This window comes from Papaver somniferum, chromosome 8, assembly GCF_003573695.1.
Source record: "Papaver somniferum cultivar HN1 chromosome 8, ASM357369v1, whole genome shotgun sequence".
NCBI lineage: Eukaryota > Viridiplantae > Streptophyta > Magnoliopsida > Ranunculales > Papaveraceae > Papaver > Papaver somniferum.
In genome coordinates this window covers 43,061,909-43,133,997 of record NC_039365.1, presented here as the reverse complement: position 1 = coordinate 43,133,997, position 72,089 = coordinate 43,061,909, and the positions used below count along the sequence as shown (strand labels likewise).

The 72,089-nt window shown below is 37.8% G+C and overlaps 1 protein-coding gene and 1 pseudogene across 4 annotated transcripts; one reads left to right on the top strand and one right to left on the bottom strand.

Moving 5' to 3' along the window:
* Positions 1-29,375: 29,375 nt before the first annotated feature.
* LOC113305495 lies at positions 29,376-39,724 on the top strand (annotated as a pseudogene).
* A 793-nt stretch (positions 39,725-40,517) lies between these two features.
* LOC113306801 (RRP15-like protein) lies at positions 40,518-45,981 on the bottom strand. Of its 4 annotated transcripts, none has more exons than XM_026555716.1 (10): positions 44,889-45,028; positions 43,484-43,639; positions 42,762-43,260; positions 42,584-42,685; positions 42,398-42,479; positions 42,268-42,287; positions 42,088-42,148; positions 41,668-41,747; positions 40,871-40,954; positions 40,518-40,777 (listed from the first exon to the last, which is right to left on the bottom strand). In XM_026555716.1, the coding sequence occupies exons 3-10, from the start codon at positions 43,221-43,223 to the stop codon at positions 40,715-40,717; spliced, it is 954 nt and encodes a 317-aa protein (XP_026411501.1). In that variant the 5' UTR covers positions 43,224-43,260; positions 43,484-43,639; positions 44,889-45,028; the 3' UTR covers positions 40,518-40,714. The 4 variants fall into 4 exon arrangements, with proteins under 4 accessions (XP_026411501.1, XP_026411502.1, XP_026411505.1 ...); XM_026555717.1 differs by having other exon boundaries at positions 43,484-43,546; XM_026555720.1 differs by lacking the exons at positions 43,484-43,639; positions 44,889-45,028 and adding an exon at positions 45,920-45,981.
* Positions 45,982-72,089: the final 26,108 nt, after the last annotated feature.

Sequence of the window (72,089 nt, the reverse complement as noted above, 5' to 3'; positions counted from 1 at the left end):
AGAATGTGGATATCCATAAGAAATATTTGGGGGTAAAGATTCTTAAAAATGCTAACAGTGTCAACACCTATGATTCCTAGTTGATAAATATGATGCAAAACTTTCAAGTTGGAAAAGGCAATTTTTGTCTCATGCGGTAAGAACAACATTAATTAAAGTTGTTTTGGCTCTCATACCTCTTTTTTATATGGCAAAAACTCTGGTTTCGAAGGGGGTACTTCGGAAACTCAATCAAGCAATGAGTATTTTTTTTGGTGAGCGCACTCAAGAGAAGAAAGAAAAACCCACTACATTAAATGAAATCGGTTAACAGTGAGCAAAAAGCAAGGCGGGTTAGGCCTTCGATCCAGGGAACAACTTAATATGGCACTTGTGGCCAAATTAGCATGGAGATTCATCTACTATGTGGGCTAAACTTCTCAATGTTAAATATCACAGGGGATCTTCCTTCTGGTCCGCATCTAAACTCCAGAAATGTTCATCCACATGGGACGCCATGCTTGAAAGCAGAAAATTCCTAAAGGAAGGTTGTTTGTGGATTGTTGGAAATGGTTCCAACACTAATGTGTGGTCTGACCCCTGGATACCAACCATTCTAGATTATGTTCCACCACTTCCAGATAATGGTGTATTAGATGTTAACAAAGTCGAGGATTTAATATTCCATGAAGATGGAAAATGGAACCATGAACTGATCTATCAAGTATTCAACAATTTCGTGGCTGATCAAATTGTTTCAATACCAATCTATGCTTATTCCTCCAACGACAAGCTTATTTGGAGCCTGGCAGAACACGGTATGTTTACTACCCCCTCTTTCCAGAAACTTATGACAGCTTGCAGTGGTGAAAAATCGTCTCTTAGCGACACCTCTTTCCCCTGGAGAAAATTTTGGTCTATAAAGATTTAGCCCCAAAAATAAAGACGTTCATTTGGAGATTACTCCATAACGGGATGGGCACTCCCATTTCGAATGTCGGTTCTGTGGGTTACTTCACTGTCATATAGCAAGAACAATTTCCGGTCTCCTCTCTCTTTTGGAGCAACAGGTGATAACTCTTTGATAGTCAAGCAATGTCTTAATCAGTGGTTATTATCAAAAGATAATGAGTACACTTTCTTCCAAGGTGCTGCTTGTTTATTCTAGGATATATGGAGAGCTAGAAATAGCCTCCACTTTGAGAAGATGACACCTATGATTTCGGCCATTCTCAGTGATGCTTCTCATTGGTTCACGCTGTATTACCAATTCGAATACGTTTCTTTTCCTCATAGCCCAAAAACTTCGAACAACAGTGATGTGGCGAACAGTTCGCATACCTGGAATCCACAAACTGAAGGATTTTTGAAGATTAATATCAACGCAGCTATTCTTCTTGGTTGTTCTTTAGTTGGCGATGTAGATATAGATCATTTTAGAGCATTTCCCGATCGAACTCACAAGCATGGCTACCTCAAGCTTGTATGTCAATGTAAGTGATTAAAACTATAAATCTTGATTTCTAGTATACTTATAGTGATGTCTCGGATTACGATAGATTGTGTAGTTTAGCATTAGACTTCACGGCGTTCATCAATTGAAGACGAAGAACTACTAAGGAGAGATTGTAGAACTTCATCAACAAAAGGTATGTGGAGACTAAAACTCACCTATCACTTGGAAAATCTATTTTTACTCTCTCCTATATTGACACAAAAATCGTATTACTATATTGTTGTCGATTATACACATTTGAGATTTGGAGCTGAGATTATCTCGCTTAGATATTTCTCGAAATATGTGTTGGTAAGCTTTCGCTTTAACCAAGTTCATCTTATATTCTTGACGAAAGTCAAAAGATGATCATGTGAAAATCACCGAGTAACATCTTACATGGTTTGTGTGATACAATCATTTGGCGTAGACTTGGAATGTTTCGTTATGATTATTTCAATAACTTGAAAATTGCTTTGATGCTAATACTGTGTGAAAACGGCTATTGTCATCCTCTAAGAAAGTTTCAATGATTGAAATAGAGTTTAGAATACTTAACCATCATTGGATTATGAACATAGTCTACATTCTTGCATGTATGTGATCCATGACCGAAACTGAAGTATGCATACCCGTATGCGTATTTGTAGTTGTGAAATTCTGCACACCAAGTACACATACCGGTATGCATACTTGCATGAGGTATAGGTCCGGGAATTTCTGCTGGGTTTTGGAAGTGTACTAAGGTATGTGTACCCGTTCGCATACTAGCTCAGACCGGCTACTCAGGTACGCGTACGGATACTTGAGTGGTTAAAGTTCTAAAATCAGTTGGCTCATGAACTAATATATTAATATATTAAGGAATACATTGTTTGCAAACCATGGCTATAACGTTCATGAATTTATTCGAGTGGATCAAACTGATTTTGCTTCAATTGTGTTCTTGTATACTTCTATGATAATATAGCAATTGAATAAATCTTTAACTAGTTTCATTTGAGTCATTTGAACTAGTTATGGTTAAGATGAATAAGGTTAATATAAGAGTGTTCATATAGATAACCTCGGTTAACTACTGTTGAGCCAACATGGTGTACACGTTTAGGTACGGTTACTTAAACTTAAATGAAGGTACATTTCATTTGTGTATAACAAGCTAAGTTCGATCTAATGGTTGAAATATATTAGCTTGAATCTAATCAGGTTTGCATCTAACACTGAATATCAAATGCTTTGTTACCAAGGTAATTAGATTGCAAACACTGATTTGAAAACTATATAAAGGAGAACCCTAGCAGCTGGGAAACCTAATCCCCACACCTCCTGTGTGATACTAGTTGTATAAGCTAGAGTCGGTTATCCTTTAACCTTAGGTTTTTCACGAAATCCTGTAGGTTAACGACTTAAAGACTTCATTGGGATTGTGAATCCAGAGCCAACTGTTTTATCTGTAGTTGCATGTTTTGATCTTTCCCTGTTCTAATGTATTGAGTATTATATTCTCTAAGATTTGCTCGAGATTTATTCTCCGATAGGCAAGATAAAAATTAGTCACAAACATCTTCGTCTCATCATTTGTGATTCCACAATATCTTGTTTCGCAACCATACGATTAAGATTATTATGAGGTGATTGATAATACTAGGATGTTCTTCGGGAATATAAGTCTGGTTTATCTATTCCATTATACTTTTCTGTGTGAGACAGATTTGTTTATCAAGTCTTCGACTTTGGGTCGTAACAACTCTTGGTTGTAGGTGAGATCAGCTAAGGGAATCAAGTGCGTAGTATCCTGCTGGGATCAGAGACGTCAGGAGCACGGATGTAACTTGAATTAGTGTGAGATTAATTAGGGTTCAACTACATTCCATTCCATAAGTTCATTGGTAGTAGGCTAGTGTCTGTAGCGGATTAATACATTGTGGTGTTTAAAGCTGGACTAAGTCCCGGGGTTTTTCTACATTTGGTGTCTGTGTTATTTCTTTTCCGCATTATATTTTTTTTATATAATTGAAATATCACGGGTTGTACGTTAAGATCAATCAATTAGATAATCCAACCTTTGGTTTTTGAATTAAATTGATTGAAAATTAAACATTGGTCTTTGGTACCGTTCAAGTTGTTTCACGTAGTAATCAGGCTCGCAGATTTCTATCTATTTTATTTAATGATTACCTTGTGAAACAAAGACAAAAATAAATCTTTGATATACTTTTCCCTAGATTGAGTCTAATTGTCTAGTTAATTCTCTGGAGTTTGTCTATTCAGATTGCCAAACTAAATATCAGGTGTGGTTATTAGACCCCCTCTTAGAGCATTGCTCGGTCGAACTCGCAGGCGTTTCTATCTCAAGCTTGTTTGTCAAATTTAGTTGTCAAAACTATATGTCTTAATTTCTAGTATACTTATAGCTTAGTCTCGGTGTAGGATAGTTAAGTGTAGTTGAGCTCCAGACTCCATGGCGATCATCTTACAAAGACGAAGAACTACTCAAGGAACCAGTGGAACTTCATCCGACTAAAAGGTATGTGGATACTTGAACTTATCTATCACTAAAAAGTCTATCTACTCTATCTCCTACTCGTGAGACAAAAGTCGTATAAGTATGATAGTTTTCATACATACACATTTTCTATTTCGAGCCGAGTTTACTCGCCTATCATTTTCTCGAAATATGTGTTGGTAAGCTTTCACTTTAACCATTTTTCATCTTTAACCATGATGAAACTCATGATGACGTTTCAATCTTGAAAATAGCTTTATTGACGATAGCTGTGAATAACGACTGTTATAACATTATAAAAGAATGTTTCAATGATTGAAATGTAGAGTTGAGATTACCATCTATGAATATAAGCATATATAGTGTGTTCACACATTAATGTAAAAATCCATGTGCCGGAAACCAAGTGTGTGCATATGTGTGCATGCAGTATTGGTGAAGGAGACAGGTTGCGTACGGGGACTGGCGGAACTTTCCTCCCGAAAAATTCTGCTGAGTTTGGAGTTTACAAACTCATAAACCATCCAGCTTGGTACGCGTACTGGCGGAATTTTTCTACCCGAAAAATTCTACTGAGTTTGGAAACCAAAACCAACTCAAAATCCGGAAGCTAAGGTACACATACCCGTAAGCGTGCCCAAGCTGGTTATTTCTCAAATCGGTAGTTCATGAACTTAAAACAATAAATTAAAAGGAATACAATCTTTGCAAACCTTATATTGTTCATGAATTGATTCAAATGAATCAAACCGATTTTGCTTCAATTGTGTCTATGCATAAAGACCTAAGAAATTGAACAACTCTTCAACTAGTTCTTTTGAAGTCATTTGAACTAGTTATGAGAAAGATGAATACGGTTAATATGAAAGTGCTCATATGGCTAGTCATTGGTTAACTATTTGTGAACCAACTAAGTGTACACGTTTAGGTACGGTTACTCAAACCTAAATGAAATACATTTCATTTGTGTGTGACAAGCAAAGTTTAGATCTAGCGGTTGAAAGATATTAACTTGGTTGAATCAGGTTTTTCATCCAAACGGTGAATATTGAATGCTTTGTTACTAAGATAACATTGATAGCAAACCTTGATTTGAAAACTATATAAAGGGAAACTCTAGCAACTGGAAAAACTAATCCCCACACCTCATGTGTGATACTAGCTGGTTTTTCTAGATCCTGTAGGTTAACGACTTAAAGACTTCATTGGGATTGTGAATCTATAAGAAATTACTTCTCTTGTAGTTGTGCGATCCGATCTTGCCACTTTCTATCGTACGAGTTCAATTGTAAGATTGGCTTGAGATTATATCTCCGATAGGACAAGATAAAAAGAAATCACAAACATCTTCGTCTCGTGGTTTGTGATTCTGCAATATCTTGTTTCACTATCATACGATTAAGATTATTGTGAGGTGATTGATAATTATAGGTTGTTCTTCGGGAATATAAGTCCGGGTTATCGATTGGTTCCTGTTCACCTTGATCTCTATCAAAAGAAGGAACAAAATCTTAGGTTTATCTGTGGGAGACAAATTTATCTATTATTGTAGAATTTTCTGTGTGATACAAATTTGTTTATTAAAGTCTTTGAATTTGGGTCGTAGCAACTCTTGGTTGTGGGTGAGATCATCTAAGGGAATCAAGTGCGTAGTATCCTGCTGGGATCAGAGACGTAAGGAGCGAAACTGTACCTTGAATCAGTGTGATATTGATTAGGGTTCAACTACAGTCCAGATCGAAGTTAGTTTGTAGTAGGCTAGTGTCTATAGATGCTTAATATACAGTGTGGTGTTCAATCTGGACTAGGTCCCGGGGTTTTTCTGCATTTACGGTTTCCTCGTTAACAAAACTTCTGGTGTCTGTGTTATTTCTATACTGCATTATATTTTGTTATATAATTGAAATATCACAGGTTGTGTGTTTTATTGATCAATTGTGAAATCCAACCTTTCGTTGTTGATTGTAAATTGATTAATCCTTGGATATTGGTCTTTAGTACCATCCAAGTTTATATCTCTTGTATTTGATAAAGACTCACAAATTTCTATTTGTTTGAGTATAGATCAAATCGAGAGATAGAGATATTAACTCCTTGATATACTTTTTATTAAGATTTAGTCTGACTGTCTAGTTGATTCTCTTAAAGGTATATTAGAGTTAGTCCATACAAATTTCTAATCGAAATATTGGGTGTGGTTTTTAGACCCCCGCGTTTTCAATTGGTATCAGAGCAGGCAAACACGTTTAAAGACCTTATCAGTATGTGTTTGTAGCGATCTGGCTCTATGGACAATAGTATTATCTATGATAAACATATCATCAGAAACAAAAGTTATGTCTCGACTAAGTCTATTAAAGAAAAAGATTCTTCAATCTCAAATATAGACGAGCCTTGTGGTTCGACGAGACAGACAGACACTGACATGTGTTCTTCCGATTATTCTTCAAAAGGGGAAACAACTAAAGAGAGTGAACTGATCCTAAATCTTGTTAGAATCCAAGATGATAAATTTAATCGGTTAAAAAACCATGTCAATGCTCTTCTTGGTATAGTAAGAGACGGTAATTCCAAAAACGCAGAAGCTCAGTCTTCACGAATCCTTCTTGAGACTCTCATTGAAAAGAATGTTTTGGAATTTGAACATTGATTGAATAAACTCTCGATTCAAGGATGCTTCAAAAAGTCCTCTATACCATCGACTTCTCTTGAAACCAAAAGTGTTCTTGGTTCAGAAGTAAAACCGAAATGTCTTCCAATTAAAATCGATGTGCCTGCAATCTTCATTAATCAAGGTTGTTGCGCATCACATGGGAGGAAGAAGTCTTTAGACAATAATGTCAGGACTACACATTCTAATCACTCGTTTGATCAGAAAGTATGTCTCTTTTGCAATTCAAAAGGGCCCGTTGTGCAAAAAAGAAACCCTATGTTGAATAACAAGTCCTTTGTTCGATTTCAAAACACCTTGGACTTAATCCTCAAAGGTGTAACTGACATTCGTGCTCATCCTGTGTATCCTACCAGGACAGTCAGTTCAATGGGTCTCTCAAAGATGCATAACAGCTGCTGATAGACGCATTTATGTGTCTAATTTTCCCTCAAAGTTTCGTATTGTCTGTACTCGTTTTCGTCCTTATTATTGTGTTTTTATGTATTTTTAGGTATTTTTGGAAATAAACATTTTTGGGAAATTCGGCTCGAAAAGTTGCTCGGGGCACCCCGGAGGACAACTGCTAAAAGGACTCTCGGTTTGGATAAGGGGCACCCAGTTACTAAGGGGCACCATCTTCACTATTTGCACCCCTTTTCTTCACGAGTTCAAAATAGAATTTTGACGGGAATTTTCCATGCACGTCTGCATGATTTTGATTTGATTTCTGGGCAGCTTTGAGCGAGATTCAATCGCTGGAAATTATTGGGCTAAGCCTGTTAAGGCTAAACAGGCCGAATGCAAGTGATTTTAGCGATCAAGTTGGGCTGGAATGACCGGGAGAGAAGATCAAAGTCCAAACAGGGGAGCTGTTTTCACGGGTCTGCTGTGGAGGAATTTATGGAGAATATTTGAGGATTAAGGGAAGATATCTTCTGTTATTTGATTCCAGTATATCTTTGGAACTTTTGGTAACAAAATTAGACGCGTATGAAGAGTTTGGGGTCAAGCCAGAGCCGAGAGGAGCGAGATATCGGGACTTGCAGGATTGTTCACCTGCTGCTGCTGAAGAAGAAGGAGGAGCTCAAGAACACGAAGAACGGACGTCCAAAGACCGTCGTTCTTCAACAGTTCCAGCAGCAGTGGAGAAGTGTCGCAGTTTAGCTGCCGTTTTCTGGTATCGTTTCTTTCTGAACGTGTTTTGTAAGTCTCAGAACCACTGTTTTATAACTTTTGACTCTTTTAATCATACTTTGAGCATCAAATATATATTTTGAGAACATGATTATTATGATTAGCTAAACCCCAACACTGGGATGATGGAGGAAGCCGTTCTTTACGCATATGATAATTATATTTTCTTTTTTTTTTGACTACTTGCACTTTTTATTAATCGATTTATGATTTTTTTTAATTGGTTGTGATATCGTATGATGATGTATGCTTGGTCGTAGTGCTTTTGATGCGTCATGCTAGTGATATACAATAAATATTCTTAAAATCTACCTTGGCAAGAATGAGAGTCCTTATGATTTGATCTATAATTGTTTCGAATAAATATATGAATTGTGTGAATGATTAATGGTGGAATCCTGTGTCCTAGTGTCTCTTGATCCTGTGACAAATATTGTGTATATATTTTTATTTTAAATCTTTACAAGTCCGAGCAACGAATCCTTATTTACCGCAATCGAAATACTACAATCAGCTGCCTGAAAATTCGTCTAACAAAAGATCAGAAATCCTTTTTCTGCGCAGGGGAGATAATAGTTTTGTTGATGTGAACAAATTATCAAGGGAAAAGAGCAAAGATGATAATATAAGAAATATCCTAAAGGAGATAATTAAAGGTTATAAAGAAATCGTCAACAGTGTTTCAACCTTCTCTAGATGAAAATCTTCTGGTAAGAATCGATACTATGAGTCATATTTTGATAACAGTAATTTTTATGACAACTGTTCACATCATAATGATTTTCCTCTAAAGTCTCTAAAAAATAAGGATAACCAAAGAAAATATTCATTTAATGAGCTAAAGGCTCATACTTGTGTAAATTAATCACAAGGTTGAAATCTCACTTACAAAAATCGTAGTTGAGTGGGAATTGAATAGGTATACTTTTGGTAAAGTTTCTCTGATTATCTAGATAATTTTTTATCGTTCTTAGATGGATTTTCAGTTACAAACACTTTTACATGAGCATTTTTTTATGCGTGTACTTTCGTTGTCCTTTGGTTTCATCATTGCCCTTTGCTTTGGATCCTAGAGCTAAGTTGCATGGATTATTTCTTCCAACTAAGTATTGTGCAGTCTATCTTCACAAATATCCTTTTTGTGTAGATCCTTGTGGACCCTCCTTCATATGGGTACACGTACGGTTTCTATATGCCTTCACAAACCGTTCTTGTAAACCCTAAGTCTTTTAGAAATCCTTTATATACCCTTCCTATTGAGTTGAGACATCTCACTCTAGGCTTCCTATTATCAATGACGTCTTCTTCCTGCTTTTGGGATTTAACTGAATAATTCGTTGATAATGCGGTGTATTTCGAGTTCGATGAAAATAAGGGAACCTTTGTTGAAGTTGAAGGGTCTTTTCCTCAATCTCCTGATTCCTACTCAGATGTTGAGGACATTAAAGAGATTTCAGACGAAGTGGTTGTTAACTTACTCAAAAACATTGAGGATGCGAAACAACAACTTGTTGATACAATGAAGTGTCTTGATATGGTAAGAACTGAGTTGAAAAAGGTTAATTATGACCTTGTTCTCATGAAAACTCATGCAAAAGAACTTCTCAAAAAGGATATCCACTCTAAAGAAGCAGAGGATGTTGTCAATCACAAGCTCAAAGATCTCAAGACTCCTAAGGATCCCGAATCGGCAGTTTGGCACAATAGAGTTATTTTGGCTTGTTGATTTTATGTTGTCTAGGAAACTTCTTAAAAGAATTTTTATTCTTGTTTTTGTTTAAGAAGGATAACTAGGGTTTTAGCCATTATTGTGAGTACACATAGCTATGTCCAACATTTTCATCTTGCTATGTTTTTAGATTTATTTATTTAAATTATAAAGTTGATTTGGAAGATGTGTGTTTGCGTCTGTGAACTTTTATTTTCCCATACGATGTCAAAAGTTATCTCTTTCATACGTTTATATGTATGTATTGATACAAGATCGATGAACTTTTGACAAACAAAAGTTAAGCCTATTATGTCATATTTTTGATGGAGATAGGTTAAAATCTTTTGTCTTTAAAGATTATGTCTATTATATGTCGTTATGCAAATAGTGATGAAAATAAAATGAATCTTTGTATATTCCGCAGTATTGATCTTCCCTGATCCATATCTTATGTATATACTGTGCGGATCCATAAGTCTTCTTGTGTGAGCATTTCCAACTACATTAATCATAGATTCGTTTGTGGTTATTTTGGTTGTGTGTTCCGATTAAATTAATCATGGGTTCTCTTGTGATTAGTTTAATTGAGATTTTTGGATACAAAATCATTTTGGTGGTTTTTGGTGTCCAAATAAATCCTTCTTTTCTTGTAAACATAAGGCCTCTCTTGTTGTTGTTTCGGGAATGACATCGAATGGGGGAGAGTTCTTTTGAACTTGCGCTTAATTTCCGTATCTTTGTGGGGAGTGCCGCTGTGGGATATTTTAGGGGTTATCTTGTATCTTTATAAACTCCTTGATGAATGCATTTAGCTTCGTCTTTATGATTGCATCTAAACAAAGTTGATATGTACTTTTCTTTGGACTTGAAGCGTCTCCGTGAAAATTTTCATTAGGATCCAGTTTTCGTACCTTTGCCAATTTTATTGACAAAAAGGGGAAGAAGTAATATGTAGTTCACACTACAAATACATATGGTTTTCGGATAATTATGTAAGGGGGAGTGGTTTTCATGTTGATATGAAATTATTGACAAAGGGGGAGTGATACATATCACCATAGAATTGTTGTCGAAGTGGTGATACAATTGAACTTTGATGTTGTGTAATAATACGATGACATTGTATAACAATGATCGAGAGCTTTTGTTTTCTCATTGTTATGGATACGAAGCTTCAAAAACTATGATGCTGAACTAAACATCTATGGAATCATGGGGGTACTTGGAAAAGACGAAGTTTTCGAGTAATGTTGAAGCACCAAGGAGATCAAGCATGTGTACGAGAAGCTATAAAGTTTTACCTATTTTGTAATCCATATGTATTGATAGTTTAGTCACTAAAATTGACAAAGGGGGAGATTTTTAGAGCATTGCTCTTAGAACTCGCAAGCGTTGCTATCTCAAGTTTGTTTTTCAAATTTAGTTGTCAAAACTATATGTCTTGATTTCTAGTCTACTTATAGCTTAGTCTCGGTCTAGGATAGTTAAGTATAGTTGAGCTCCAGAATCCATGGCGATCATCTTACAAAGACAGAGAACTACTCAAGGAACCAGTGGAATTTCACCCGACCAAAAGGTATGTGGATATTTGAACTCATTTGTCACTCAAAAGTCTATCTACTCTATCTCCTACTCTTGAGACCAAAGTCGTATAAGTATGATAGTTTTCATACATACACATTTGCTATTTCGAGCCGAGTTTACTCGCCTATCTTTTTCTAGAAATATGTGTTGGTAAGCTTTCGCTTTAACCATTTTTCATCTTTACCCGTGACGAAAGTCATGATGACGTTTCAATATTTGAAATAGCTTTGATGACGATAGTTGTGAATAACGACTGTGATAACATTATAGAAGAATGTTTCAATGATTGAAATGTAGAGTTGAGAATACCATCTATGGATATAAGCATATATAGTGTGTTCGCACATTAGTATATAAATCCATGTGCCGGAAACCAAATGTGTGCATATGTGTGCATGCGGCATTGGTGAGGGAGACAGGTTGGGTAGGCGTACTAGCGGAACTTTCCTCCCGGAAAATTCTGTTGAGTTTGGAGTTTACAAACTCACAAACCATTCACCGGGTAAGCGTACTGGCGGAACTTTTCTACTCGAAAAATTCTACTGAGTTTGGAAACCAAAACCAACTCAAAATCCGGTAGCTAAGGTACGCATACCCAAGCTGGTGATCTCTCAAATCGGTAGTTCATGAACTTAAAACAATAAATTAAAAGGAATCCAATCTTTGCAAACCGTGACTATATTGTTCATGAATTGATTTAAATGAATCAAACTGATTTTGCTTCAATTGTGTATATGCATAAAGACCTAAGCAATTAAACAAATCTTCAACTAGTTCTTTCGAAGTCATTTGAACTAGTTATGAGAAATATGAATACGGTTAATATGAAAGTGCTCATAAAGCTAACCATTGGTTAACTATTTGTGAACCAACTAAGTATACACATTTAGGTACAGTTACTCGAACCCAAATGAAATACATTTCATTTGTGTGTGACAAGCTAAGTTTCGATATAACGGTTGAAAGATATTAGCTTGGTTGAATCAGGTTTTTCATCTAACGGTGAATATTGAATGTTTTGTTACGAAGCTAACATTGATAGCAAACCCTAATTTGAAAACTATGTAAAGGGGAACTCTAGCAAATGGAATAACTAATCCTCACACCTCTTGTGTGATATTATTTGGTTTTTCTAGAGTCGATTCTCCTTTAATCTTAGGTTTATTCTCGAGACCCTGTAGGTTAACGACTTAAAGACTTCATTGGGATTGTGAAGCTAGACGAAACTACTTCTTTTGTAGTTGTGCGATATGATCTTGCCACTTTCTATCGTACAACTTAAATTGTAAGATTGGCTTGAGATTATATCTCCGATAGGGAAAGATAAAAAGAAATCACAAACATCTTCGTCTCATCGTTTGTGATTCCGTAATATCTTGTTTCTCTACCATACAATTAAGATTATTGTGAGGTGATTGATAATTCTAGGCTGTTCTTCGGGAATATAAGTCCAGGTTATCGATTGGTTCCTGTTCACCTTGATTTCTATCAAAACACGGAACAAACTCGCTAGGTTTATCTGTGGGAGACAGATTTATCTATTATCGTAGACTTTTCTGTGTGATACATATTTGTTTATTAAAGTCTTCGACTTTTGGTCGGAGTAACTCTTGGTTGTGGGTGAGATCAGCTAACGGAATCAAGTGCGTAGTATCCTGTTGGGATCAGAGACGTAAGGAGCGCAATTTTACCTTAAATCAGTGTGATATTGATTAGGGTTCAACTACAGTCCAGACCGAAGTTAGTTTTTAGTAGGCTATTATTTGTAGCGGCTTAATACAGTGTGGTTTTTCTTCTTTGGGGTTTCATCGTTAACAAAACTTCTGGTGTCTGTGTTATTTCTATTTCGCATTATATCAATTCTTCTTTATATAAATTAAGGAGGATGTTGAGGCTGATGTGTCTCCACCATATTCAGTTTCAGATTTCCTAGAAAATTACAGCGCCATGTGGCATCCAGTTTTTCAGAAATGACTCTTCATATGCGTCAGTTAATTAATAGGGAAACGAAGTCGAAACGTTACGTCTGAAGTATCAAGAGTCGTCTGGCGGATGGAATCCTTATGATATACGTATTTGAAACGTTTCAAAAAATGTATATATATCTATCCTGGGAGAAAAACAAACAAAATCCAATTATCCATCAGTCTCACAAATAGGTAGTAGAATTTGTATTTTGGTTTCTCCCAAATTTGCATTTTTAGAATTGATTGTACTACGGTTGTTTGATGTTCTACTTATTCATAAGTAGTTTTAGATCTTGGATTTTATTATGCTTCAATCAATAATGCAGGTTTCAAATTGTGATAGTATAATTTTTGATTAATAGAAAATATTATTGCTTCTCCGATTTAGTAAATTATGATATGTTTCCCAAATATCTCTTTTTATGGGGTTACTTGATAATTAATTTTTTTCATTAATAAATTGGATTTGCATAAATTAGGAGTTCGTTGTGAAAATTATATATGAGGGTTTTGGGTTGATTGAGTAGAAGGGACTTTTGGTTCTCTTTGATTCGATGGAGCATTGGTATTGAGATTACTTTTAGGAACCTTTCCGTTGAAATAATTCACATAAATCGAACGACTTACAGAATAATGAATCTTTACGTCGTTTGGTAAGTCGCGATTTGTATACGTTTAATGTTTATAGTATTTCATCCTTCGACAAGCACGTTGATCATTAGAATTAGCCGAAGAAGAATAGGGAGGTAAATTTACCCAACTTTTCTCTGTTGTATTTGTTTTTTAACATGGCATACTTGATCCGTAACTTTTTGCTAAGATCAGTTAGTTTGGGATTCTTTTTCGAAACAACGATGGCTATAAGATGGGCACATCATTAAAAGAATAATGCACTTTGAAGGTAATATCAAACCCTTTGTAAACTTCTCTGTCGTTTCTTGCTCTTAAAATATTTCTGGAAATTAGGAGGTCAATTTATGTTTAACTGCCGGTTTTGCATTTTATTGGGTATTTTAAGAATAGTTTGATCATTTATATTCTAAACTTTTATCGGGCCTCAAATAAAAGTTTTTTGTTGTGCTGTGGTTGTGAAAGTGAGGCTTATACATAATCAGTACATTTGTGAAGAACCCTCATTTTGGGCATACTGAAATCTTACTAGCATACTGCATAAAGACAAAAATAGGTTGTGAAATAGCAAAATCAGATTACCCTTTAACCCAAAAATTTTTTAATGGCAAATCTTCCCTTTACATATTAGTGTTAGTAATATTGATTAGTGATTAAATATTTTGTTTAGTAATTAAGATAATTTTCAGAATTATAAAGGTTGTTTAGATGATTTTTTGGATCATGGTTCGGCGAAACAGGTTGAGGTTCGGCTCACATCTATGTGCCGAATCTACCAACTGATGAACGGTTCGGCTCACTGAATTTTTTTACTGCATGAGCCGAACCTATAATTTTCAATTCTAACCCTTTTTCTAGACACTAGTTCGGCTTATATGAAAGTTTCATAATAAGACGAACAACATCCTGGATAGCCCGGAAAAAAATAATTACTGGTTCGGCTTATATTTCGAAAATCGTATAAGCCGAACATCAATTTGTTATTTTTTGGGTTAAAATATTGTTATTGGTTCGGCACATATTTAGAATATCGTAATAGCCGAACCTCGTAAATGTGCTAGGTTCGACACATATTATGATTATCAAATACGCCGAACCTCTATGCATCTCTATCAGTGACTAGGTTCGGCTTGAAATTTTATGCCGAACTGTTCATATACACTTACAAGAAGCTTTTGTGAAGAACAGTTCGGCTAAAAACGCAACTCAATTTTGAGCCGAACCCAACACTGTAACCATCATTTAATCGATGAAAAACAGCAAATAGGAGATTGAGTTTGTAAAACTTACTTTCTTATCCTCATTTCCGGAGTTGGAGATGCAGTTGGTTCAATTTCTGGTTCAATTGGTAGTTGATTTTCAGTTTCTACACCTTCATCTTCAATTGGTACTTCTTCTTCAATTGATGGATTAGAAGACGATTTGGTTTGCCTAGTCCCTGTTTTTCTTTGTACGAGTCATTATGTGGTTGAGTTTAATCGACGATCAAATTTTTACGAATCGACAATTAATCACGATGATGAATTTTTTTTTCGCATGAGGGGGAAGAGTTTGGCTAGAGAAGGAGGAATAAGAGATGTTAAGGGAAACTGATTTTGATTTTTTCGAAAACTGATTTTAGATTTTTGTATTAAGGGTATATAAGTAATTGAACTACCCATAGGGTACCCCTTATAAGGTCATCCAAGATGGGACTATTATTTTGTATGCCTATAAAGATTTAGGTATGCCCAAAATCAGGATTCTTTGTGAATCGGTGGCATTTGTATTTCCAAAGTAAATGGGTTTCAGTTCCAATTCATTTTCAAGAGTTTTAGTTAATTATAGCGTGACGTCATGGTCCAGTAATACATTCTCAACAGGCACATTCTTTCGTTGTCCCTTCAAAGCTATCTACGAATCATGGTTGTTGGAAAATGCGAATACATATTGTGGAGGCAGACATTGAACAAATGTTTTCAACAACAGTCAGGGATGGCGGTACTCACCCAAGAAATATGAAGAAAAAAAGGGAAGTAATTTTTAATTCATGAATCAATCAAGTTTCCTATGGGAAAAGAATTGAGACGTCTGTTTTCAGAGTAAGAGATAGAAAAGAAAAGAGTTGTTGATCAACTCCAACTATTGATCTTCGGAAAAGATAAGGAGATTGACTTTTCGCGCAACTGGAGTTTAAGAAGGTGTTTATTAATCTAAAGTTACCGTGGAAAGTAAGTTGATCTTTAATGTTTTAGTTTCAGATGATCTTTTTGTTGTTTTTTTATAACATTTTAGCGGTTCATTCTTTTGCATGGATAAACTGGATGTTATGTGTAGATGATATTTAATCAGAGAATGAAATGCTTACTGTGAACGCATAAATCACGATGACATCCACGTATTCACAAACAATGTTCGCATATAGTCATTCATTATAGAACTGGACCTATTATGCGTAAAGTTACAAAGAGATGATGACTCATCGACTCAGCGCCATCGGGTTCGTCCTTGTCTAGTCATATGCTAATGATGTGGCTAATCACATGATAGAGTAAATGATAATTCGAAGCATAAACATAAAGACATGATATAAAGTGTTGAATGTAAATGAGATGGTGATTTACGTGGTTCAGCACTAAGGCCTACGTCCATGGGGGTTGGTGTTTCGCTATGTAGTTGGGAATTACAAAGATAGTCAAATGACTTTATCTGAAATACGTAGCTGGAAGGGTAGAAGAAACTCATACTTACTCTTCCTATTTTTCTCTCTCCTATGTTTACTCAGAAAATGGTTCGTCCTCTCTTCTTTAGTGAAGACGGGTATTTATAGGGTTATTACATGGGGTCCACAGTGAGAGACAGTGACAGTCTTATCTTATTATTCTCTGTGCCGAGCCCGCTGATATCTTCGTTCTCGGCGATCCCTCTCAACGGTCTTATATGATACCGAAGGGTTGCCTCCCTACTTCTCCACGGGCTGGATGACACGTACTTTACATGTCTAGAGTGTTTAATGCGGGTAGTCGGGCTGTCTGCACGCGTCCGACAGACGTCTGGGGATCTTATCACATCCGTGTCAGTGCTTCAATCTCCATCGTTGATCTTTGGCTTCTCCTCGAGATGGAGTAAAGTAAGTCGCGGGGTGTCCTTTAGTACTTATCGGTGGCTTACTTCCCTGGTACCCCTGAGTTTTCGGCCATTGGATCTCCTTGATGTTGAACACCTGTAGATGATGACTGTCTTTTAGGTGTAGGATGGTGGTTTTCGTGCCTTGATGCTCCGAGCCGTGCATCCTCCACGTCTAACTTTCCTGACACGTGGCGAGTGATGAATTATGTGTATATAATTTTCCCCTTTTCTTCTGACTTTGGTGGTTAGTCAAAGTTAGAAGAAAACTATCTTCACAGTTTCTCCATCTCTCCATAATAACTCCCCCAGGTTTTTAGGGCACGTTTCCCACTCCTGCAATAACTTCTTCTCGAATCGTGGGATAGTTTTTACCATTTTTTCTATAAATAAGAGAGAGGCAACATGTAATTAACTTCTATTCCTTCTTCATTCTTTGTTAGTTCATTCTCTGAGTTTTCTCTTCTTTTTTGTCTTTATCCATTAACTATTGTTGGTGCTGTTTGAAATCATAAGTATCTTAGATCTTCAGTTGTCGCTATTCGTCAGGTGTCCGTGGGTCGTCTTTACTATCATTACATCTCTTCTGATTCAGGTAGGGTTTTCCTCTAGCTTTTATTCACTTATGATCAATCTTATTTTTCTCCTGCTGTTTCTAGGTTTTGTGATGAAGAACATAGAACACGACAGTATATATACTTGCCCATGTTCTTGATCACAAAATCTATGTCTTTAATGTTTATTTTCGTAATTTTTTCTTAATGGTTTCGCCTGAACTAGGGTTTTGATGATATTTCGGATGAACCTTGGTATTTGTAGAATCTGCTTTCTGACCTTCGTCCTTTTTTTTGCCCTCGCATGTATGGGTGATCGTCATAGGGTTCCATACCAAACTCCACCATCTAGTCCTTGTATATCTCCTTCATCCAAAGTTCCCAATATATCTCTGCCGAAGGGGGGTCCACCTAGGTATTCTCAGCAGGATCCTCGTGCTCAGAAATCTTCTTCAATGTCTGGCCCGCGAATCTCATCTTAGCAGAAGGGGGATCCGCCGAAGGGTTCTCGGTATGCGGTCAATCGCCCTACTTCTCAGCATGCTGATCCGACGAATGTGGCGCACCCTACTCATCGTGATGAACCGTTAAGTATACAACCTCTTCTTTATATTGCCCCTACTACGAATCCTTCTCAGAAATCCGTGGCTCCATCACCTACTGCTCCAGTGAAGGGGAAAAGTGTCAAAGGTGATGCGCCAAAAGCTGATTTTAGGAACCTTTCGACAAAAAGGAAAGCTTCAGATATGAGTCCCCCGAAGAGATCATCGTTGGATAAAGTCGATGATTCCGACGCTGCCCCCATCATACGAAGCGTCACAGTTAGTAAGAAGAAGGTTACTTTTAAGCATATTGACCTTGAGGCCTTCAAAGTAAAGCATGAGCTCGAAGCTTTTGATATTAAATTTTATGCCCCCGATGATGATCTTACTTACAATTTGATCAAGAATTATAAATACGATGACTTTCATCTGTTGACAACCGTGGGGGCCTTCGAAGCTAGTCTTATGCTACCTTTATATAAATTGGGTGATTCCTTCTATTATGACGTCTTGGCTTATCGTGAAGGCTCCACTCCACATACTCACTGTCGTTCAGTAGTACAGCTGACTGGGAATTACCTTCGGTCACTTAAGGAGTGTTACCTTCGGAGCAAAGGGGAGACAATGATGACCTGCTATACTCCTAATCCAGCTGAGAGAGATTGGTACACCCCTGAAATCTTAATGATTTCTTTGGTGATTATGTTATTGGTCGAAATCGTAAGCCATGGAGCGTGGGTCTTCGTACTATTCTTGTTACTAAGGGTGAGGTTCGTCTCTCGAGTGAGGTCAGTGACTCGAAGCTCCGGTTCATTCCTGGTACCGAAGGATCTTCCCAGCAAAAACTTTTCCATGATCGTGAACGTCTCAAGCGTGATCATGAATATGAATGACACACCACCGTGATTGAGGTCGTTGGTCCTTGGGCTTATGGTTGGGTAACTGGTCCTCATGGATGGCATCTTGTTGCTGGTAGTCAACCTCGTGGTAGCGCTCCGACTCGTTATGGTAACTTCTGCCCCTGGCAGTTAAACTTTGATGGTATGAACTTTGACTATGCCTTTGATGCCGCTGATGTGGACGAAGAAGAAATTTCCGACGCTCCTCTTCCTCGGGTAGATGCTGCTAAGGTATGTTTTTTTATAACGTGCATAGTGTTGCCCCTTTTCTTCTTAGTTTGTTTTAAAAAAAGTATGAAGAGAATTACTCTTGTTTCAAATGTATGAGCCGCGATGATGGCCTTCGTGATAATTCCCTACTCTATCTGTTAGATAACGAGGAGAAAGAAGATAGGACCGTTTCAGTCTTCTATTGCTGCTTTCGAGGAGGACGACGCTCCTGATGAAGTTACCAGCCCCGTGAACGATCAGTACGTTGAGGAAGAGGGGGATATTTCTGACGGTGAGGAGCGTACTTGTACGTCTCCACAAAATCACAAAGATGGTGAGAATGTTGGTGGTGGAGATGATGAAGAGGAGATTTCCCTTGGTGGTTAGGGAGATGCTCGAAATGAAAAGGATATTCCTACAGATGAGCTTCAATCATCCGTTCCTGTTGGATCCGCTCCATAGTTTTCTTTTGGCAAGGTATGTTCCGCTGGAGATCCCATTGATATGGCCGCTGCTATGGGAATGGCTGCGGATTTTCTCTGCTGTCTCGCAACGATGAATGAGATGTTCTTGCGGGGGGAGACTGTGATAAAGCAGCTGGAAAGAAGGTAGTTGATGAGGATGACAGTTCTGAAGGTGACGATGCTGAATTTCGTGCTGCCAAGAGGCCAAGTTTGGGGAGAACATCATTAAGACCGGTGATAAAGCTACTGCTAGCATATCCTATGATAGTTTTGAGGAGGTGGTGACGCATGATGCAGAATATGCGATTTGAGAATGGCTAATGAAGAGGGTCTTGATGTTCGTGTTCAACCCTGCCCCTGTGATTCCTGGTGAGAAGGATTCTGATGCCTTTACTCGTCGTAAAATGCAGATGGCTTCTTCTGATGAGGTTGCTGAGGCTTGGGATAAAGATTTATGAGTCGCTTCTTCTAGTCTCCTGGTGAATCCTCCTTCTTACATTACTCAGATAATGACCATAGCCTTCGGATATCAGTATGGTTATCCTCAGCAACGCATGCTTGAGGTAAGTGACAACAGATTTAAAGTTTGTACCTGATTCATTTTCTAGTAATTCTCATGCGGTCATCTCTTTCACAGCTGGTGAGGAGTGAGCACTACAATCATACTCTGTATCAATATTTCAAGGCGAAGGCTTTTAAGTTGGAGGGTAAGTTACGTCACAGGGAGGGAGAGTTGTACTCTACTGAGGCTCTCATTGTTGCCAAGGATAATGAAATCTTGGAGCTGAAGGATCGTTTAAAGGAGAAAGAGAAGCTTGGTGCTAACGAAGAAAGTCTTCGTGCGGATCTCGCTTTTGTTCGTAACGAGTTGGCGCCAGCCCGTAAAGATGCTTCGTATTCCAAAGGTTCTTCCTTATCTTGTTTCTTCCTTCGTGTATATCTCATCTCCTTAGTGTTCTGTCTAAGTCTCCCAGCCTATCTTCAGTGGTTGATCCCTGAGAGTTGGCATGACTTCGAAATGAAAGGACTCATCAAGCTTCTCGGATTAAAGAATTAGTAGAGAAGATCAAAAGAGAGGCTGATAAGTGGAATGTTCGAGCAGAGGAACATAATAAATTCATGGCTCATTATCGCCAACAGTGGCAGCTGGCCATCAGTATGCAAGATCAATATAAGGCCGATCGTCAGCGATTCGATGATACCTTAGGGAGGACCCAGAAAAGTTTGGACGAAGCTCATGAGAGTATTTATCGTTTGGAAGCTAAGGTAGCGGATTTGGAAGAAGAGCTGCGTCAAGCTCATTCCTCTCATGGTTCCGCGGCTCAGGATTATGTGCAGCGACTCGCTCGAGAGAGGGATGAGTCCAGGGCTGAGGCTGAGGCTCAGGCCTTGAGTAATGCTTTAACTGCTTCTCGGGCGGATGTCGCTCGTTTAGTGGATTCTGAAAAGAATCTTGAGATTACTATGTACAGACTTAATAAGGGGATAGAGAAACTGAACGATGAGGTCAACCATCTTCGACATTTAGACTCCATGAAGCAGGTAGAGTTGGATGAGTGTCAGTTTTCTCTCATAAATCTTCGATTGGAGTATAAGAAAATTTCCGATGAGTATGATTTCATTGACGATGCTCGGGTCGCCATAGTAAATGAATATGAAATAGCTTCGGCTAATATCGAAGGTATACGTTGTTCGGTCTTTAGTATTTTCCTTTCTCTGACCTCCTAACTTATTTGTATTCTTTCTTTCAGAGCTCGAGGGACAACTTCAACTTGCAACTGAAAAACTTGAAAAGGCTCAATATGACTTAGCGCACCAGCAAGGTCAGATTAAGTATTATGAAGAATTGGCTGGATTTCGAGACGAAGCCGCCAAGGAAGCCGCTAAGGAGGTAACACAGTTGAAATCTTCGTTGTCAAAGTCTGAGCTCAAGGCTTCGGTCATCGCACATAAAGCTCGTTGCCAGCTTGCTGCGGAGATTAACAAGACGTTGACTAAGATTGAGTTGGGCCTTCTAAAAGACCATGGTATTACCAAGAAGTATCCTCGTCGTCATGTGCCCGAACCCATGACATATTCTTCTGATCCTTCTTCGGGGGGAGTATTCCTTCGTCTCGTATTCCTTCGTCTCAACCGAAAAATCTCGCTGGTCACGTCGGTTCTTCCAAGGGGTAGTGGATTGTTATACGTGTTATATAAAGTTGATCTTTGTTGATTACTTGGCTTCAGGCTATTTTATGATGTATCTTGCTTTTCTTGTTTAATTCCCCGAACTTGTAATCAACTTTTATGGAATGAATCATCGTTTGTTTGGATATGTACAAGTTTGATTTTTACCTGCAATATTAGTTTAGTTTTTCTTTTAAAAAACGAGTTAATCCGGTGTTTGAGGAGATGAACTAAATGAATATAAACTGTTTGATAGCAATGCCGAAGTTAAGCACCTTTGTCATTGACTTTGGACCTGTTACCTCGCCAGCTAACCCTTGGCCAGAGGATTACTGGGCGGTGGGGGTTAATGCAGCGTCCCCGGATATGTGGTGCGTTATTGAAATATTCACATGCATCCGTTCCGCTGAACTACTACTTTGTTGAATGGTTGGGTATCTCTTTCTGCTGGAAGCCTTCCCCATGGTCCTACACTTATAGACGCTGATAGGGGAGTCCCTAGAGATTGTATATGATAACTTTCCCCAATAAAAATTCTTCAAAATGTTTGTTTGATTGATAAGGCGAGGCCTGCGAATCCTCGTCTAGAGATAGAAACATGTCGAGCGAGTACACTGCCTTCTTCTTATGGTGTTCTTCACGCAAATGTAGAGTTGCGTTGCGTTGCTTTACGGATAGTATGTCTTGAGCCATTTGGCATTCCACGGATGTTTGAGGACTTCTCCTTTTAGATTGCGCAAGTAGTAGGACCCATTTCCTGCGATTTCATGTATTATAAATGGCCCTCCTCGGGTTGGTGCTAGCTTGCCCCACTTTTTCTCACGCTGATATTGTGGTATGGTTCTTAGCACAACTGTCCTTTTACAAAGTTCCTAAGCTTAACTTTCTTATTATATTCTCTCGCTAATCTCCGCTGGTAGTTCTCCATCCTTTGTAGCGTTGTATCCTTTCTTTCTTCTAGATCGTCCAGCCTTTCCAGCATCATATCCGCTGTGAGGTTCTTCTCCCATGCTTCAATTTTTGTGGTTGGCATGATAATTTTTGTCGGTATAACGGCTTCGGCTCCGTATGTAAGGAGGAACGGTGATTCACCGATGGCGGACCTTCGTGTTGTTCTGTATGCCCACAATACATTGTGTAGTTGCTCGCACCATCGTCTTTTGTGTTCGTCCAATTGCTTCTTGAGAATGAGGCCAAGAGTCTTATTTGTAGCCTCGGCTTGGCCGTTACTTTGGGGATAGATGGGGGTTGATTTTTTCTTCCTGATTTTGAAAGTATCGAAGAGCATGTCTATATTTTTTTCCCTGTAACTGCTTACCGTTGTCGGAGACAATCTTTGCGGGAATGCCAAACCTGCAAATGAAATTTTGGAAGATGAATGTGAATACATATACGTCTCAGATTCTATCCAAGGCTTTGGCTTTCACCCATTTGCTGAAGTAATCTGTGGCTACTATTAAGAATCGTCTTTTCCCTGACCCTTCAATAGGGGTCCAACGACGTCTATGCCCCATTTCGAGAATGGTCATGGACTATCTACTGAATTCAGCTTCGTTGCTGGGGCATGGATCTTCTTAGCAAACCGTTGACATTCTTCACATATTCTAGACATCCTAGCTGCATCCTGTATCATTGTTGTCCAGTAATACCCTTGCATCTTGGATTTGTCGGCTAACGACCTCATTTCGCTGTGGTTACCTGCATCGCCGTAGTGGATGTCTCTCAGGATTCGATGACCTTTTTTCCTGGGCAGGCATCGTAATAGCGGTCCGTGAAAAGACTTCTTGTATAGGATTCCGTCTCGAAGGTCATACCTCCCGGCCTTTGATTGTATCTTTCTAGCTTGTTTAAGGTCAGCAGGTAATGACCCTTCTTTAAGAAACAAATGGATTTCGGTTCTCCAATACTTTTCGTTGGTGAAGTCTTCGTCTTGATTTGCACTTGATAAGATTTCTTCTTCATCGAAATCGTTGTGGATATCTTCCCCGGCATTATCTTCTATATCCTCCTCTACATCGTCTTCACAATTGGTAGCGAAGGATTATTGTGGGGCGATCGAAGGCTCGTATACTCTTATGATAGTGATGGCCTTAATGCTTTCATCTCTTAGCATTGATGATATGTATGCCAAAGCATCTGCATGTCTGAGGTCTTTTCTACACAGGTGTCGGAATTTGATGCTGGGTATTTGTGATGCTAGGGTATGGACCAGGGTCATATATGCTACGAGGGTCTCATCATAAACGTTATATTCCAGCTCCGCTTGTCGAATGACTAATTGTGAATCACTAGTCAAGCGTACATCTATTATTCCCATCTCTATTATTATCCTAAGAGCATGTACCACAGCTTCGTATTCCACGATATTGTTTGTATGCCCCTTGAATTCTAGCCTTAACACATGCACAATTCTATCTCCAGCTGGGGTAGTGATTACGATGCCGATGTCATCTCCTTCTCTGTTCCTTGATCCGTCAACGAAGACCTCCCATCGTCTTTGGATCGATGGTTTGAGTATTTTGATAGGATCTTTGTTGTCCTCGGCTGCTTCCGGGATGTCATTCATTTCTTCGTCATCGTCCACAGGAAGGTATGTTAGAAAGTCTGCCAGGACTTGGGACTTCTGTGCGGTCTGGATCTCGTGGATAATGTTGAATTGGTCAAGATAAGTGTTCCATTTTGCTATCCTCCTCACTTTTCCAGTATTTTTGAGAACAACTTCCAGTGGTGCCTTACAAGGGACACGAACATAGTGGGTTAAAAAATAGGTTCTCAACTTCTGCATTGCCATACTAGTGCTAGTATGAGTTTCTCTATCTTCGTGTAATTTCTTTCCGCCGAGTTGAGAGTCTTGCTAACATAATAGATTGGATGTTCGACCTTTGTGTTGGTCTTGACTAGCACCGCGCTGGCTGCATCTTCGGTTGCTCCTATGTATAAAGCTAACACTTCATCAGGATTGGGTTTTTGGAGGATCGGGATTGTAGCAAGGTATTCTTTTATCTTCTGGAAAGCTTCCTCGCATTCGGCGGTCCATTCAAACTTGCTCCCTTTTTTGAGAATATTAAAGAAATGCTTACACTTGTCTGATGACCTGGCGATAAATCTTCTCAGGTCCGCTAAGGATCCATTCAGTTTCTGGACTTCCTTTAGGTTCTTCTGGGATGGCATTCCGACAATGACTTGAATTTTGGCAGGATCCACTTCGATGCCCCTCTTCGTTACAAGATATCCAAGGAATTTTCCAGAAGTGACGCCGAATGTGAATTTTTCCGGGTTCACTTTCATGTTGTGTGTCCTCATTGCTTCGAAGATATCCTTCAGGTCCGTATGATGATCTTTATGCATCTTGCTTTTTACGAGCATGTCATCGACGTAAACTGCTAAAGTGTTTCCAATATCTCCTAAGGGATTTGTTGGTGCCCCATTGAATCCGTAAATGGTATAATACGAAGACATGAGTTGCTCGTCGTTCAGCTCCATCCGCTTGAATGTGTCACAAAACATTAACTGAACTCCCTCTATCGATGAGGATCTTCTTGATATTGCACCCAGCTACTGGTAGAGTGAGAACCAAGGGATCATTGTGGTCTTCCATGTCTTCCTCGATGTCTTCAACGTCGAAGGTCATGGGCGCGTTCATCCACTGTTCGTGCTCCTCCACTTCTACCCCGTCGATCTTGTACAGTTCGCAATAATCCTCAAATTGCTTCCTTAGCCTCTTCCCAATCTGGGCAGTCAACGATGGTCTAGTGGCTTCGGAGCACGAAATGGCATTGATGCTTCGGTTACCCTCTGGTAATTGGACTTGTTTGCTTCGCTTAGTCCTCTCTTTTGTTTCTCCCTTCTGTAAGTATTGTTTGAGATCCCCATCGTCGATCAGTTTCTGGATCATTATCTTGAGGTTCTTACATTTCTCAGTTTGGTGCCCGTTGAAGCAGTGATACTCACAGTAATCCCTTGATTTTTTCGATCTCGGTGGTTGTTTTCCTTTGGACAAGGGCCATTCCAGGTTATCTCGATCCTTGATTTCTCGTAGGATGCGAGAGTAATTTGTGTTTAGTTTAGTGAAGACCTGATCTTCGAATTTCCGATCATCTCTTCGTCTTCTCCTGTCCTCACATGGACGTTTTGCTGAATTACCCCTTTTGGATCCGCTGGTTTGTTCCACGGAGTTGGTCCGGTGAGATCTCTGCATCTGTGCCCTAGTATTTTCTCGTTGAATTTCTTCCAAACGGGCATGCTTCTCGATGATGATTCGAAGATCCCCTTCGGTTATGGGTACACTTCCATGAATCTCGACGAATAGTGGGCTCATTCTATATAAGCCCCATTTGTAACAGTTGATGCTGACCAATGGATCTACGTTCCCTATCGCCTGACAAATCTTGTGCCACCTGTCGGTATATTCCCTGGTGGTTTCCTTGTAAGCTATCGCCAGCGAAAAGATCTTGTCCATCCCGGTGTTGACAGACTTGTTGTACATGTAAGTTCTTAAGAATTTCTCCGTGAGTTGGTCATAAGAATCGATGGAATTGGGTGTTAAGTTGTCGAACCAAGATAATGTCGATACTTTTAGGATCGAGGGAAAATATCTGCAGAGGACTGCATTGTTTTGATCCCATCGAGCTAAAACACGGTTATAGTATCGAAGATGTGCTGCGGGATCGCTGGATCCGTCGTAACATTCGAATGCTGGAACATGGCATTTTTGTGGAATGAGTGCTTTGGCCAAATGGTGGGTCAGCGGCGTGGTGTTTCTTCTTTCATCACTTTCTCCAGTATCCCCCCCTTGATTAGATTTTAATTGCATGATTTCATCCATCATCTCAGCACGAAGCTCCTCCATTGCTCGATGATGATCTTCTTTTTCTGCTGATCGTCCGGCCCTTCGACTCCCACTATCGAAATAATCTGAATCTTCATCAACGTAGTCGGGATCGGATGATCTACTTCCTCTGGCGGGGTTTCTTCGTAGAGGCTCCAGATTTTTGGTGTGTACAACGATGATTCTTCGGTTACGATTGGGCTCTGGTGCCTTTGAATTTGCCTCGTCAAGTTGCCGCACTGCTCCTATGCTCTGGGCGATCTTATCCTTGAGTTCTTGGTTTTCACGGGCTAGTAAGGTCACATCATCTGCATATCCTCGTTGGTTCCTTTTGAAATCTTCAAGCTCAGCTATCAGTCTTGGGGACTGGTTCGATCCTTGGTTTGGGGTCCCAGTCTGTACCTGCCCTCCGATGACCAGAGTGTGACCTTCGTCCACTTTATGGATCAAAAGAGGGGGAGGGTCGGTTGTGATTACTGGTGGTTCCACGCGTAGAGGCGCTGGCTGGTTTTCTAGCAGCAAGGGTTGAGTAGTCGGTACAACTTGGTTTTGGTCATTCGTTGGTGGCATTCTGAAAGATGGGTGTTGTACCGTTGATTCTGCGACCCCTTCCCGCTGTTCCTGAGTATAATTAGCCGTTACTACCTTCGTCTCACCGGCTTTGGCCGCTGCTGCTTTTAGAGCCGCCGCAACTACAGTGTTAGCATCCAATGGTGAGGTGATTTCCGCAACATCCTTATTTTGGTTGGTTACCTTCAAATTTTCTCCCTTTTGCTTGCTGCGAGTCATAACCGGGGTAGTCCTTGGCGTCTCTTTTGACGTAGCTTTGGATTTTCCTGCATCCTTCGTTTTTTCCATCTTTATCTTTCTACGAAAAGGAAAATAAAAAATAGCCAGAGAAACATAATCCACGAGCATCTTATTAGCATGGTTCGTTCAAAGGATATGGCATAGACCTCGATACGCATTCGAAAGTTTTCAAAAAGAACGTTGTTCACAGAGAAATAGACCCCAAGTTGATTTTGTTAGAAAAATTTGTGCAAAGAAAAAGGGCGTAAACAGAAGTGTGTCTTTAAAAGTTTTCAAAGTTTTTAAAGTTTTCAAAGGAGAACGTGGATCCGAACATCGTAAACATAGATCCGATGACAGATTTAAAAATACTTTATTATGAAATAACAAGCCCACGGGTTTTGAAGATGAAAACTCTTAATGAAAGATTTTTTCAAGGAAATCATATTATCTGCGAAAAAATATAGATCTAAAGAGGTTTTGTCAAGGAGAACACGGATCTATAATGCTTCTTGCGAAAGTAAATGTAAACTGCCCAAAACAATATTATCGGGGGAATAGCGCTGAGAGCGAAAAATCAAAATCACAGGGAAAGATAAATCTTTTATCGGGACTAGCGTCCCTGTTTCTAGCGCCAGATTGTGAACACATAAATCATGATGACATCCACGTATTCACAAACAATGTTCGCATACAGTCATTCATTATAGAACTGAACCTATTATGCGTAAAGTTACAAAGGGACGATGACTCATCGACTCAGAGCCATCGGGCTCGTCCTTATATAGTCATATGCTAATGATGTGGCTAATCACATGATAGAGTAAATGATAAGTCGAAGCATAAACATAAAGACATATATAAAGTGCTGAATGTAAATGAGACGGTGATTTACGTGGTTCAGCACTAAGGCCTACGTCCATGGGGGTTGGTGTTTCACTATGTAGTTGGGAATTACAAAGATAGTCAAATGACTTTATCTGAAATACGAAGCTAGAAGGGGAGAAGGAACTCATACTTACTCTTACTCTTCCTATTTCTCTCTCTCCTATGTTTTTCAGAACATGTTCTGTCCTCTTTTCTTTATTGAAGAGGGGTATTTATAGGAATATTACATGGGGTCCACAGTGAGAGACAGTGACAGTCTTATATTATTATTCTCTGTACCGAGCCCGCTGATATCTTCGTTCTCGACGATCCCTCTCAACGGTCATATATGTTACCGAAGGGTTGCCTCCCTCCTTATCCACAGGCTGGATGACACGTACTCTACATGTATATAATGTTTAATGCGAGTAGTTGGGTTGTCTGCACGCGTCCGACAGACGTCTGGGGCTCTTGTCACATCCGTGTCAGTGCTTCAATCTCCATCTTTGATCTTTGGATTTTCCTCGAGATGGAGTAAAGTAAGTCCCGGGGTGTCCTTCAGTACTTCTCGGTGGCTTACTGCCCTGGTGCCCCTGAGTTTTCGGCCATTGGATCTCCTTGATGTTGAACACGTGTAGATGATTACTGTCTTTTAGGTGTAGGATGGTGGTTTTCGTGCCTTAATGCTCCGAGCCGTGCATCCTACACGTGTAACTTTCCTGACATGTGGCGAGTGATGAATTATGTGTATACACTTACAGATGAGTCATTCAGGCTTAAGAGAATTTTGGGGAAAATGTGATTTTGCTTATTATCTGTCATCAATACCTCAATCAGATAAGTAAGGAAAGATATCATATGAAGTCGAGTTACTAAATGAGATGATTTCATTTGTTATTGATGCGCGAGAGTTTGATTCGGGTTTTTACTGGAGAAGTCAAACAAGTATCGTATTGCATCAATTAGATCCTATTTCCGGCACTACAATTGAAAGGTCAGTTTCAATCACTTTCCTCTACCAATAGAAACATACCATCTCAAATATACGCTGAAAGGGATTTATCCACAATAATTCATTATAACTATAATAATTATATTCTTAATCAAATCTACGATAGAAAGCGATCTGTAAGTATATTGATGCAGACAAACTCGATTATATGATGCTGAAAATGTATAAGTTTCCTTTCTGAACGATTTTTAACCTATTCGTCAAGTTTGTCCGGTTCATGAGGATATTGATAGATCCATGCTTTTACGTGGCGGCGAGTGAAGAGGATTCATCAGCTGCATCCACAGAGAGTAAAAGGCAATTAAGAGAAGTATTGGATGGTGGACTCGATGTACCCACGGTGTTAAGAGAATTGAATGCAGATATTCACAGGAAAAAGTTTCATGATGAAAAAACTTCAAGGGCAGTCACATACGATATCTTAAACACGCATGTATTAGTTGTTGATTGAAAATTGATTGATCCTTGGATATTGGTCTTTGGTACCTTCCAAGTTTGTATCTCTTGTATTTCATAAAGACTCACAGAATTCAATTTGTTTGAGTATAGATCAAATCGAGAGATAGAGATATTAACTCCTTGATATACTTTTTATTAAGATTGAGTCTGACTATCTAGTTGATTCTCTTAAAAGTATATTAGAGTTAGTCCATACAGATTGTTAACCAAAATATTGGGTATGGTTTTTAGATCCCCGCTTTTTCACCCCCCCCCCCCCCCCCCTTTTCAATTGGTATCAGAGCACGCGAATACGTTTAAGACCTTATAAGCCTGTGTTTGTAGCGATCTGAATATGAACAGAAGTGTTATCTCCATAAACGTACCACCAGTCTTCGATGGCTCAAATTACTTATGGTGGAAAATTAGTACGCGTACTTTTCTTCAAGCGCGTGATTTTCAATCACGGGTTTGTGTAGTTAATGGCTATAATCCTCGGGTTGTTGTAGAAGGCGATGAAACTGTTCCAATATATATTGGTGCATACGAACCTGCCGAGATTCTCGCTGCAAAGAAAAATTCTCACGGGTTAAATGCTATCATCCATGTCATTACCCCCAGATCTTCACCACCATGTGACTACGTGCACTCGGTCTAAAGATGCTTGGGATATATTAGAAACCATATTTTAAGGGAATACCTGTGTAAAGGAAGCTAGCCATCCAAAACCTAAATTCTGATTGGGAAAACCTTTGTATGGTAGATTAAGATTCATTTGATGAGTTTAATCACAAAGTGTCTGAAATTGTTAACGCATATTTTGCGTTGGGTAAGACTATTCCTGAAAAGGACATTGTGATGAAAATTCTCAGATCGCTACCATCTAGATACGATTCTAAAAAGCATGCCATCGTTGAAGCTAATAACCATGTAACTCTTTCCAGAAATACTCTGGTTGGGAAGTTAAATATATTTGATCGTCAGATGAAATTACTTGACAAAAGTAAAAGTGTTTGCATCTCTGAAGATGATCTTTCCGATGCTGATTCATCAGATGAAGATCTTGACAAGTCAGTCTCCTTGATCACAAGACAGTTTAGGGATCTTCTTTTGAAAAGAAGTAAACGATTCTCCAGAGATAAACCTAGGTCATTAGTTAAACCTCATAATCGTGTTCCTCCAAAAAACATGGATATAGATGAAACTGATGACGGGGATATGCCTCAGTGCATTAAGTGTAAAGGTTTTGGTCATTTTACAAATGATTGTCCAAATCGAAAAAATACACTGGGAACAAAGGTCTAGCTGCAACTCTTGGTGAAATGTCTGACAACTATGATTCTAATAAAGAAGAAAAGTCAAGTGTTGTACTTTTGTGTGAAAATATTGATTTTGATAATTGTAGCAATACATACATCAATCTTGATATTCTTTCAGAAGAAATATCAACCGGTCTGGAAAAAAAATGAATCTACATGTTTCTATTGGAAACTATTTTTCTGATTTTTCAGGTTCCATTATGTATCTAGCTGCCTACACATCTCGGGTATTTGAATCATCTTCCATGTTGACATGATCTTATTGTTCACTCAAAGGTCATGAACTTTCAAAGTGTTTTAAGTACAAACACAAAATGAGGTATGTCAACAAACTTCAACGAAGAGCTAATCGATTAGCAAACAAGATCAAACTTGTTCAAAAATCATAATAGGTATGTAAACGCATCTTTTCTTCACATAAGTTAGTTTCCAAAAAAAACTAGATCATTAGATTGATAATTATGGTCTAAATACTCTGAGAAACATGGCTCTATGAATTCCTTTCGAAAAGGTTATGGTGGAAAGATTATTGTTCACCCCAGCACAACTTAATTGTGTTGGTTAGTGCATCTTGTCTCATATGCCTGATCAAAAGAGACAAGATTACGCACACCTCGGGCTTTATATTGTTTTGATTTTCTTTGTTTTCTCCTTTTTGCTCTGCTGATATTTGCAAGTATGGAATTCATGCATATTTTCATATCTAGTTGATATTGGAAGGGACTTCCCTGTTTAATCAATAAAAAGGGTTATTCTCGACAATTCTACCCTTTTTAGGGTTAAGAGTTGTGCGTGCGTGAACTTGTGTGTTTAAAAGTTCTGTAACCCTACGTTCATTTTTCTTTCACTTGAAACTCTTTTTATCATAAGACTGCTTGTTGATATTATCTTGTGATATCCTCTCACAATTCTGATTGTATGGATACTCCAAGCATTATGTCTTCTAATGGAAAAGATGTTAATATGATTGTTAAGCCATCAATCATTAATGAAGAAGATAAACCTCTGTTACCTGCAACTTTGAAAAGAAAAAGACGAAATGTAAGGAAGCCAAGAGTTGTTCCTTCAAATTCTCAGAAGTTTGATGGTGTTCTTGGAGATTTGAAGGAAACAAGGAAGAAGATTCAAAAAGTAAAGGCTATTGCTTTGAAAACTCTTGAAATTCAGAAGACCCTGGTTCGATATCAGTTCAAAAGGTTTGTTAGAATTGACTCCTTTCTTCATAAACCTTATGTTCCCATGGATGTTGCAACAAGAAGTTCGGGGACGATATAGAATTTTTCAGGGGTCTCAATGTTTATGAAACATCTTATGAGAATTTATTCTTGTGTTTTAAGAAGGATAACTAGGGTTTGGAATAGCCATTATTATGAGTACACATAGCTATCGCCAATGTTTTCATCTTGCAATGTTTTTAGATTTATTTATTTGAATTCTAAATTTGATTTGGAAGATGATTTTTGAAGTATTAATCCTATGGTTTTATGTGTTACAAATTTTTATGGGATATGTTGTTTACGTCTGTGAACCTTGACTGTCCCATATTTGTTCAAAAGTTAACTCTATTATATGTCGGTATGAAAATATTGATGGAAGAAAGGATGAACTTTTGTTTACAAAGATTAAGTCTATTATATGTCATTGTGCAAATAGTGATGAAAAATAGAATGAATCATTGATTATTCCGCAGTACTGGTCTTTCCCTGATCCACATCTTTGTGTATGTACAATGTTGCTCCGTAAGTTCTCTTATGTTGAGCATGACCAATTGATTTGATCATTTTTCTTGTGGTTATTTCCATTGAGATTTTTGGATACAAATTCATGTTTCATGTGATTTATTAATGTCAAAAGAAATCCTTAATTGTAAAAGTAAGGTCGCTCTTGTTGTTATTTCGGGAATGACATTTTATGGGGGAGAGTTCTTAATTGAACTTGTACTTAATTGCAAAATATTTGTGGGGAGTGCGGCTATGGAGCATTATAGGAGTTATCTTGTATCTTTATAAACTCCTTGATGAATATAGTAAGTTTCGACTATGTGAAATCATCGAAACAAGTTGGTATATGTTGTTATCTTTTGGTCATGAAGTATCTCTATGAAAATTTCATGAGGATCCCACTACTTTTCGTACCTTTTCCAATTTATATTGACAAAAAGGGGAGAATTAATGTGTAATTCACACTACAAATACATATGGTTTACGGATCATTATGTAAGGGGGAGTGATTTTCATTTTTACGGATCATTATGTAAGGGGGAGTGGTTTTCATTGTGAGATGAAGTATTGACTACGGGGGAGTGATACATATTACCATAGTATTTTTGTCAATTTTGTGATACAATTGGACTTTGATGTTGTGTAATAATACTATGATACTGTATAACAATGATAAAGAGCAACTGTATTCTCATTGTTATAGCTACGGATCTTCAACAACTATGATGCTGAGTTGAACACATTTGAAATCATTAGAGTACTTGGAAGTGTAGATGGGGAAAAACGATTTGATGGTTTTTAGGGAATGGAGAGACGACCGTGTGACGGAGGCTCCTTCAACCGAGCGAATTGCCTAACCTCAAACAGATGCACTGCACGGGAGTGTTTTTAAGTTCGAGAGATCCATCTGTAAGACTCCGGCCTAAACCAAGTCAGTGGCCGTTCCAGAGTCAATTCGGTCACAAAGGTTGATCTGTAGGAGGGAAGCTGAGAATTGTATGAGATCAATGATGATCAAGGATTGTGAATGTGTTGTGGGTTTCTACAAGTTTTCTGTGAACTGTTAGAGTTCAAACAAGTTCTGGTAGATTGATGGAATTCTTGAGAGTGATTACTCGAAAAAATTTCTGTTAGACGAATGTTTTATCAATCATGGATTCAGAGACTTATTTATATTTCCAGAATAATAGACACATTGATCTCCAGTAAGTGTGACAGTTTCTCGAGTGAAAGAGTGGGAAAGTAGGAAATCGTGGTTTCTCCAGTTCCTCGTACGTGAGAGGGTTGGTTGATTTTCCACCCACTACTTTGCTAACTTCCTCAACTGCTTGCACGACTTACTCACATTTCTCATCGTGGATGAACACACGTGTTGTAGGCCGCCAGACCAAAACCCTAATTGATATCCCCCATGTGACGTAATTGATTGTCTCACGAATGTGGATTTGACTAGTTAGTCATTTGATTTGATTAGACGATGGGTCTAACTTTGTTCGGTAGAGAATGATAGTCGGATGCTCTATGATTCATGGATCGAGCATCTGCTGGGACGAAGTTCTCGAATAAATGTTGATAGTCCGAATATTGAGCAATTCATCGATAAATTACTGAATATTAGTATTTGAATCGAATGACTGAGAAAAGTATTGCTCATTTGATAAATTATTGAATATTGATGGTTCAACCAATGTTCGAGCAATTGAGCGAATACTGCTGTAAGTTACTGAATATTGATAGTTGGATCAATATTCGAGCAGATGATCAAGTATTACTCATTCATGAGTTTACTGAATATTGATAGTTGGATCAATATTCGAGAAATTGAGCAAGTATTTCTCGTTCAGTGAATTAGTGAATATTGATAGTTGTACCAATATTCGAGCAATTGAGCAAGTATTGCTCGTTCAGTGAATTAGTGAATATTGATAGTTGGATCAATATTTGACCAATTGAGCAAGTATTGCTCGTTCAGTGAATTAATAAATATTGATAGTTGTATCAATATTCGAGCAATTGAGCAAGTATTTCTCGTTCAGTGAATTACTGAATATTGATAGTTGGATCAATATTCGAGCAATTGAGCAAGTATTGCTCATTCGATGAATTGCTGGTAATATGACCAAATAATAATTAATTAAAATATTGGTAGCTAGACCGAATATTATATAATTAATTTAGATGTTGATTGTTGGATCAATCATAAAATTATTAGCCTTTGAACTGCTCAAAATTATGATTCAGCGAGCGTTTGTTCGAAACCTTAATTTTCTATCAATTGTTCGTCAATTGATGATATACTGAAAATAGTTTGAGCAAAGGACGGACCGAACGCATGGGATAATGGACAACCATGTGGCGACCAAGTGCTCGAGTGAGCATGCACTAGAGTCCTTTGTTGACCAGTTGGTAAAAGAATGATCAAATGCTAGTGTTGATCATTTATTAGAATAGTGCTCGAGCGAGCGTTAAGTAGTAAAACCTAATTGTGAAAAGATGAGGGACCTACCAATGGGCATGGGACCTGCTGCCAGTCGGTTGAGCGATCCCCAAGTCGAAGAGAGTTTGGACCCAATTTGAACGATTGCTAGCAAATTAGCTCAAAATTGCGAGAATGTGTGGGACCGGCTCCTTGCAAGCCCTAGGGCCTGACTTGGTCGGTCAAGGAAGCATGACCGTGTCACCACGGTGTTCGTGTCTCATTCCTGAGAGTTTTGGTATTTTCTGACGATCGTTCGAGCAATATTTTGGATTTTCAGAAGAGTTTGATCTTGACTGAAACTCTCAATTTTGCTCGAATGAGCAAAAGAACTTTGCTCGTGCGACAGATAATTTGAGAATATTAAAATAATGAAATTTTAATTTTTGACGTGGGAAGCCTAGTCAGTCGAGTGATCGTTTGAGGTTTTTGGCTTTTCCATGGTTTGAGCAATATTTGAGAAAATATTGAAAAAGTTAGGGTTTTCGGACAAACGATGGAGTTCCATGAGACGATGGAAATAATAATATGATAGAATAAGGGAATATGAGGTGTGGGACCGGCCACGGCTAGGGCATGGCCGGACGGCTAGGTGGCCCGGTCCCGTGACACCTTTCCCTATTTTTGTTTGATGAAAGCATGGAAACCCAAGAGTTTCTCACAAACGAGGGAGTTTTCTCAAGTGATGGAAACCATGTGAGATGAGGAAAGAAATAAAATAAAGGGGGGACCGTCCATGGCATGACCGGCCGGACGGTGGGCCCTGTCCCACACCTTAGCTTATTTTATTAATATTCTATTATTTCCATAAGTCGCTCGTTCTCCCATACTTCGTTCGTGTGTTTGGGTGCTCGTTTGTGCATTATTTTTCAAGTACACTTGCACCATTTTATCGGGACTTACTCGATGGTGGCTCAGAAGCCCGATTGTTGAGTAATTATTTCTAATTCATGAAATTCAGTGGAGAATTATTCATGAAAGGGGTAATAATCATAAATTGTGCATCTATTATTAATCCATGAATCCAGCCGGGGAATTCAGGGAATGGAGTAATGAGATGAATTAGTTATCTATTACTACTCCATGGAGTCAGCCGGGGATTCATGGAGCGGAGTAATAAAAGTGAGTAGTTGTTTATTATCAATCCATATGATCAGCCGTGGATTCGACCATGGATTCAGAATAATAAAATGAGCATTACCATCCTATGGGATCGTGGATTCGACCATAGAATCGGAGTAATAAAATTATCTATTACTATTCCATGAGATCGGCCGTGGATTCGATCATGAAATTGGAGTAATGAGATAAAATAGATTATTTTCTAGGAATCCAGTTGAGAATGTCACGGTAGAATTAAGGTCCAATGACGTTTGGTACCACAATAGAAGTTAAGGAAACACAAAATATCACTACTTAACATAATAGCATTCCATTTTATTGTTTGACTAACTCGCCCCCAACAAAACATAATTTACCTAACATATTCTCGGACTCGGGGTCGCATATTTTGAAAAATGGAATATGGTGCATGATTGATTTGGATATTTGATCGATAAAATAGAAGGTTGTTGTAAGGAAAGAGTATTGATTTGGTTGGTAAGTTTGTGATTCAGGGTTTCCAGTAAAAGAGTTTTAATTAGACTCGTGATGGAAAATCCTCCTTTAAGGTTCTGTTCAGAATTTACATCGTTCCTGTGGGGTTCGTTTTTTGAATATACCCTTAGGATTCCCTTTCATGGTGGATCAGCTATCATTATCAGGCTTGTGTTGCAGCCGATTAACTGTATGGTATAAGGAAGTTTAAAATTGATTAGTTATGATGATTAACTGTAACTGATTTCAAATCTCTATTCTTGAGATTTCAATAGGATGTTGTTTCATTGGTTTTACTTCTTATTCAAACAGGAATCACTAATGCGAACCAGTATAACTTACTGTTAAGATTCTACAAACATCAAAACAAGTCATAACAATCATGAAAAGACATTAACAGATTTGAAAAAACTAGGGTTTCTCAATTATCAAAATCCTAATTAAAACTACAGGTTCAAAAATTCTAAAGAAACATAAAATAGAAGACGAATTGATGCAGTAGAGATGCTGAAACAAAAAGATAGGTACCTTGTATAAAGAAGTTCAGCAATAGTGGTGGCGGTCTAGGAAGAGTTAAATGGTTTTGAGACCTTGAGAGAAAGAGGCGATGGAAGAAGGGATGAGAGTTTTGTGCTCATAAGAGAGGTTTAACCAGGATTTTTATAGATCGTTGGATTAAAGGGAAAATACGTTGTTTTTTTAGCGTGGTACGAGGTAACCAAATTACGCAAAATGATGATGATTTAAATGATTCTGCTTCTATTTCATTAATGTTTATGGGTTTTGCTTGTAATCTCTAATGGACGGCTGGGTTCGTTGGAATAACTAGAAAATCACATGTTTTGCATTGGAAAGGTGAAGATAACCTAGTTTTCACCTTCATTTCTTGTTAACAATTACGGTAGTTATACATGGAAGAAACCACTAAAGCTCACCCGAAGCTCAGATTTTTATGGTGTATCAATAAGTCACAGTGAAGCTATAAAGTCAGGAACTGTTGTAGATACTTACATAGCAAACAACATACTAAGTGGGTATTCAAAATGCAAGAAAATAAACTTAGCTCGACAACTGTTCGAAGAAATTACCCAAAGAGATATTGTTTCTTGGAATTCAATGATAACTGGATATGTAAATCTTGGAAAGAATAATATAACTTGGGAGCTCTTTAAATCCATGAAAAGAGATTGTTTTAGTTATGATCAGTTTACATTTGGAAGCATTTTGAAGGGAATTTCTTGGATTAATGATTTAAAGGCCGGGAAACAAGTTCACTCTATGATTATTAAGATGGGTTATGAGTGGAATGTATTCTCAGCTAGTGCGCTTTTAGATATGTATTCAAAATGCAAAAGGATTCAAGACGCTTATCTAGTGTTTGAGTGCATACCTGACCAAATTTTGTCTCTTGGAACGCATTGATAACAGGATATGCACAAATAGGTGATCGTGAAACTGCATTCTTTCTATTTGATCGTATGGAGAGACATGTTATTGGACCTGATAATGTAACATTTTCTAGCCTTCTGACGCTGCTTGATGATCCTAAGCTCTATAAAGTAACGATGCAAATCCATGCCAAGATGATAAAATGTGGTCGATTAATTGGTACTGCAACAGTAAATGCAACCATTACTTCATACTCTGAGTGTGGGTCCATTGAAGATTCACGAAAGGTATTTGAAGATGAGGATGGTATCCGAGATTTGGTCACATGGAATTCCATGCTAGTAGCTTACGTGGTTCACGATTACAAGTCCTTTGCAGTTAAACTTTTTATTGAGATGCAAAAATATGGGATTGAACAAGACATGTACACATACAGTAGTATTCTTAGTGCTTGTTTTGGACTGAAACATCACAAGGAAGGGAAATATTTGCATGGGTTGGCGATAAAGTGGGTTTAGACTAGGCGGTACCTGTATGTAATTCATTGATTGCTATGTATCTGAAATCCAGCAACACATCTATGGAAGATTCAATAAAATGCTTTGACAGCATGGAGCTCAAGGACAATGTGTCTTGAAATTCAATCCTGACTGGATTCTCACAGAATGGGTTGAGTGAAGATGCTCTGAAGTTCTTTGGATGGATGCGATCCAGGCCTCTTCCAGTTGACCAATTTTCCTTTTCAGCTGTCATCCGATCTTGTTCAGATTTGGCCACTTTACAACTAGGTCAGCAAATTCATGTCTTAATCCTTAAATCAGGCTTTGAGTCTGATGACTTTGTATCAAGCTCACTCATATTTGTGTACTCCAAGTGCGGGGTCGTTGAAGATGCAAGGAAATCCTTCAATGCAACTCCAAGATGTAGCACAATCACGTGGATCTCAATTATATTTGGCTATGCACAACATGGACAAGGTAATATCGCTCTTGATCTCTTCTTGCAGATGAATGAAAAGAATGTAAAACCATATCTCATAACCTTTGTTGCAGTTCTCACTGCATGTAGTCACATTGGTTTGGTGGAAAAAGGTTTGAGATATCTAAACAATATGGAACCTAAATATAGTATTCGACCTAGAATGGAGCATTTTTCATGTGGAGTTGACCTCCTGGGACGCGCTGGACATGTCAGAGAAGCAAAAAAGTTAATTGAGTCTATGTCATTTGAAGTTGATGCAACGGTGTTGAAGACCCTCTTGGGTGCTTGTAGGCTACATGGTGACATAGAATTGGCTACTAAGATAGCGAAACACTTGCTAATCTTGGAGCCTGATGAGAACTGCACATATGTCCTTCTCTCTAGCATGTATGGTCATCTGGGAAGTTGGGAGGAAAAGGCTTCTATAAAGAGGTTGATGAAGGAGAGAATGGTGAAGAAGGTTCCTGGTTGGAGTTGGATTGAAATGACAAACGAGGTTCATTCTTTCAATGCTGAAGATCGGTCACATCCTCAACATGAAGAGGTCTACCAAAGATTGGAAGAACTAATGGAAGAAATTAGGTGGTTGTACAATGGTGAAGATGAGGAATTTTTAAATACATTTGATTATGTTGTTCAACCTTGAAGACTTGTACTAGCAAACAATTTTTGTTGGAATATCGACATGAAAAGCAACGCTTATCAACCTTTCAAAAAGAAAAAGAAAAAATGTCAGTCTCAGCGGAAAAGACGCTCAACTATTCTGATGAGAGACATCTTATGGGGTTGTGCTAGAGAAAAAGCGGAAGCATATCTAAAGAGTATGGGGTTTGGTCTTGAGATGTCTCAGGATCTCAACCAGGCACTGTTGGAAAAATGGACATGGAGTTTCCAAAAAGAGAGAACATGCACTTTGGAGAAGGGCCATTCATGAGAAAATGGAGAGGCGAGTGGGTGATATTTGGGTGGAAGATTCTCCAAAACCTCGAGGAACAAGCTTGTGAAAAGGAATTCAAAAGCACAGGATTACATACTTCAACAACCAACACAGGCGATGATGGCTCATCTATATACTTCTGGTTAGACAAGTGGGCAACAGCCGGTGCTCTAAAGAACCTTTTCCCTAAAGTCTACAGATTGGCGGTGAACAAGAAGGCAAAATTAAGGATCAAATTGTCAACTCTGGGCGGAACATTTTAAATAAGAAAAATCCAACATTTGTGGAACTGGCGGACAAACTTGACGAGACTGATAGGTCATAGTTGCTCACAATGAAGATTCAGTAGTCTGCAACACAGCTACTTCTTCCGATGTAAAATCCGCTTATGGTTGGGATATAACATGTACCACCAAAACCACCAGTGTTGTTTGTGTGTGCTGAAAAAGAAATGCTGGGTGATATGGGGTTCCCTATTTTCAGTTTAACAAATACCTTTACGAGAAAAAAAAAATCATGCAGACTATCTTTTTATCTATAGCCCATTAATGGAACATCTCAATATTGATTAAAACTATGATATAAATACCTGAAACAGAAAAATTCAGACTTGGAAATTTTTTAAGAAGATTCCCAATTCTCAAGGAATTTCGAGCCAAAAATATTACATTTACCAAATAAGGTCTAGAGTATAAGAAATCAATCTTCATCATCAGAACTCTCTTGCGCCATCCCGCCGGTATCATGTGCCATACTCGAATCCTGGAGGACATAATAGAAGTATTCACAAAGTTCAGAGTTGTAAAAGTCCAACTAACAAAGAAACAAGAAGTAACACACAAGACATGTTCTTACCTCCATTTTATCCCAGTTCTTCAGCTTTGAGTTTGACAGCATATATCCATCACGTAATGGAGCCCACCCAGGTTCATTGTCAGCCTGCAAAACACTTAAAATCATGTATAAGATATTCTATGAATGTGCCAATTCCCACCAAGAGGAAAACAAGCATAGACAAGACTGAGATGAGAGCAAAGTTTTCTTAGCATTGAAGGTTATTTGTTCTGTTTTGAAGGAATGAAACACCATCAAACGACGTTAAATTTAGATTGAAGAATATGAATTATGAATAGAACTCAACAGATGTATCTTCAAAAATGCTTGTCCTCGGATGCATCTTATGGCATGCTCAGTTTTTATTGGATTTTATATTGAAAAAGAAACATTCATTAAACCCACTTATGAAACCAAGTAACATCAGATGCTTTATGTCATAGTCCATACATTCTCCAAGTGAATCTATCACCCAATTGACCAATTCCCTTAAACCCCTTCTTAGTTGTAATTCCTACACCGTCTCCCCAATCTCCGTAAGGAAAAACAAGTATTTGTGACCTACGGTTTCCATTAGTTGGTGGTATCACTTATACAACAGGTAAGGTTGTTTTCACAGCATCCATCTCATAAGTCTGTAAATACAAGCTTACAAAAACTTGAACAGCATGCTGCGAGGGATGATTTTAATTGTCTCTCTGCCAAACTCAATAACTTATGCCACACAAGTCACCGACTTTTTTCAATTCTTCTATTTTCTTACACACTGATAAAATCTTTGAATAGAAAAAACAAAACAAAAGAAAGATATACACCACCTTGGAGGAAGTTTCAGCTGGTTGTGAATTTCTCCTGCGTATTTCTGATAAGAATGTCTGTCTCCTACGCTTAGCAATTGCTGTCAAGAATGGTACATTTCCCGTGTTATAAAGGTTGAACAAAAAGCACATCATGCATCGCATACCAAGATCTAGATGAGCATAAACTATACTGTTTCAACAATCTGAAATACTATGATGACAAGAGCAGGAAAACATGACTTCCCCTTCAATTAAAACAACTATGGAAGTTTTTACGAATTCCCAGGGAGGTTTCCCATCAGATAGATAATTCCAAAAAGAAGTTCTGAAGAACCTACTTTAAATAAGTACCCGATTCTTAGCTTGTATGCAATATGAAAATTGCAACGTCAACTATATCAACAAGACTAACATCTACTGTAAGCGCAACTGAAATACCTTTGGCGTCTTTAGCCCTTGATGGATTTAGTCCTTTCTGAGCATTTTGCGCTTTGCTGACCTGAAAACAACAGGCAACAAATTCATACGCAACTACTAAGTTGGTTCACAAAACACAGACTTATATTTTGATTCGAGGGGAGAGGAAAAACGTTGCATAAGCATAGCAAACGGACTTACCGCGGTAAATAGCTTGATCACTGAAATTTGATTGCACATGAGAAATAGGAATTGATTAGTGCAAGGCAGAAAATTAATGAAGCCAATTACATTTTATGAGAATTTCTAAATTAGGATAACACAGCAATACCTCCTTTAGTAGCAACACTCATAAGAAACTTGTCGTGTGAGTCTAAATATGCAGGTAGCTTAGCATGGCCCTTCTCCCGTTCCTGTTAAACTTACCAATTTTAAATTAGAATGACCAACTATAAACATGCCATTTACCTTCAAGCAGAATAACTGAAAAACAACCAGCAAGTTAACAACAAATTACCATATGTTTATCCTTCTTGGCCTCCCCTTTGGCCTTTCTTTCGCTTAGCTCTTCAGCAAGTTTCATAGCAACAAGCTCCTTGTGCCCTGACAAAACAGGGCCCTGCATTGAGATTAAACTTTAGAAAACTTCTTTTACCAAGAAGAAAGTCCAAAAGATCAAGCTTCTTAGTTCTTACCAATTCAGGGTCTGCAACTTTCTTCCCAATGATTGTGCTGAAAGCCATCTTAAACGCTTTACAACCATCAGCGAACATTGTAATTCCTGGCTCTATATTTTCGCCTTCGTCATCAGAATCCCCTTTCACCTCATCATCAGCATCTGAACCATTCTCACCATCCTCTCCACTAGAATTCCCATCTGAAGCTGCCACTTCATTATTAACAGGTCTTCGATCTACACGTGAAGCTGTTCGCTTATGCGCAGGCTCCTCGTGCTCTTCCTCCTCATCATCTGAGTTGTACTGTCTCGCCCTTTTGCGAAACAGTTTTTGCATTTGCTTGTCTACCCTAACTTTCTTATCAGTACTACCCCGAAACACTTTCCCTCCTCCCCTTTTCCCCTTATCATTTTTGTTAACACGGGCCTTCCGCCTCGTTGGAACCTTCCTTGTGGTTATCATATCAGTTTCTACAGACATGGCAAAATATTGCGAAAGCGCCTTATCTTCTTCCTAACTACAATAAAACAAATTATAACCTACTGTTAAGTTTCTATAGAAATCAAAACCAAATCAAAAAAATCAGCAAAAGACATTAATAGATTTGAAAAAGCTAGGGTTTCTCAATTATCAAACCCTAATTAAAACTACAGCTTCGGAAAATCTATTGAAACATAAAAATAAAAGACGAATTGATGCAGTAGAGACGCGTTTTATTGAAACAAAAAAAAGATAGGTACCTTGTGTGATGAAGTTCAGCAATAGTGGTGGCGGTCTGGGAAGAGTTAAATGGTTTTGAGTCCCTGAAAGAAAGAGGCGAGTCTTCTATTTTATGTTTCTTTAGAATTTTCGGATCTGTAGTTTTAATTAGGGTTTTGATAATTCATACAAAATTTCTGCAATTCATACAAAGAAGAAAGGCAATACAAGTAAGAAAACAGAATGACTCAAAATCAAAACAGATGAAAGTTGAAAAGCAATTCAATAACAAAGCCAAGCATACTGACACACATAGATTGCATCAAGATTTCAATTCAATAACAAGTTACTGAAACAAACTTAGCTGCTATTGAGTACATGGTATCAAATTTTCTCCTTAAATAAGTTGGGGTGTAACTGTTTGTTTTGTTGTATAGATGAAGAGAGTGCATAAGTTTTTTTAAGTACTAGACATCAATCAATCATGATATAGTGAGTGATACAAGAACCCCACAGCCTAAAATAGCCTGCAATCATGAGAGCTGCTACCTTGTTCATCCTACTACTAAACCCTTAAAAGTTAAAACCCAATTTTACATTCTAGCTACTGTAAATACAGTGTTGTAACTCAAACTGAAAGTTAACAGCAATCACAAAATAAATCCAAGTACTCTGAACCAGCTACTTTGCATGTAACCAGGATATCAAAATGGGTTCTTCGCTAAGCTCAAAAAATCAAGCACGAAAATTCTCAAACAAGCTCTTTTCCTTCATTGACTTGTTCAGATCAAAATTCTGAACTAAACATGGCCAAACATACACATAACAAATGAGAGTTTTCTTTGAAACAATTTATCAAGCACTATGTAAACAAAGCTTAAATAGCATACATGTTAAACCCATGGATGATAATTGGCCGACTGTTAAGGAGGCCTTCTATAGGGTGACTCAATCGGATTTTGTCCGTCACACTTTTGTGGTCACTTTTTTTTTTCTCCATCTCAATTTCTTCAAAATTGATCAAATCTTAACGATTTGGATCAAACTTTCGCCAGATTCTTCTAATTGACCAACAACCACATCCCAATTTCACATCAATTACTAATTTTCAGTAACGAAGTCCATCAATTTCTATCTACTTTTCATTCATCACATCAAACTCAGATTTTTTGCCTTCACAATTTCTTAAAATTGAGATACAATTTTACATAATCAAACAAATTGATTCCAAAATTAGATCAAACACACTTAGAAAAAAACAAATTCCCTGCTCAAAGTTCTTCAAAATACCCATTAGATCGATTAATGTCGATCAATTTCAGCACTATCTTCATTAAAAAAATAAAAAACAGAGAATTTCATCAAGATCCCATCAAAATCACTTATAAATTCAACCACGACAATCAAATAGTGAATAGAGACATGGGTTTTCTTAGAATAACTTACCTTTTCAGAAAATGATGTTAAGGAAAAGAGATGGTGGTGACTGTAAGGGAAGAGAAGGTTGCAGCTGCGGAAGAGAAGAAGAACATGAATAGAGAAAAAGAGAGAGAGGCGAATGAGCAGTGTTGACTAGAGTTGCTTTGTTTTAGGGTTAGATTAAATGAAGGGCTAGGATTAACGACGTATTATAAGCCTCCATTTCTATGCAGCCCTGGACTAAACTATGATGCAATTTAGGGGTGGGCATGGGCCGGTATGGACTGGTTTTCACCTCATCCGCATTCAATTCAATACACTACGGATTTCAATTTTAACATGCGCATGTAATCCAACATCCAATGAATGCACGGATGAACGGTTTGAGTGCGGATAATCCAACGGATTTGTGTTGGTTAAAATTTATAATGAAAAAATAAAGCCTATATGGATGATTTCTTATAAAACCTACACATTTTATATATGTATAAATATAGAAGTGCCATGGACAACACTCCAAGCAAACACCTAAAAATTCTAAAACTATCTATATAAATGCCCTTGATCTGACGGTATGACGTCCAACGGATTTTCAAGGTTGCATCTGGGTCCAATCTGTAATCCGTTGGATTTCAAAAATCACATCCGCGTCCAACCCACTAGTGAACGGTCAGGACATCCATCCTCACAAATATGGTTGGTCCCGGTTAAATCCACGGATTACGGATAAAATGCTCACCCCTATGATGCATAGTCGTTTTTTTGTCGGCCCACTCACTGCTGCAGCAGTCATCTTGTTTGTATGAAACAAACACTATCATATCATTATTCCATTCAATATATAGAGAAAAACAAAACATATAAAAAATCATTAAAAAATTAAAACTCCCAAGTAACCAAAGAACGGAATCCGTGTATACATGTTAACCCCCTTCTGTAAAACCCTAAACCAGTAGCACATGAACATCTCTAAATCTATTTTCATTGCACAAAAGGCATACTTCATAAAGAAGTGAAAAACGCTGAAAAATCTCTGAAAAGGAAGAAACACAAGTTACCTTCTCCTCAAAGTCTTAACACAAGTTGTGTAACACAACTATACAGTCTATACTTGATGAAGAACTGCTATTGCTCCTCTCGGTCTTTCTGCATCTGCATATTATAAAAAACAAAACAGAAAAATAATTAAAACCCATATCGATTGACAACAAAAATGGATTTATAAACAGAAACTAAAAAGAAATCAATCGATTGGTTTAGCTCAACAAAATAAGAAACCCTAGAAATTGAAAATCCTAGAAATCGATTGGTTTATAAACAGAATAACAAATAAAGAAGAAAGTACAGAGAAATAGAAGAGGAAACTAAAAAGAAATCAATCGATTGGCTTACTAGAGGTGGTGGTGCTCGATGGAGAGGTGATAGTGTTGTTGATGGAGGTGGTTCTCTGATAAGTGGTGATGGAGGCGACTGGAGTGATGAGGTGAGAGAAATGGAAAGAAGAAATGAAATTAAGGTTTACCAGCTGAGAGTTTAAGTAGTTAGGGTTTTAGATATAGACGGATAGGATTGATTAGGGTGATACGAATCTAGGGTCTATATTCATCGGTTTGATCGGTTCAGTTCGGTCGGTTTGTATGGTCAAACCGTAGACTGAACTGAAAGATCAACGGTTCTTGTGTTATGAACTGAAAACTGACCGTTGGATGAACGGTTTCGTCTCGGTTCATGTCGGTTCGGCTCGGTTCTATGCAGCCCTAGAGGCGATGGTAGAGGTAGAAGGGATGAGCGTTTTGAGTTAAGAGGGTTTAACCAGGATGCTTATGGATCGTTGGATAAACGATTCATCTTAAAGTGAAAAAATACGCTGTTTTTTTCGGCGCTGGTACAAGGTAACCAAATGCAAGATTATATTAGGGGGTACCAAATTGCTTGGTATGTTATGTGTATTTTGGTACACCCCCAAGCAATTTGGTTCCCCTAATAGCAACCTTGATTTTGCGGGTGGCTTATTTGCCGATATGTCTCGTTGACATTGATATAAGATTCTCAGCTTATATGTATCCTGTTATCAATTTTATGTCATTTATCTTTATCCAAATTGGTATATAAGATTCCCATCTTGTATGTATCCATGTATCAATTTTGCGAGGAGTTATCTTTATTCAAATTGGTATCGAAATTTGAGTCATGTGATAGATTTTTTTACAGATTTGACAAGATAATGCATAGTCTCGGTATCCACATGATGAATATACTTCGATATTTAACAATTAAATCTAGCAAATGCATATAATATCATACAATGATTAATCCTATTTCAGTTCAATTCGAGATTTCACAGTTTGATCCAACTATAGGATTTATCCTTTTTCAGAATGCAAAAGCAGAGGAATTTCAATCAACAGTCTTAATATCCAATGCATGAGTGTTGTGATAGACGAAGAGGATCTTATGAAGATTTATTTAGTTCATGCACATATTTATCTTGTAGTTCAATTTTGGAGAAGAAATTAGCAATAACTTTAATATATTTTTTTATAATTATTAAAATATGCTTAGTCATATCTAATGCGGTACTTGAGCTACAATATTTTTCGGATTCGATGGTTCAATCACATATTGTTATGGTATTATAAGTTTAATATATGCAAATCCATTTGACGGAGGAAAAAAATACTTAAATTTGACAGAAATCCATATTTTCTGCTGATTAGGGTTAGTATCGATTAGGTTTGGTTAGTACTCAATGTCACTAATACCATCGTATATGTATCTTTAAGGGTCGGCACGATATCATACCGATACCTGAGACGATGAACCACACTACTACTTATCCCACTATTCATGTAAGGCCTTTCACTGTACTGCACATACCTTACAATCTAGTGGTGGAAATTACGGTTTAGTATATGGAGAAAGACATGCAGTGAACCTACGAGTACTGATTTCCATAAAAAAAATATTATATTCTCAGATTCTTAACTGGATCCACTATTATAGATTGAGGGATCAATTTTTAAGAAGCAGATATACACTTTGCAGGAAGGTTCAACTTCAAGACGAATACAACGCCTTTTCGAAGACTGATTGTTGATGCAAAGGTGTTTTACAACTATGTCTTGGATAAACTGAAATATATGCAATCCAAGATCTAAACTTGCTTCCAAATTATGTTCCTCCATAATACATGGTGTTTTTTAACTTATCAATACCTATGTATGGTGAATGACTTATTAGGTATAATACTACGTATGGATAATGAATATAAATGCAGTTAAAATAGTGGAAAACTGAACAATTATATGATATTTGCCTTATGTAGCACACGGGGGTTTGTTTAGCTATTATGTTTACCGCGACAGTAATGGAAAATGAATCAGAATAATTATGAAATATTAAATTTCTAGAAGAGTCTGTTATAAAGTATCATGTTGGAACTAGGTCACATAACCTCTCATATATTATGGATTGGCCATTTAATTTTTCTTGGATACAGGGGTGCAAACTCCTTTCTTTTATAGTTTTAGTGAACTATTATTATAAAAGCTTTGAAAGGAATTATCCATCACATTTTAGATACTAAAGAGAAAGTCTTCATCGTACAGGTCTCGTATACCATCACTGTCTAATATATTTCCAAAAGAGAAAGTATGGTGGTCCTTGTCGTTTTAATGGATTAATCTCCTCCAAATAATCATCTGTTAAAGCATTGCTCGGTCAAACTCGCAAGCGTTGCTATCTCAAGCTTGTTGTCAAGTTTAGTTTCCAAAACTATAAGTCATGATTTCTAGTCTACTTATAGCTAAGTCTCGGATTAAGATAGAAAGTGTAGTTGAGCATTAGACTTCACGGCGTTCATCGATTGAATACGAATAACTACTAATGGGAGCTTGTAGAACTTCATCAACAAAACGTATGTGGACAGTTGAACTCATCTATGACTCAGAAGTCTATCTACTTTATCTCCTAATTGATAAAAAAAGTCGTACAGCTATATAGGATTCAATTATACACATTTGATATTTCGAGTTGAGTTTAACTCGCTTACATATTTCTCGAAATATGTGTTAGTAAGCTTTCACTTTAACCTAGTTCATCTTATATTCTTGACGAAAGTCAAAAGATGATCATGTGAAAATCGCCTGGTAACATCTTACATGATTTGTGTGAGACAATCATTTGATGTAGACTCGGAATATTTCGTATTGATCATTCGATCACTTGAAAATTTCTTTGAAGCTAATAGTTTGTGTGAGACAGTTGTTTTCGTCTTCCAAGAATATTTCAATGGGAGTTTAGAACAATTGGATATAAGCATCGTATGCGTACTTGCATATATGTAATCCAAGTTCAGGAACCGTGGTATGCATATCCGTATGCGTACTTGTTGGTTAATGAAAGTACGGGAACCTTGTACGCATACCGATACGTGTATTGGCGTGAGGTTCAGTTCCGGGATTTTTTGCTGAGTTTGGAAGGTATGCGTACCAGTTTGCTTACTGGCGAACCCAAACTTAGTCCAGCCACTAAGGTATGCTACCCGTTTGCATACCTAAGTGGATAATGTTCTAAAATCGATTTGTTCATGAACTAATACATTTATATAGGAATGCAATCTTTTGCAACCGTGGATACAATATTCATGACTTGATTCGAGTGAATCAAAATCAATTTTATTTCAATTTTGTCTTGTATACTTCTGGGAAAATATAAACCATTGAACAACTCTAGAACTAGTCTCATTTGAGTCATTTGAACTAGTTATGGTTAAGATGAATATGGTTAATATGAAAGTGTTGGTATGGATAACCTTGGTTAACTATTGTTGATCCAACAAAGTTGTACACGTTTAGGTACGGTTACTCATATCTAAATGAAGTCACTTTTCATTTGTGTGTAACAAGCTAAGTTCGATCTAACGGTTGAAAGATATTAGCTTGAGTCTAATCAGGTTTTCATCTAACGGTGAATATTGAATGCTTTGTAACCAAGGGTTGATGGTGGTTTTTAGTTCAGGACTAAATTTGTAAAACCCTGCGTGTGTCATCACTTTGCAAAGAAACGGATCCATGTAAAAGTGAAGAGTGTTCATCCTCTTCACTGAAACACTTATTGAGCAACTCAATAGTTTCTCATGAAATTTACCTAGAATGGTGCATGTAGCAACAATCCTAGATATTCTGTAAATTTTGGCACCTTCCCTGTATTCAATTAATAAAAGTTTATTTGAATGCTTTCTATGCTATGTTCCCCGGCTGAACCCTTAATGTTGATATGGCATGACAATTTGTGTTCACTCGCAGCAGAATAGCACGAATTTCCAAATATCAAGGATAAGGTCTTCGCATAAGGTATTCAATCAAAAAGCATGATGTTCTCTGGCAATGAACTTAAAAGAACTCTGTGTCAACACATAAAATTCAATCAATTACCCTGACTAACTTGCAAAAGTTAGGGTTTTGCGCCCTGCGCGGTATATCAGACCTAGCTTGTCGAAATTAAGCCCAGGCAAACTAGGTAATTAATCCTCCATGGATTAGTAGGCGCAAAATCTTGCCCGGAATCAGAAAACAAGGAGCCGCGGGATAGGAGCAGCAGCAAAGGGAGGCGTGGCCATGCCTTAAGCCAGCCGGCGCCATTTGCCATCCCCACGCCCCATCCCAAACTGGTCCTATTTCCCTCGACCAATCAGGTCGCCTTAAAATCGCCACACGCACATAAGTTGTGGCTAAGCCCATACTTTTCGGCCCCATTTCCCATCGACCAATCAGGTCGCTCTAAAGCCGCCACACTCACACCAGAAGTGTAGCCACGCCCTATCTTGGCCGGCCCCTCTCCTTCCTATCGACCAATTAAGTCACTTTAAAATGCGCCACAAGCACTAGAGGTGTGTCCGCGCCTTATGTTTGGACGGTCCCTTTTCTTGACCAATCAAGTCGCTTTAAACTCGCCACCATACATTAAAGGCCAAACACACCCTGTCGCGCCACCATACTAACTGGCAAGCCAAACACGCCCTGCCACAACAACATATTAATCAGCATGCCAACATGCCACTCTACCGCAGTAACATGCCACGAGCCACTTTAGCCTTGGTCATGCCGCGAAGCCCTAACTTTGGCCACGATGCCAAATCCTAGCCTTGGACATGCCGCCAAGCCCTAACTTTGGCCACGGCGCCAAACCCTAGCCTTGGCCACGACGCCAAATCCTAGCCTTGGCCATGCCGCCAAGCCCTAACTTTGGCCACGACGCCAAATCCTAGCCTTGGCCACACCGCCAATCCCTAACTTTAGCCACGGCGCCAAACCCTAGCCTTGGCCACGCCGCCAAGCCCTAACTTTGGTCACGGCGCCAAACCCTAGCCTTGGCCACGCCGCCAAGCCCTAACTTTGGTCACGGCGCCAAACCCTAGCCTTGGCCACGCCGCCAATCCCTAGCCTTGGCCACGCCGCCAAGCCCTAGCCTTGGACACGCCGCCAAGCCCTAACTTAGGCCACTGCGCCAAATCCTAGCCTTGGCCACGCCGCCAAGCCCTAACTTTGGCCAGTGCGCCAAACCCTAGCCTTGGCCACGCCGCCAAACCCTAACTTTGGCCACGGAGCCAAATCCTAGCTTTGGCCATGCTACAACGCCACAGGTGTGGCCATGCGAAAACGCCACTGGCGTGGCCATGCCACAATGCCACAGGCGCGGCTATGCCATTATTCCATTAACAGGTTCCAACAAAATGTGGCCATAATCAATGGCCATTCTTCCACAAAAGATGCAATCTCAGTGATACGTATTGATCTATGTACCTTGGTGACTATTATTATAGAGGCGGAATTCATAATAATAATAGACGAAAACTAGAAAACAAAACACACTAAGAACCAGATTCGAATAAATATATCTTCTCTACATTATGAACAAGAAAACTATTACAATTGTCTCTTTGTTACGCTCACAATCTCTCTAAACAGTAAATAATATTTAACTGTTTCGCTAAGCTTGCTTTTACAATCATTAATATTGCCTCACAAACTTATCTCTAGGTATGTGTGTTCAACCTCCTTTTCTAGGTGTCAAACCTCACTCTCTAGATGATCTAAGTGTGTCTGTATCACAAACCACACTCTAGATGTCTTAGCTATGAGCTAAACATCTCTATTTATAACTTTAATGGTTTCCCAAAAACCTTCTAGGAATCTATTTCCTTATCAAGGACTAATTCCTTTTCTAGGTATATTTCTTTTTCTCGGAATATTACCATGTCCAGGAAATATTCTCATTCTAGAATATATTTCCTTATCTAGCAATATTACCTTGTCTAGGAATATTCCTTATCTAAGAATACTGCCTAAAAATCAGTATTCCTTCCTTAAATTACAATTCTATATTCAATCCCTCTTGAGGATCACTAGTTCCCGGAGAGAGGAAGATACACATGTATCATGCACCCCCACTCAAGAACTTGAACTCCTGTGAAAGTTAGATTTGGAGGTTAGGGAACCCGAGAGTTCCTTTCTCCATGCTGCACCATCTCTCTTTGCTTGGAACTTGACTTCGACTTCCAATTAGAAAAGCGTCCTTATCTTCTTGTCTTGACTTAGTCTCTCTTCGCTCTGTAATTCAATCCTCTTCGAGTGGTTCCTCTCTATCAAACCACAAGTCTTTCACATGTAGCAAGATAATCTTGTCATCTCCATCATCATCTCGTAACGATGGATCAAACGACTTCAATTGTTAGGCATTAACAACCGAGAAAATTCCTAGATTAGGTGGTAAATCAAGACTAGAGACATTGTTATCGATCTCACCAAAAATACGAAACGATCCACGTCTCAATGGCTTCAACTTGTTACCTTCGTCATACGAATGTTCCTTATCTAAATTCAACCATACTATGGTCATCTTGTTCTTCTAACGTTTTTTAGCTTCTCGAATAACTCACCAAGTTGTTTGTAGAGAGATCTAGTGAAGACCATAAACCACAAGAATCTTCCCGAAAAGAAACGAACTTGCTCTGATACCAACTTGATACGTATTGATCTCTGTACCTTGGTGACTATTATCATAGAGGCGGAATTCAGAATAATAATAGACGAAAACTAGAAAACAAAACACATTAGGAACTAGATTCGAAGAAATATATCTTACCTACATTATGAACAAGAAAACTATTACAATTCTCTTTTTGTTACGCTCACAATCTCTCTAAACAGTAAATAATATTTAAATGTTTCGCTAAGCTTGCTTTTACAATAATTAATATTGCCTCACAAACTTATCTCTAGGTATGTGTGTTCAACCTCCTTTTCTAGGTGTCAAACTTCACTCTCTAGATGATATAAGTGTGTCTGTATCACAAATCACACTCTAGATGTCTTAGCTATGAGCTAAACATATATATTTATAGCTTTAATGGTTTCCCAAAAACCTTCTAGGAATATATTTCCTTATCAAGGAGTAATTCCTTTTCTAGGTATATTTTCTTTTCTCGGAATATTACCTTGTCTAGGAAATATTCCCTTTCTAGATATATTTCCTTATCTAGCAATATTACCTTGTGTAGGAATATTCTTTTTCTAAGAATACTGCCTAAAAATCAGTATTCCTTCCTTAAATTACAATTCTATATTCAATCCCTCTTAAGGATCACTAGTTCCCGGAGAGAGGAAGATACACATGTATCATGCGCCCCCATTCAAGAACTTGAACTCCTGTGAAAGTTATATTTGGAGGTTAGGGAACCCGAGAGTTCCTTTCTCCATGCTGCACCATCTCTCCTTGCTTGGAACTTGACTTCGACTTCCAATTAGAAAAGCGTCCTTATCTTCTTGTCTTGACTTAGTCTCTCTTTGCTCCGTAATGCAATCCTCTTCGAGTGCTTCCTCTCTATCAAACCACAAGTCTTTCAAATGTATCAAGATCATCTTGTCATCTCCATCATCTTCTCGTAACGATGGATCAAACGACTTCAATCGTTCAGCATTAATAACCGAGCAAATTCCTAGATTAGGTGGTAAATCAAGACTAAAGATATTGTTACCGATCTTACAGAAAATACGAAACGATCCACGTCTCAATGGCTTCAACTTCTTACCTTCGTCATACGAACATTCCTTATCTAAATTCAACAATACCATGGTCATCTTGTTCTTCTAACCTTTTTTAGCTTCTCGAGTAACTCACCAAGCTGTTTGTAGAGAGATCTAGTGAAGACCATAAACCACAAGAATCTTCCCGAAAAGAAAAGAACTTGCTCTGATACCAACTTGATACGTATTGATCTTTGTACCTTGGTGACTATTATTATAGAGGCGGAATTCAGAATAATAATAGACGAAAACTAGAAAACAAAACACACTAGGAACCAGATTCGAAGAAATATATCTTCTCTACATTATGAACAAGAAAACTATTACAATTCTCACTTTGTTACGCTCACAAGCTCTCTAAACAGTAAATAATATTTAACTGTTTCGCTAAGTTTTCTTTTACAATAATTAATATTGCCTCACAAACTTATCTCTAGGTATGTGTGTTCAACCTCCTTTTCTAGGTGTCAAACTTCACTCTCTAGATGATCTAAGTGTGTCTGTATCACAAACCACACTCTATATGTCTTAGCTATGAGCTAAACATCTCTATTTATAGCTTTAATGGTTTCCCAAAAACCTTCAAGGAATCTATTTCCTTATCAAGGAGTAATTCCTTTTCTAGGTATATTTCCTTTTCTCGGAATATTACCTTGTCTAGGAAATATTCCTTTTCTAGATATATTTCCTTATCTAGCAATATTACCTTGTCTAGGAATATTCCTTATCTAAGAATACTACCTAAAATCAGTATTCCTTCCTTAAATTACAATTCTATATTCAATCCCTCTTGAGGATCACTAGTTCCCGTAGAGAGGAAGATGCATATGTATCACTCATCCATTCAAGTTCGCCACCGAACTGACAGACTTGTGGCCAGTTTTAGGCGACCAGCCGCCTGAATTTATTGGACATGGATACGCCAGGCGCCACTTGCACCACCGTGCCACTGGCATGCATGATCCAGGCCACATTGCCACTGGCGTACACCAAAATGCCATTGTGCCATTATCAGGCGCCAACACGAGGTAGTCATAATCAACGGATACCCTTCTTCATGAGATGCGATCTCAGCCATCCAAGTTCGCTACCGAACTGATGGACTTGTGTCAAGTTTAGGCGACCAGCCAAGACGTGCCTAATTGCATCACATGTTATTTTCCTACGGTAAGAATCTTGACTTTGAATTGCCGCACATAGCAACCTGCTACACGTTTTCCACGAAAACACTCGAGACATCAAACATGTCACAAACTGGGGGATACTCATCAGGGTATTGGTCTGGCGTTTTACAGCGTGCGGCGTGCAATACGCCCGTTATAAGAAAGTGTCATGAAGCGTTACAATTAGTGGCGGCAATAAGTAACGAATGTAAACGGATCTACTTCCTTCGTCATGGAAGCATGGGTTTCTGACGGTTATACGTTACTCCATTATTCCACCACTCAATCGTTTCCACTTCCCATGAGACCAGGGTGCATTTTAATATGACTTGTATAAATAGGCTTCACCTATTTCCACCAAAAAAAGGAAGTTTTGGTCGGCAACAATATAGTATCCAGAAATCACCAAGAACTGATAGCTTTCCACTTTGCGAGCCAGTTCCACTTTCTGATACAAGTCATAAAACAAACCACATCTTCAGAACCAACCATTCTAGTCTCAACACTCTCTTCGCTTCCCTCCCTAAGACCAACCCTTCTCCTTCACTTTGTGACCGAAGTAAGCCAGGAACGACCATTTCTTGGTTTAGGAAAGGATTGTACAGATCGATCTCTCGAATCAAAAGTACTCCCGTAAAGTGCATTGTTTAGGGTCTAGACTTGTTTCTCATCCAAACACACAAAATTACCGAAAACATCAGAAATTGTTTTCACCCACAAACAATTGGCGACCACAGTGGGATATTAATCTCTCGGTTACAATATCAATTTCCAATTTCCAATTTCATTTTTCAATCCCGATCTCAAGATGGTAGAACTCAGGTCCGGTCAGCAACAAACCCTGAGAACACTAGCGTTGAAATCATCCCCGGTACTGACGCTCCTTCCAGTGGCATTGATACACCACCTGCCCTCACCAGCGACATGGAAAATGTTCCCTCAGGTGTTACACCGCCGATAATCAAAGCCAGAGTCGTTGCCGCCACCCCCAATGTTTTTTCAAGTGTGACACCTCCAACTTTCGCCAGAGCCGCTGCTACTCTACCTCCAAGACGAGAGACTGGAGGAGCCAGAGGAAGCCAAACCCCTATTACCATTGCCGATTTGATGGAAAGACAAAAAGTTCTTGCTAAGGTTAGGACGGACATGGCTTCAACTTAGAAAGAGGTACCTACTTTCCTCAAGACACTAACAGAGCGACTACCACAAGAACCACGCCAACTCCAAATGGAGACAATGAGGAATACTTTTAATACTCCTGGAGTTAGTACCTCAGTAGGACGCACCTTTATAGATGAAGAGGCCCGTTTTGATCCTGAACGTCCTTTGCAGAAGAATCAGTAATCCAATTTCATCACGCGTGAGGATCATGAACGACTTCTGCAAAATCGAGGTAAAGGAAATCAGCAATCCTCCTGAGTTCACAGATACCCTCTTCCCGTCAGGAGCTGTGTGATTTCCGGGGACTCCATCCACAAAATCAAAAGCAGTTGTTTCCATCCAGGGAAGCCGTTCCCAAACCCCAACCTCTCCTGCACGATTGATAGATGGAACTGGGACTCCTAACCACTGCTCACTCGAAGGATGTCGAGCTTGACAGCAGCTGATTGACGCGACCTCCGACTTCAACATTGTAACCGTCAAGACTCTTAAAGTTGCAATGGAAAATCAAACATACGAAACGTGTTAGAGCATTGCTCGGTCGAACTCGCATGCGTTTCTATCTCAAGCATGTTTGTCATGTTAGTGATCAAAACTATATGTCTTGATTTCTAGTCTATTATAACTAAGTCTCGGACTAGGATAGTAAGTGTAGCTGACTTGACCACTCATATTACTTTCATCATGCATGTACTACACTATGTACCTCGTGGTTTAGTTTGTTGACTTGGACACTCATATTACTTTCACCATGCATGTAGTACACTTGGACTAATTTATTGTACCACTGAATTTATGATATTTCTCAAAATAATACTTTAATTTGGGAATTGTTTTCTTAGAACTTAACTATGTCTTACCTACAAAAGAGCAGATTTCGGTTTAGATGCATGAGGTTTGTCAAAGGGTCGACCATTTTATTTTATTTATTTTTTAAAGGAATTTTCCTCATCTAAAATCGTGAAACAAAATCAAAGAAATTATAAAATCTTGATGTAAGGTTATACCATCTGGACCAAGAACATTATTTTTTCGCAGTTGAATGCTTAACATAGTTACTTTTTTAAACCACGTCAAGATCGTTGCATCTCATATTCACTTGCAGTTTTTAGAGCGGAATGATGGGCATATTGTAGCGTACATTTTCGCTTGAATTTTGGATGCCTAATCGTCCGAGTGGCAGGTGCATTGCGCGTGCGGTTTCACTAGTGAGATGAATCAGCAAGATAAGGTATGACTGAGTTGAAATAGTTGAGTTAATCTGAGATGACGAGGGTACTGACTACACTATAATGCTTTTGTTATCAACCTTCACGGACACACTTTGTATAATCTTACAGATACAGTACCTGCTAAAAGATTATTTCAACAACGTGTAACTTGGTAAATAACCAGAGTTCAAAACCGAACTAACTATGGATCGTTAACACGTGGATTAGTGTATCGGTGTATTTACTTTAATTATAAAGATAAATAATATAATGATGAAGTAAAGTAAATCATACAACACACGATATTTTGTTAACGAGTAAAACTTCCCGGAAAAAATCAAATAATCCCAAGTCCTAATCCAGTTTTGAACACTCTCATAATTAAGTCGTTTTATGAATTGACTACCACAACTTCGTATAGTTGAAACCAAGTAACTTTATTGCTCAGTTTCTTCAGTATTCTTGCGCCAATCTGACCTATGCAAGAGAATCCCAATACAGAGTCCACACTATCTTGAGTTGCTTCACCGCTGTGAAGACTTATGCTCGCAACTACTTTGGGTCGTATCCTGTAACAACAAAACTCACTTATCAATTTTCCAAATAAATTCTTAGATCAGAGAGAAAGTTTTGTAAAGGATCTTCCATTTAAATAATATGAACTCTTTTGGTCAAAAATCAATTCAAGACATTGACTATCAGAATAATTAATTTCAGTGGACAACTCTTTCCAAGAAAATTAACATGAAGAAGCAGCTAGACAACGTGTATGATATTCACATAAGTCTTAAATCTATCAAGGTAAATTGCTTGTTGGATCCCAAAGAATCAAGTTTGCAAGAAGAATCACCAAGATCGGAAAACAAAAACAAAAAACTTCAAGTCTTAAATTTTTAAAGTAATTGCTGCAAAAAAAAATCACTATTAATCAACACACACATACCATTTTCTGTTAACGTTGATTGATCGACAGTTCTGTCTACATACCGTGAATCACGTGATCTATAACATTCAAATCCTCAAAATAATTTGAGTATCCTTATATCATGTATTTTACTAATGTAGTAACTAGAGATATCAAAACCTCTAAGATATGATACGCGTATAATTTCGATATCTAAAAAGATATTAAAAAAATCAGTCATGGTATGCATATAACTATTATTTCAGATATTACTATTATTCTCTTTCAAGGATAAAATTTTTGGGTGCTTCAGTATTCCTGCCATGTTTGTTTCTCTGTGTGTGCTAATCCGACAAAGATATGGAAATATTACTACTATGGAGACCGTGGCTTTTGTTGTTCACCCACTTGTATGCTTTTTCTTTTTTACTCGGTCAATAAACGGTCTATTATGAGCAAAAAAACGTAACCAACAAGATTACAAAAGAGGCCCGAAGGCCCGACCCCATAGACCAAAGGGTTGCAAGAAAACTAAAAACCTCAATTTATTGGCAACAAGCCCTGAGAGCTAGAAAACAGAAAAATAAAATAAAGCAAAAAGGCTTTAACAGGAGCTTCAAGGATCTCTCAAAGGCTTCAACAAGAAGGCAGCTAAACACCCATATTCTCTAGACTTCCGCATCGAGGCTCCCAAACTTCATGATAACTTCAATGTTCCAAAAACTGCGCAAATAGACCTTGAAAAACAAGGCCAGCTAGTTGATCGTCGCCTGCAACCTTCAGTTGAGCTCCAAAGAACTCCGACTTCATAATAAACTTCAATTTGTAGCAAACGAATTCCACTTCCATCTGAAAGCAAAAGCTCATTGTCCACATACATCTTGTAAACTTCAAAACAGGCCATAAAGCAAAATTGCTAATAGCCAGTAGAAAAGTCCTGAAATCTTTAATAAAATCCAACAGCAAGCAAAAAAGCTCACCGCTCTCACAGGCGTGAAGCAGCAAAACACCAAAGTGTCCACATGCAGCATCTTCGATGGTACCTTCTAGAGAAGCAATACCTGTTATGTTGCCAGGCTCTGGTAAATAAAATTCACTGCTCACAAAAAACAGTGAGGAACTACCACGGTATCCACATACAACCAAAGCTGCCAGGCCATAAGCAAGAACCACACTGAGAAAACGGACAAGCAAGAAAAACTCACTGTCCGCGAAGAAAAGCAAGGGATAACCACAGTTTCTCATTCTATGGAAAAGAACCTCATTGATCGCATGATCGAATAGAGATAACTTCAAATTAACTGTCTTGAGTGGAAAAACCATCAAGACCAAGCAAAATATCTTCATATTATCCACATCTGCATAGAAGAGAAAAGGACCATAAAATCCATGTACAACACCTTCAATGGCTATCATTACCAGGCTATGGAAAGGAGATTCTTCGTTCACCAGTTTGCAATCGGCATACTTTTGATAAACTTGAAAAACAAAACGTTCAATCTCCTCCTTAATCTCATCAGCAAAAGCTTCAGTAACTGTAACTTGAAATAAACGAGCTACCAACGTCATTTTGATCATAATATAATCATAATCATCAAAGAGATAATCAGCAACAGCTACGGCTTGAGATTCACTGTAGTCATCAACCACGTGTGAAACCCTATCACCCATCATAATTTTAATCACATCTTGATTAGATTCTTCTGAAAAAACATCAATTATCATTGCAGCAATAAAACATCCAACTCTGCAATCTTCTCCCTGCGCGATGATTGCATACCATGATAGCGCAAAGATTGCGCACCATGATTGCGCAAAAACAGCGATAAAAATTGTTATCTTCATGTTCTTCAACTCCTCATGATCTTCGGAATAACCAGCAATCTTGTTAAGAACCCTATAAAGCTTATCACTGTAAAATCTTCGGACATATGAAACAGCATCAAATCATCCTCCTCGGACATGATCAGGCCATAACTCATGATCATTGTATCATCATGATCCTCACGCTGCGTAATGATTGCGCAAAGATTGCGCACCATGATTGCGTTAGGATTGTTAGCTTCAAGTTACTGGAAAACTGATCTCCGTATACAGCAATCTCAGTAAAAACCCTAGATTTTTTAATCGTCAATGCATGAACTTCGAACAGCGCGATGATTGCACCATGATAACGCAAAGATAGCAATCTCGGTATAAACCCTAGAGTGATTAATCATCAAATCAGCGAAGAAAACCATAAAGTCCTTCCCGCTGAACAAAAATTTATCATGTAGCGCAATGATTGCGGACCATGATAGGGCAAAGATTGCGCACCATGATTGCGCAAACCCTAATCTATAACCAGGCGCCATGAAAATCCTCAATGAAAACAACAGGTTTCTAAAAACCCTAAAAAACTTCTTGTTACTGCTGAAAAAAACAGCGAAACAACCATGAATATCCTTCTCCTTAAACATAATTCTCTCATGTAGCGCAATGATTGCACATCATGATATCGCGATGATTTAAACCATGGATGCGCAAAGATTGCGCGCAATGATTGCGCAAACCCTATTTCAGAACCAGGCGTCTTGAATAAGAACTTCAATGAAAATTGATTCAAATCGTGAATAATCAACCAAAAAGAGGTGATCATCAACGAAAAAAGCAAGAGAAATAGACTTGTCAGGAGGATCAGTTGCTGGATTCACCGTCTCTAAGCTCCATGAGAAGATCAGAGACGATGAAACCAACGAAAATTCTCCAACCCTAGAACCTAGAAAACCGGAGCTCTAGGGGTTCCTGTCGAATAAACGTTTTGCCCTTTCACCCACTTGTATGCATCTTTCAGAGAAAGGGAACCAACATGAGTTGGTACTTGACACAAACCCTAGCTTGTTTTTTTTTTCTTTTGTGAGTTGGTGAAAACCTTACTTGAATTCGTAATAGGAAACACTATATTGCATGACCTTCACTCTATAGGCTAAAGAAACTTCATTGAACGTATGATTTGAGCGGTTGACCCAAATTCTCGAAGACGAGAGACTAATCATTGATATGCAATAAGAAAATCCAGGTTTGGGACTTATTTGGTCATTGAAAGTACATGCGAAGATGAACTCAGAAAAAATCTATGTGCGATATTTTTTCAGTGCGCCTGTCATGTCTATTAGACCGTGTATTGAAACACCGAGCCATTTTAACACGTTATGCTAGACATGTGGACAAATTTGTTTTATAAAGGGTATATCATTCCATTTTATTCTCATTGTTTCCAATTTTCAAGTTACATACTGAAACGTGAGGCATGTCTGAGTAAAGAAAAAGCTACGGACTTGCTTTGACTCAATCACAAACCCCACTTTGTCTTGAGTAAAAAGTGGCCTTTGCACTTGGTATGAGCCTTGGTACACGCGTCCCTAGCATATAAACCTAAAATTGGTTTGTAAACCCTAGTATATGAGCGTGATGGATTGATTCTTTCAAAGTCTGCGATAAAACCCATCTGATTTTTATTGAATCACCCGGTCTTTAATTTGTATATGTATTCTGGCATCTTTGTCGTTATAGACATTGAGTTACAATTCCCAGGGGACAACATCTTGCAAGTCTTGATTTGGTCAAAATGAATAGCGTTCAACAAGGAGACATAAGAAAAGTAACTGTTGAACTTGCATGGCTGCCTCCAGTGGTAGGTCTCTAACTTGAAATGTTCATGATTCTACTATTTTTTCACATGCCCTAGAATCTCCATGTCTATGGTGCCCAAGTATGTTATCTGAAAGTTTGATGTTTGGGTCGTCTCCTATTGGACATGTAGATGTTTAATGTACGGTTATTCATCAGTCCCCAACTTGATGTATGACTAGGCTTCCAATTAAAGTGGAAATGCATGGCATTAGAAGTATGACCCAGGTGGTTCTCGAGAGTGAGTCTCTATAGAATCCAAACAATACGTTGACCGCCGGAGAAGTTCATAGAGAGCCACGTCAAACAAATGGTCACATACATCTTCGCGGACATGCTGAAGTCGTTGTTCTGCCAGTGTTAGGTATCTTAACCAAGGTCCGAAACCCATAAATGGGGACATATTTGTCAAGGTTGATCTTTCTATTAGGAGGTCATTATCCAATCTCAGGAGTAGTAGATGCACTTTAGGACTATCAAAGGAATGAACACACTCCAGGGATAGTAGGCAATAAATAGTTGCTTGGATAGCATGAATAGTCAATTTGCATTAACCTTGTTGATGCGAGTGTTCTTCGGAAATTTGATAAGTGCATCGTCACTTGATGTCTTGACCAGGGGAATGATTAAGTGGTCGTGTCACCGTATTAGGAATACTGAGATTGTCAAAGTCTTTTTACAGACAATAATTGTGTAATAACAATTCATCTTCTTCGTCATCTTTCTCTGCAATATCTTGATTCTTCAATACTATGAGAACATATCAATTTTCATGGTATCAGATATAGTAACGGTCCTATAATATTCAAACAACCAAGCTTAATACTTTTTACAATAATTTTCAGCTTCTTGGTAATAAAGATTCAATAATTTTTCCCAAATCAAGATTTAGGGTTCATCTTCTACAGTTTTATGGTAACCACAATAAAGGGTTCTTATCAACGAAATCGAAATCAAAATCATAATACAGATCGAAATACCAACAAAAACAACAACAACATCAACAACAACCTAGTTCATTCAATTATAACTCAAGAATCTGTAGAAATGTCGACTTCCGCTGGATCTGGTACTTCTTGTTCTCTACCTTTTACAAATATCACCAATTTGTTTCTATGAAATTAGATGCGTCAAATTACTTGTTATGGCGTGATCAATTTGAGGGAGTTTTGATCTCAACTGATCTTTTTTGATATGTTAATGGTGAGTTGGTAGAACCACCACAGAAAGTAGTTGTTGATGGAATTGAAATTGTAAACACGGAATGGATTTCTTGGAGGAAATTAGATAGGTTTGTTTCAACCTGTTTAAAAGCAACTTTTACTGCAACCATAAATGGTGATGTTCTTGGTTTAGCTACCTCAAAACAGATTTGGGAATTTCTTGAAAGCAGTTTTAAAACGCAATTTCTGGCTAGGGAGAATATGCTAAGAACTCAATTACATGGAATTAGAAAGGGAAACCAATCTATTGTTGTTTATCTTCAGAAAATCAAAACTATAGCTGATTCTTTAGCAGCCATTGGTGAAAAAGTGAGTGATTCAGATTTGATGATGTTTGTAATGAATGGGCTAAGCAGTGATTATAATATTTTCATCATTTCTTCTCAGAATAGGGAGACTCCTTATACTTTTGGTGGCTTGAAGGCCAAATTGCTATCTCATGAGAAATTTTTAGCAGAGAGACAACATCAACATTCCAATGTCTATGATGAACAAAATGTTACTGCTATGTATGCAAGGGGAAATTCAAGTGGGTATAACAATAATAGAAGAAATAATGATAGAAATGGAAATGATAGAAATTTTAGAAACAATCAATACCAATCTGGTTCAAGTTCTCAACACTCTACAAGTTCTCACTCAAATTCTACTGGAAGACGTTATATAGAGTATTCAAAAATGTATTGTCAAATATGCAAGAAAAAGGGTCATGTGGCTAGTAGGTGCTTATTTAGATATCATCCACCATCTACTGGTCCTTCAAATAATAATTCTCAAGCAAACTATGTTAATTCTGATACTGGAGCAAGTTTTTCAAATGGAGCAAATCATAATTCTGGTACTACTCAGCAAGCTTTTTCAAGCATGAATGTTGTCAATGTTGGTTTTAATGATGATCCATCTTCATCAAATACTGTTTGGATCACTGATAGTTGAGCTTCTCAACATATGACTGGTGACAAGGCCTTACTTCAAAATAATTCTACATACTAAGGAAAGGATAATGTAATGATTAGCAATGGTAAGAAACTTGCTATCTCTCTTACTGGTAATTATGTACTTCATACTTCAAAAACTAGCTTCAGATTAGATGATGTTTTGCATGTGCCTGATGTTCGACACAATCTCTTATCAGTAGCTAAGTTCACAAAGGATAATGCTTGTTACATTACATTTGATCCTCTTGGGTATGAGATAAGGAGTCTGAAAGATCATGTTTTGTTAGCTAAAGGAAAAATGGTTAACAATTTATATCCCATTACCTCAACTATGATGCAATTTGCTTTCTCATCTCTTGTTGCTTCTCCTGATATTTGGCATTGTAGATTAGGTCATCCTTCTTTCAAAATTGTTCAACATCTTCATACACATAAGGATATTATTCTTAAATCATCTAGTTCTTCTTCCATATGTCATCCTTCTCAACTAGCCAAAACTAAAAGGCTACCTTTTCAGTTATCAACTTCTCATGTATCTTCTCCACTTGCTTTAATACATTGTGATGAGTTGGGTCCTGCTCCTGTCACCTCATTAGCAAGACATAGATATTATATCCTATTTGTTGATGATTTTAGTAGATTTCATTGGATTTATCCAATGGAAATCAAAACTGATGCATTGCAATGTTTTCAATATTTTAAAACCTTGACTGAAAATCTTTTTAAAACAAAAATTGTAGCATTTCAAACTAAGGGTGCTGGTGAATTAATCAAAGGTCTTTTTAAATCCTTTTTGGAATCCTCTGGCATTTAAATTAGAATTTCTTGTCCAAAAACACCGGAGCAAAATAGTATTGCTGAAAGTAAACATATGCATATCACAGAAATGGGAAATACTCTACTTTTTAATGTTTTTTGTCCAAAGGAGTTTTGGTATGATGCTTTTTTAGCTGCAACTTATCTTATAAATAGAACTCCAACTCCTGTTCTTAACAATCAATCACCTTATCAAGTTTTATATAATGTTTCTCCAGATTATTCTTTTTTGAGAGTTTTTGGCTGCATTTGTTATCCTTTTGTAGGACATTCTAGAACTGACAAATTCTCTCCAAAGTCAGTCAAATGTATTTTTATTGGATATAGCATTTTACATAAAGGATATAAGTGCTATGATCCTTCTTCTAAAAGAACTTACATCTCCATGCATGTTATTTTTTCTGAGAATGAATTTTATTTTCAACCTGCATCTCCTTATTCAACTGTATCTGAATTTCCTTTTGTTGTAACTGAACTTCCTGTCTCTTCTACTCATGCTCCTTCTTATGTTATTATTACAAGGTCTAAAACTGACATTTCAAAAGAAAAATCTTTTCTTGATCATATTTTACATCACTCTGTTAAGCATCATCTCTCTATTGCTTATACTTCTTTACTAAATACTCCTTCTCTGCCAAAAAGTTTTAAACTTGCTTTGCAAAATCCAAATTGGAAAGTTTCTATGACAGATGAGAATGATGCATTGCAGAAAAATGGTACATGGGATTTAGTTGACCCTGAACCTCATATGAATATACTAGGCTGTAAGTGGGTGTATAGAGTAAAACTGAAATCATATGGTTCTAAGGCTGCACAAGACCCGGTCTGGAGCCGGAAAACCCGGATCGAAACCGTACCGGAACCAGTGTAGCCGGTACATGGAATGGGAATAGGATATAAGAACCGGTGTATACCAGGACAGGTACTGGTTCTTACCTTACTCCCGGCCACCCCGACCCGATATACCCGGTCAGTCTGGATAATAAGATATTAAGATTAGTATTAATATTGACCGTCCGTCTACCATATATATTTCTAAACCTAAACCTATCCATAATTCACTCGATTCTTCTCAAAATAAAATTTTCTTTCACTTCTTCAGTCTTCTCCACAAAGAGCCACCACCATCACTCACCATTACAGCATCCGCCACCTTATTCGTCATATTCTCTTGTTCTTTATTTTGGGTACAACAACTATAGGGTTCAAGTTCAATTGATTTTGGAGAAATTAGGGATTGTGATTGTTAAATCGGCGGCTTTAGTTGATGAATTAAAGAGAAGTTGCAGAAGATGGAGAAGATATGGTGGTGCAATTGGCTAGAATGGAATGGTCATGTTTCACCAATTCTTGATAAATCGATTTTTATTCTTCATGTTCTTCAATTTTGTATTAATTTGACTTGAGATGAGTTCGAATTGATTGTGCTGCTGAGAGATATGTTAGATCTGATGAAGAATGAATCTGGGTTCCGATCTGAAGCTGTTGGTTGTTGTTAATATTAATATGAAAATTGAGCATAGAAGCAACATGGGATTGGTTTGAATCAAAGAAATCAAGAGATGAAGATCTGGGAATGGATCAATTTCTATTTATGTCTCTATTCAATTTTTGTTTAAGTCTCTATGCAAACAATCATTCTACTATATCTCGGTTCAGTTTCTTAAGAACCACTAATTGATTTTGTAACATGGATTCTGATCTTTGGGTTTCCTGAAAATGTTTGATACTGAGGTGAATTTGTGAGTTGATATTTTGTTCAATTCAAGTATGGGTAAAAGCCCGGTACCGGCTAGAACCGGAGTTGTATTACTGGTACAAGTACAGGTACAGGTACCGGTCTTCAAAATGAGGTACCAGTCAACTCCAGGTACAAGTACCGGGTTCATGAGAAACCCGGACTGTACCGGCTCATGTGCAGCCCTAGATGGTTCAGTTGATAAGTTGAAGTCAAGGTTAGTTGCTCAGCGTTACAACCAACAAGATGGCATAGACTATGGAGAGACTTTTAGTCTTGTAGTTAAGTCAACTACTGTCAGGGTTGTGTTATGCATTGTTGTTACTAAGGATTGGCCAATAAGACAATTAGATGTATCAAATGCTTTCTTGCATGGTGATTTAAAAGCAGCCACCAGGGTTTTTCAGTCAAGAGTTTCCTCACAAAGTTTGTCATTTAAAGAAAAGTTTATATGGATTAAAACAAGCACCCAGGGCTTGGTTTCAGAAGTTTAGTTCATCTTTAATCTCTTATGGTTTTCTTAGAACAGTTTCAGATTTTTCTATGTTTGTTTATCATAAAGGTTCAGATATGATGATTCTTTTGCTTTATGTTGATGACATAATTTTAACTGGTTCTTCAACTGTTCTACTTGATCATTTGGTTCAGTATTTGAGTTCTCTTTTTGCCATGAAACAATTAGGAGATTTACACTACTTCTTAGGCATAAAAGCTGTGAGAACATCCACTGAAATTATGTTTACTCAAAAGAAATATACAGTTGAGTTGTTAGAAAAGGCTCGGATGATAGAATGTCATCCTTGTACTACTCCAGTAGCTAAAGGGCCAAGAATTTCAATTCATGAAGGTACTTTGTTGACAGATGCAACTCAATATAGAACTATTGTTGGAATGTTATAATATTTATGTATTACAAGACCAGATATTAGTTTTGGGGTTAATTATGTTAGTCAGTTCATGCATGCTCCAACTGATGTGCACATTTTATTAGTTAAAAGGATCTTAAGATATTTGAAGGGCACTATTGGATATGGTATATCTCTTAGAAAAGGTGATATTACTCAGCTTACTGCTTATAGTGATTCTGATTGGGGTAATTGTACAGAAACTGCAAGGTCTACAGGTGGATATGCTATTTTTTGGAAAATTCTTTAATATCTTGGTCTAGTAAGAAACAACCTACAGTGTCAAGATCTACAGCAGAAGCAGAATATAAAAGCTTGTCTGTTGCTACTGCTGAGTTAGAATGGTTATCTTCTCTTTTTAGTGAGCTGCACATTTCACTAACATTGCTGGTTTCCTTGTATTGTGATATTACAAGTGTTATATATCTTTCAGCTAATCTTGTTTCTCATTACAGGACCAAATATATAAAAATTCATTATCATGCAGTGAGAGAATTGATAGAAAGTGGTTTTCTTAAAGTTCAACATATAGCATCCGAGAAGCAGTTAGCAGATTTGTTTACAAAAGGATTGTGTGCTCCTGTGTTCAATTTACTTCTTCAACAGTTACTGGGTTCTTCTCTAGATGCTACTATACACAGTGATGGTTCTACTACATCCAGTTATACTTCACAAAATGTTGTTGTTTCAGAAAATGTTTCTACTTCAATAACTACTGCTACTTCTTCTATTTTTTTCTCCTGCTGTTATTGATAAGGATCTGTTAGAGCACTGCTCGGTCAAACTCGCATGCGTTGCTATCTCAAGCATGTTTGTCAATATTAGTGATCAAAACTATAAGTTTTGATTTCTAGTCTCTTATAGCTAAGTCTCGGACTAGGATAGTAAGTATGGTTGAGCTCAAGGACTTCATGGTGATTCATCATACAAGTAGAAGAACTACTCAAGGAACCGGTGGAACTTCTCGAAAAAAAGTTATGTGAAGACTTGAACTTATCTGTCACTCAAAAGTCTATCTATTTTATATCCTACTCTTTGAGACAAAAGTCGTATGCTATATATATAGACTAGATTACACACATTTGGTATTTCGAGCCGAGTATACCTCACCTATCCATATATCGAAATATGAGTTGGTAAGCTTTTCGCTTCGACCAAGTTTATTTTCATCTAGTGATGAAAGTCATGATAAGTTTCAATCACCTTGAAAATTGCTCTGACGAAAAATGGTCTGTGAATAACGACTATATAACGTTCTCTGAGAATGTTTCAATGATTGAAATGAGAGTTTAGATTATATAACCATGGATTCCTTGAGCCGAAGTTTTCGAACTTTGTTGATCAAGAGAACCGGAAGTATGGCAACTGCCAAGTCCGCGAACTGCCGAAGTTCTCAAACCCGAGAATTACTGCTGGAATTGAAAAACTACTTACGTGAGCCAAGTCCGCGAACCGGCGAAGTTCTCAAACCCGAGAATTTCTGCTGGGGTTTGTAAACTCTATCCGGTATCTTAAGTCCGCGAACCTAGTCTGCGAACTTGAGAAGGTTATATATCTAAAGATGATTTCTGAGCTTAATCTTAAAAGACTAAGGAATGCTTTTGCAAACCGTGGCTATTAAAGTTCATGAACCGATTCATGTGAATCAAATCATATTTGCTTCAATTGTGTCTTGTGTAGTTACATAAGATTTCCTTGCAATTGAACAACTCTTTAACTAGTTCATTTGAGTCACTTGAACTAGTTATGGTGAAGAAGAACATGGTTGATATGAAATTCTCAAATGGCTAACCTTTTGGTTGACTATTGTTAAACCAACAATGTACAAGTTTGGGTGCGGTTAACGAACCTAGAGGCGTGCATGTCATTTGTGTATAACAAGCTAAGTTTTAGATCTAACGGTTGAGAAATATTAGCTTGAATCTAAATCAGGTTTTCATCTAACGGTGGATATTGATTGCTTTGTAACTAAGGAAAAACCCTGATTTGAAAGACTATATAAGGGGACATCTAGCAACTATGCAAAACTAATCCCCACACATTCGTGTGATACTAATTTGCGTGCTAGAGTCGGTTCTCCTTTAACCTTTGGTTTTCTTCTTCTAAAACCAGCTTAACGACTTAAAGATTTCATTGGGATTGTGAATCCAGACTGATACTACTTTTATCGTAGTTGTGTGATCTGATCTTGCATCTTCTATCGTACGAGCACAATCAGATTGATTGTATTGACATCGTGAGAGTTCTCCGATAGGCAAGTTGTACGAGTACATCTTCGTCTCATTGTTTGTGATTCAACGACATGTTGTTTCGCTACCATACGATTAAGATTGTTGTGAGGTGATTGATTAATCTAGGTTGTTCTGTGGGAGACAGATTTATCAATTGGTTTTGCATATCATTAATCATATCATATAATTAATTAAAAAATATTTAATTTTTTAATTAAAATAATTAATCATATCATATGATTTATACTCATTTACAGTAGGGGGAGTTTTGTAGATTTTGTATTCATGAAATAAAATAAAAGAGAGTAAAAAACATTATTATAAAAAATTTGGAAGTCTTCCAAAATCTTACATATTTTGCAAGACTTTCATCAAGGCAAATATATGCACAAAAGTCACTCAAAGTCTTGAAAACAGGTAAGTATGCAAAGTCTTTGAATTTTCAAGTTTACAACGAGTAACACAAACTTTAGAAGACCTTTTGACAATCTACAACGAATAACATAAACTTTGAAAGAGATTTTAAAAGTATACAACCAATAATACTTTATAAATCCATTAAACTCTTTGAAAATCAATAAAAGTATTTATTGAGTAAACCCTGTACGATCAGGTGAGGTTGTTTACCAACAGTAAATACATAATACTGGTAACTTTGGAAAATAAAAAGTAACAGGGAGGCAATCAAATGAGATTTCAAATGACTTCTGAAGAGTTCTCAAATCTATTGTTATTCCATTGAGATTTATGGAGAGTCTTTCAATGTCTCTTGTTATTGGTTAGAGACTTTTTCTAAGTCGTGTAAATTCTCCGAAACTCCATGTTATTGGATTATGATTTCGTAAGAGTCACTCAAACATTCCTATTACTCAAAAGGGAATTAAAAGTCATGGATTTGTAATTTTCAGAGATTTGGAGAGATTTTTTTTGAAAAATAGGCATGGTAAAAGTCTCTCCCCAAGAGGTGATATTTTGGGAGACTTGAGAATTTTGGTGAATTTCCTAATTAAAAAAAGTGAGGAATTTTGGTAAACATCATAGCCGAGATAACCCTGTTAACGGAATGATGGAAGGTTCCATTTTTTTGTTGTCTTTCTTGTAATCTTGTGATGCCTTTATAACCACCTCTGAACTATATGATTAAAAAGAAAAAAAAAAGTAAAAACTACCGCATACAAATGTCATGGATAGCAAATAAAATGTGGGACGAGTGGAATAAAGAGAATGAAAATTTAGGCATAAGACAACTATGATGAGATTTATTTAGAAAATGGACACATACTTAATTAGTTTTTTTTTCATTTGCATTAGGTATTCGCGGTACATTAATGAACATTGTAATGTGGATAAAAAAAATATTTGGTAGACATATTGAATTTTTCAAGAGATATTATATATTTTTTGTCTCAACAAATCACAAAAACTCTTTACAAATTTCTTTTTTTTTTTTTATTTTCACAAGTCACAAAGACTCTCAAAATATTCTCAGAAAATCAGTAAAAGTCTCTAGATTTTTGGAAAATCTCCGGGAATCACTCAAACTAAAAATCTATGAAAGTTCATAAAAATATGGTTTGACTACCCCCTGTAAGAGCTTATACCTAAGAACTCGGTGTTTAATTGTCATGAATTAAGGGATATTAGGATATTTGGTAATTAATGAAAGCGTGTTTAATTTGGTAATTAAAGATTCTAAGAATCTCTTTTGGTCATGCATGAACAATTAATGAAAACGTGTTTTCTGAGAATCTCTTTTGGTCATGGAAAATCACTAAATTCTACCGTGAATTTTTCTTCCTAAAAATTCTCTTGACGAACCCCCTTGTTTAATTTTTCTTTTGGTAATTCTATTTATTTACGGTGATTCAAAGCTTTTATTACCATATACTAGTATTTTCACTAGAGCTGGCAAACGGGCGGGCTTGTTACGGGTTACACGGGTTCGGGTTAACACGGGTCAAAACCCGCGGGTTGATATTCTTCACGGGTGGTCATTTCTTTAACCCGCACCCGTAACGGGTTAAACCTGCAGGTTCACGGGTTAACGCGTTTATGGTGAGTCAACTCACCAAAAACCGATTTGACAGAGTTTCCTCTGATTTATGAATCAATCCAATCAACAGATTCAACATTCACATACTCACATTGACAGTTTCAGCCTGTCACACGCCAAAATTTACAAT

What these genes read in the sequence shown, in the direction of transcription:
- LOC113306801 (XM_026555720.1), bottom strand. Translation starts at nt 43,223, where the DNA reads ATGTCTGTAGAAACTGATATGATAACCACAAGGAAGGTTCCAACGAGG. An exon ending in GAGTGTTGCTACTAAAGGAG is followed by an intron (nt 42,288 to 42,397) that starts GTATTGCTGTGT and finishes ATCAAATTTCAG; the next exon opens with TGATCAAGCTATTTACCGCG. An exon ending in AAGGGCTAAAGACGCCAAAG is followed by an intron (nt 41,748 to 42,087) that starts GTATTTCAGTTG and finishes CATTCTTGACAG; the next exon opens with CAATTGCTAAGCGTAGGAGA.